Source organism: Chanodichthys erythropterus, chromosome 13 (assembly GCF_024489055.1).
Source record: "Chanodichthys erythropterus isolate Z2021 chromosome 13, ASM2448905v1, whole genome shotgun sequence".
NCBI classification, from domain to species: domain Eukaryota; kingdom Metazoa; phylum Chordata; class Actinopteri; order Cypriniformes; family Xenocyprididae; genus Chanodichthys; species Chanodichthys erythropterus.
The window spans coordinates 51631030-51703118 of NC_090233.1; the positions used below are offsets into that span (position 1 = coordinate 51631030).

Below are 72089 nucleotides of genomic sequence, written 5' to 3' on the forward strand. Positions count from 1 at the left end.
CTCCAGTCTTCGGTGTCACATGATCCTTCAGAAATCATTCTAATATGATGATTTGCTGCTCAAGAAACATTTCTTATTATTATCAGTTCTATTTTTGTGGAAACATTGATTCATTTTTTTCACAGGAAACAAAATTTTTTTGTAACATTATGAATGTCTTTACTGACACTTTATCAATTTCATCCATCCTTGCTGAAAAACATTATTAATTTAAAAAAAAAATAAAAAAATACTGACCCCAAACTTTTGAATGGTAGAGTGTATATTTCTATTTAAATAATTTATATTCTATTTATATATTTAAATACTATAAAGCATATACTGCACATACATAGACCTATATATGTATATGCTTTATAATATTTAACATTTGGTTTGGTTTGATTTTGTTTCTAGCTTTCTAAAGTGTTCAAAATGAACTTCAGTGCAGTAAAGCATCAAATGCAGCAATTTTCATTAAAAGGCCTTTTTGTATAATGCATTATAAAGGTATTCATAATGTACATTGTAATGCATTATATCTTTTATATAAATATCCATAAATAATTGTAATCAAAGTTAAAATGCATTATATTTGACTTTGTTTGTCATGTGTTTTAATGCATTATATTTTCTGTGTATTATAACGGAGGTTACGATTATTAATGCATTATAAGGTGCATTACATGGCATAATAAATGCATTAAAAATAAGTTTATCTTGCATTAAATATAAAGGCTTCAAGTATAGTGTCACCCAATTTTCACGTTTTTCGGTCAATCTAAGGTATTAACTTTAAAGAATAACCTGAGCTGAGAACATTTCACTGTAAAAAAAATCTGAAGTTATTTTCAGTAAAGTGTCTCTATCAAGTTGCATTTCGACTTTTGTAACCCGAATCTCCCGTTGGCTCTCTCCAGCTGGCTCTCCGCTCTGGAAAGCACCCGTTGGCTCCAGCATCTGTCCGTCATGCTGAAAGCCGCCACTCTGGTTTGCTCTGCGGTGGAGCGGGATGGACGTCCGGTGCTGGTCCACTGCTCAGACGGCTGGGATCGGACCCCTCAGATTGTGGCCCTTGCAAAGATCCTTCTGGATCCCTTCTACAGAACCATAGAGGTAAATGTGAAGAAGTCCTGCTCCCGTCCTTTAAAACGGGACCTTTTGTTCTCATCTGATAATGTCAGTGCAGTTAAATTAATATTACTGAATATGTTACATCCCGTCATCTCTCGATTGTGTCCGCAGGGTTTTCAGGTGCTGGTAGAGACCGAGTGGTTGGACTACGGTCACAAGTTTGCGGACCGCTGCGGTCACCAGGAGAACAGTGACGATGTAAGTGAGCAGTGTCCGGTGTTCCTGCAGTGGCTGGACTGCGTTCATCAGCTGTTGAAGCAGTTCCCCTGCCTGTTTGAGTTCAACGAGGCCTTTCTGGTACGTAGCCTTTTCTTGTATTTACAGTAGGGCGGGGCATAGAGTGCATTAGGGCCCGCCCCCTTTTTTCAGCAAATAGTCTTCGTTAAAGGGTTATAAGCCATAAACCAAACCAGTCAGCTACGAGAAGCATCACAACACTACAAACTTTGATTTGAAGCAAAAAAATTTTTGTGAAAATCAGACAAAAGTACAAGACTGTGTGGGTATATATTATGCTTGATTTTTAAATTACTATTGGATGATTATATTAATTTTGGAGCAGAAAATGTGGATTTTAAAACCATATCTTGACTTTTTGATGTATCCCTTTTTCCTGATTATGCATGAAGGATAAATGATCATTTTCTTTTATCTGTAGGTCACATCCAGACGTTGTTGTTTTCTAATTTTATGCTAATTTATTCTAGGTGAAACTGGTTCAGCACACATACTCCTGTCTGTACGGCACCTTCCTGTGCAACAACGCAAAAGAGCGAGAGGCTCGTAACGTCTATAAACGCACCTGCTCCGTCTGGTCGCTCCTCCGCACCGGCAACAAGAACTTCCAGAACTTCCTCTACATCCCCTGCCATGATATGGTCAGCACAGGATGCAAACACACACTTAAAGTCAAGTCAGCTTTATTTTTATAGTGCTTTACACAGTGCAGAATGTTTCAAATGTTTGTGATTCCCTCCGTTGCAGGTTTTGCAGCCGGTATGTCACACACGGGCTCTGCAGTTGTGGACGGCCGTTTATCTGCCGACGTCATCGCCGTGCACAGCGGCCGAAGACGCCATGGAGATCTACCTGAGCCCTTCGGGACAAGGAGAGGAGTTCACCTCACGCTCTCTCGACAGGTGACCGCGCTGATTCATTTCACTCAGTAGCAGGTTCCGGTGCTTGAAATGCTTCACAATTACATTTGGCCGCATATTGCTTCGCTGAATCTTTATTTGGCCAAGTTCCAACCAACTTTCCCGAAAGTAATATCGTGATGCGCTTCTTTCTCTACAATCAGATTTCAGCACACTTGCTGGCAGTAAATTACAGATTGCAGGACTCCCTGCTGATCTAGTCTGTAGTTCATTAGTTGTCAGTGTTTTTATTAAACAAAAAGCAAAGTATTTTTTAAAAGGCATTAAATAATTTTTATAAAGCATTAAATGTTTTATTTTTATAGTTTGCTTTACTTGGTCTGATGACATTTTCAGTGTTTTTAAGCTAAATATTTTTAAATGTCTCTCTTTACGTATTAAACAAAAAAAACTAAGCATTTTTATGAAGCATTAAATAATTTTTATAAAACATTTAGTGTATAAAGTGTACATTTTGAGTGCGTGTTTTAAACAAAATATTTAAAAGAGCCAATATTTTTATTAAACAAAAATCAAAGTATTTTTTAAAAAACATTAAATGTTTTATTTTTATAAAACATTTAATTTGCTTTACTTCCTAGTGACATTTTCGATGTTTTCAGCAAAATATTTTAATTAAACAAACGGCAAAGTATTTTTTAAAAGGCATTAAATAATTTTTATAAAGCATTAAATGTTTCATTTTTATAGTGTTATAGTGTTTTATAGTGTCATTTTTATAGTTCATTTTTTCACTTGTCCTGCTGACATTTTCAATTTTTTTTTTTTTTTTTTTTAGCAAAATATTTGGTCAGTATTTTTATTAAACAAGTATTGATATAAAGCTTTATTATTATATATTATTAATGCACATATTATAATATGTTATAAAGCATATTATATTTATAAAACTATTAATGTTTTATCTTTTATACATTTTATTTTTTATAAAGTAATAAGTTTTCTTTACTTGTCCTAGTGACATTTTCAGTATTTGTTTTTAAGCAAAATATTTTTAAGTGTCTGTATGTTTATGTAGTAAACAAAAAACAAAAAAAAACCTAAGAATTTTTATGAAGAAATTAAATATTTTTTATAAAATATTATGTTGCCTTTAATTGCATTGGCAACATTTTGAGTGTTTTAAACTAAATATTTTTTTTTTATATATTTTTATTAAACAAAAGGCAAAGTATTTTTTATAAAGCATTAAATATTTTTTATAAAACTTTGTTTTCTTTACTTGCCTTAGTGACATTTTCATTGTTAGCAGAATATTTTTCAGTATATTTATTAAACACAATTTATTTTTTTATTTTTTTTTCGTTTACTTTTCAAAACAAAAAATAATTCAATTTTGATAAATATAAAACTTAATGATGATGAGTCACTGTACTGAGATGCTTTGAGTTGTGTTCAGATTCTGCCCTCTTGTGGAGAACTGAAGCTGTGTTTTTCCATTCACTCAGGCTTCCCAAAACACGGTCGATGGACAACTTGGTGTCTGCTTGTGAGAACGGCGTGACGCTCACTCGCACCTCAAGTGACCCCAACCTCAACAAGCACTGCCAGGAGGGACGGCCAGCGCTGGAGTCCAATCAGCCGCTGTCGATCCAGGACACGCCGATTGCTGGGTTGATCAGCGATGAGCAGGAGTCGGAGACGTGTGAGGAAGTAGTTTCTCCAATATCTTGTGAGCAACATGAGGATGATTTAAGGGCGGAGCCTTGTTTGACAACCCAGCCTCTGCCGTCTTTGCCCCACCCCTTAGCATTAGATCAGACCCCGCCTCTTCCGGTTTTAAATCAAGCCCCGCCTCAAATCCCAATCAGTCCCCTCCCACCTTTACCACAGGAAGTGGAAGTCAGGACTGCAGAAATTACTTCCACAACCTCAAATCCGCCTTCTCTTTGTAATGGCTTTGCACACGTAGAAAACACTAGCAGCTCTCTGAACTCCAAACTCGAACGCTTTTCTCCAATGGAGGCGTCTGTGGAGACGCTAACGGAGCAAAGCGACATCGCTCCAGCTAGGATTGAATCGCACATCCCAGTTGAAGCAAAAAAGACTGAGGCCATACGGAATGGAGAACTCGTTTCCGTGAGAGAGCGGCCACCACCTGCCGACTACGCCAAAGCAGCACGACGTCTGATTTCCCAAAGCCAGTTGACTGATCTTTCCCTACTTGGATCCCAGTGGGACAGCGTCCAGGGCCTTGTTCAGTCGGCCTGCGGTGGCGCCATCCAGCACGGAAGCTATCACGGCCGTCGATTGGCAAACAAGCTTCTCCGCGCCCAAGGCGGAAACGCAAACGGTGGGCCGTGTTGTCGTCGTGACCCCTTGCGCACTCCTGGAAGTCCCATCCAGTCGGGTTGGTTCTCCGCCGTGAAGAACTCAAGCTACGCCGCCCTTTGTTCCTCAGCCGCCTCTTCGTTAGCAATGGGACCGTCCTTCCGGCAGCTTCTACCCTCCCATTCTTCACCCTCCTCAGGTGGATCTCTGGCTCCCGCGTACCTGGACGACGACGGTTTGCCGGTCGCGGTGGACGCGGTGCAGCAGCGCCTGCGGCAGATCGAAGCCAATTACAAACAGGAGGTGGAGGTGTTGAGGCGGCAGGTTCGGCAGCTTCAGCTCAAACTAGAGAGCAAACAGTTCTGCACGCCGCCCTCCGAGCCGGACGTCGACTATGAGGATGATATCGTAAGTTCCTACATATGCACACATTTCCCATTAGACATGAAAGTAAATGTGTCATGCTCCCTGAGTGTCCTTGAAACTCTTTAGTTTGATCAAATTTAAGGGTGTTAAATATCTTGAATGGTTTAACAGAAAGCTTAAAGGATTAGTTCACTTTAAAATAAATATTAACCCAAGATTTACTCAACCTCTAGCCATCCTAGGTGTATGTGACTTTCTTCTTTCTGATGAACACAATTGGAGTTATATTAATAAATATCCTGATGCATCCAAACTATATAATGGCAGTGAATATGTCATGACTCCATCCTTCATAAACGTACTCCATGCGGCTCCAGGGGTTAATAAAGGCCTTCTGAAGTGAAGCGATGCATTTATATAAGAAAAATATCCATTTTTAACAAGTTATGAAGTAAAATATCTAGCTTCCGCCAGACCTCCTTCCATATTCAACTTATGTCTTTCCTTCTTCAGTCAAAAAGAAATGAAGGTTTTTGAGGAAAACAATCCAGGATTGAAAAATGAGCAATGGTTTCTCTAGATAAGACTCTTATTCCTTGTCTGGGATCATGTAGAGCTCTTTGAAGCTGCACTGAAACTGACATTTGGACCTTCAACCCGTTGAACCCCAGTGAAGTCCACTATATGGAGAAAAATCCTGGAATGTTTTCCTTAAAAAACCTTTTCTTTTCGACTGAAGAAAGACAGACATGAACATCTTGGATGACATGGGGGTGAGTCAATTATCAGGAAACTTTAATATAGCTCGGATTTTGTTAATCAGAAAGAAGAAAGCCATATACACCTATGATGGCTTGAGGGTGAGTAAATCTTGGGGTAGTTTCATTTTAAAGTGAACTAATCCTTTAAAAGGTCTTAAATTTGGGGATGGAAAAACAAGGACTGTGATATACAGTAGCCAACTAATTTTGAACAGTCATTACATATTATAACACATTCCTGCAGAGGGCGCCATTGTTGATTTGTTTAGTGTTTAGTGTAATGAAGTGATCTCACTAGTGTTCACTGGGCAAGAAAATATTCTGTGTATTTGTTAGGTTTTGTGTGTCATCTGAGGCTAAAGTTTGATTATAGAGAGAAAACGAAAATATTTGATTTTGACGTGGAAGTTTGAGGTTTGTGCAAGTTTTGAGATTTATAGTTGTGATAAAAAGTTGAATTGTGTGATATATTGAAATAGAAAACATATACAGTACAGTCCAAAAGTTTGGAAGCACTAAGATTTTATAATGTTTTTAAAAGAAGTTTCGTCTGCTCACCAAGGCTACATTTATTTAATTAAAAATACAGTAAAAAAACAGTAATATTGTGAAATATTATTACAATTTAAAATAACTGTTTTCTATTTGAATATATTTCACAAAATATCAGTGTTTATCTGAAATCTAATCTTTTGTAACATTATAAATGTCTTTACTGCCACTTTTGATTGATTTAATGCATCCTTGCTGAATAAAAGTATTCATTTCTTTAAAAAAAAAAAAAAATAAAAATTCTTCCTGACCCCAAACTTTTGAACGGTAGTGTATAATGCTACAGAAGCTTTGTATTTCAGATAAATGCTGTTCTTTTGAACTTTCTATTCATCAAGGAATCCTGAAAAAAAAAGTACACAACTGTTTTCAACATTGAAAATAATCATAAATGTTTCTTGAGCAGCAGATCAGCATATTAGAATGATTTCTGAAGGATCATGTGACACTGAAGACTGGAGTAATGATGCTGAAAATTCAGCTTTGATCACAGGAATAAATTACTTTGTCAAATATATTTAAATAGTACACAAATATTTTAAATTGTAATAATATTTCACAATATTACTGTTTTTTACTGTATTTTTAATTAAATAAATGTAGCCTTGGTGAGCAGACGAAACTTCTTTTAAAAACATTAAAAATCTTAGTGCTTCCAAACTTTTGGACTGTACTGTATATATATATATATATATCTGTAGCTGTATATCTTGATTATTTTAAATTTGCAGCTCTCCTGTTTGGCCTAATGTGAATATCACATTTCAGAAGGCTAGGATTTAATTAAATAAAAGTGTATGATGTGTTAAGCATATTAAGTTTTGAAGTTTAAAACCAAAAGTTTAAAAGCCTCGTTTCAGTGCAGTGGTTATTTCTGCTTTAGGATGCGTTCAGATGCGATGTAATCCCAGAGTATCTTTTGTCTGTTGTCCCTCCAGACGTGCCTGCGGGAGTCTGACGGCAGTGACGAGGAAGACTCTCTGTCCAATCACAGCGAGGATCGCTTCAGTGAAGGCAGCTGGGACCGCGTGGAGAGGAAGGACACAGAGGTGAGCGATCCACACTCTTTCCTGCTAATGCTCGGTTCAACTAATAGCAATCAGAGAGTCTAACACCTTGTTTCTGGACTCGCAGGTCACCAGATGGGTCCCGGATCACATGGCTTCTCACTGTTTCAACTGCGACTCTGAGTTCTGGATTGCCAAGCGTCGCCATCACTGCAGGTGGGTCGCGTCTGCAGATCTGTCAGCCGCTGGACTGCTGGGACGTCCTGTGCCTCATGTCAGCAGTGTAGAGTGTAGGAATGGAGGGATCAGATGAATAAGAGAGTCTTGCTTCTTTTTGTCAGCTTGACCTAAATTTATTTACTTTAAGCACCTTTTTATGTCGTGTTAAATATTTAGTAAATGTACTGAATTTCACTACAATTGACTACAATCACAAATAATTAAAATAGCTCATTTAATTAGTGCTTTTAAGATCAAAGCGTCCTGTTTTTGATGCTTCTACGTTGTTGTATATTTGTGAATTTACAGGTTATTGGATAATTTTACTTTTAGTATTATTTATATAATACTGTTAAAATATTTTGAATTATTAGCTTTTATTTTTATATTTTCAGTGTTAATTTGAATGTTTAGGTTTTTAGTAATTTTCTTGATTATTATTATTAATTATTATTTTTTTAATTATTATTTTTTATTAATTATTAATTATTATTTTTTTTTATCATTATTATTTCTATTTGTCATTTTAGTACCTCAATTCATTTTAGTTATTTGCCAAGGCAGCATTTCTAATTTTCACTTTTAAGTGTTTTAAGTTCAAGTTTATCGTGTAATATTTATATTTAATTTTAACAGTTGATATTTAATAGTGCATGGAATTGATTAGTTTGTTGGTTTATTGTATTTGAATATTGTATTTATAGGTTTATATGTAATTGGTTGGTTAATTGATAGAATATTTGATTTATAGCCAGTGTTATTTTTAGTTTTATATAATATTATTTTATTATTCATATTTTGAACTAGCTTTTATTTTTATATTTTCAACTTTAGTTTAGGTTGTGCAATTTTGTTACTTGCTTATATCATTTTTATTTTATTTTTTTAATACTATTTTTATTGCATTTTCTTGAACACTTACACAACAATGTACATCACATATCTGTAACAAGCTTTTGTCATTTTTATTAGTTTTTTGTTAAATATTTCTATTTAGCCTTCATTAATTTTCAGTTTTAGTCATTTTAGTACTTCAAATTAAAAATAACAAATTAGAAATGTTGCCTGTTTATCATCTAATATTTATATTTTATCTCAATTACTGAAAACATTTTTAATAGTTTTAGTAATTTTTTTGCTTTTGTCATTTTATGTTTTTTTTTTTAATGTTTAGCTTTATTTTATAGCATTTCTAAAGTGTTTTAAGTTCAAGTTTATCATGTAATATTTATATTTTATTTTAGCCTTATTTAAATTTTTGAACAATATTTAAAGTGCATGTAATTGGCTCATCAATCAATTTACTAATCAATAAACTATTCAGTGTTATTTTTATTGTTACAGTATTATTAAAATTAGTTTTTATTTTCATATTTTTAGTTTTAACTTTAGTTAAGGTTTTGTAAAAAAAAAAAAATACTTTTGTCAACTTTTTTATTTTAGTTTTTTGTTAAATATTTCTATTTAGCCGTCATTTATTTTCAGTTTGTCATTTTAGTACTTCAAATTAAAAATTAAAAATTAGAAATGTTGCCTGTTTTTCATCTAATATTTATATTTTATCTCAATTACCGAAAACATTTTTAAGTTTTAGTAATTTTTTTGCTTTTGTCATTTTTATTAGTAGCTTTATTTTAATTTCAGTTTCTATTTGCCATTTTAGTTGCCAAGGCAACATTTCTAATTTTCATTTTCAGTTTAAGTTAAAGTTTATCATGTAATATTTATATTTTATTTTAGCTTTATTTAAATTTTTGAACAATATTTAAAGTGCATGTAATTGGCTCATCAATCAATTTACTAATCAATAAACTATTCAGTGTTATTTTTATTGTTATAGTATTATTAAAATTAGCTTTTATTTTCATATTTTTAGTTTTCATTTTAACTTTAGTTAAGGTTTTGTAAAAAATGCTTTTGTCATTTTTTTTAAATTTATTTTAGTTTTTGTTAAATATTTCTATTTAGCCTTCATTTATTTTTGTTTCAGTTTTAGTCATCAAGTACTTCAACTTAAAAAAAAAAAAACGGAGTAAAAATGAGAAATATTGCCTTGGCGAAGTTTTTTCTATTTATATTTCATCTCAATTACTGAAAGCATTTTTAATGGTTTCAGTTATAGCACATGTGCTTGATAGGTTGGTTTATTGTATGCTATAGTTGAATTGCTCTGCTGTTGGATAGAACATGTGACTGACTGAATATGTGATGTTCTGGCAGGAACTGTGGTAACGTGTTTTGTAAAGACTGCTGCCACCTGAAGCTGCCCATCCCAGACCAGCAGCTGTACGACCCGGTGCTGGTGTGCAACACGTGCTACGACCTGCTGCTGGAGTCCCGCACGCGAGAGCTGCGCTCGCAGCAGCTCAAGAAACCCATCGCCACCGCGTCCAGCTGAGACGGCCAATCACAGCTCGCCCAGCGGGCCGCTAAGGCCCCACGCCTGGGTGTCCAAACAGATGCCCGTCATTTAGAGGAAGAGCTGCTCTCTGCCTCCTCCCCCCCCCCAAACGCAAGAGGAGGGCGATTTTGAGTCCAGATCAGCTCTGAGACTGATCGACATGAGGAAGACGATGGATGAAGTCCAAAAAAATGAGCGCGGTTTGTGATGGAGGGGCGTTTGATTGAAAGCATCTCTGGTTGTGGACATAAACTGAAGCCAGCCGGGTTCAGATGTCCAGAGAGGCGTTTCTTCATCTGAAAAATCACACACACACACACACACACACACACACGGCCCCCTATGCATCACCAATGAAACACACACACGTAGGACAATCACCTCCTTCCCTCACAGCCCCATACGTGTCCATCGAGAGGCTCACTATTTAAAATGAAACAAGCTGCTACAGTATTTAAAAATGAAATAATTCTACTTTTGTATCCTTATTATTTTGTGCACTATGGAGGGGATTTGAGACCAAAATGGAGAAATCTGCAGTTGTTTACTTGCTGTTGTCTGCTGATCCGCGGCTGTATGAAGCTTGAATGTACACTTGTTTTGTTTAATTTGTATTTTTTTTGAAACTGGAGAGATTTCTGGGCTGCGGTTACTGAACAAGCTGCCAGTTTGCATTGACTTGATTGCAGTTTTGTGTTGTTTAATGGGGCAGTGCACAGAACTGATGGGTTTTTTGTTGTCCTTTTTTGATTTTCAGCCACTCCCTTCAAAATGGCGCTTCAGCTGAACTGTGAAATGTTCCTTTCACTCTGGTTTTATGTGAAATGCACCACTTTTAAATGCCAAAATCGAACTCAAATTCCAACATGTCAATAATATATAGACTTCCATGTTCATCTGGCTGGTTGAGCGTCTGTAGCAGGAAGAAAGAAAGAAAAAAAAAAAAAGAACAAGCTGAACATTTATGCACCGTTAATGTGTATGTTGTTGTTGTACGTTACGGTAAAACTATAGCCATGTTGCACTGCTCTATTTCAGAAACTTTAGCCAGAATACTAGTGTACTAGTTTCTTTTCTACAACTTCATCTGAACAAACCAATGACAGTAATTTTACAATATTTAAATTCAATCTCACACACATGGATCATTGGAAACTGGTGGCGATTTAAATGACTTTTCTATTCAGTGGTTTCGCGGTTGCGTCTTTTTTCGCTCCTGTTCTCAGAAATGTGTCTTGTGAACATCACACAATAGAAATACATATTCAAAATAAGTGCTATTTTTTTTTTTTTCTCCCCTTTCTTTCATGTCGTCCGCGTCTTCAGGCCTGGTTCCCTTGTGTATTGTTAATAATGGTGAACCTCTCAACAGTGCCATGTGTTTTTGTTTCGTTTTTTCTTATGGATTCACTATTTGTAACTTTAACATGTTCAATGGTACAATAGCTAGATGCTTAACACGGAGAAAACGATCTGTTGAGAATCGATGTTGGGTTAAAAACAGGATAAACGCTGAGAACAGGTTTTGGTTTTGTCTGATGGTTTAATTTTTCTTTTTTCATTGTGTTAATGAAGGACACATTTTGAGTTAAAACGTTAAAAAGGAACCCAGAAATGTGATGTATAGTTATTTGGTCTGTAATAGTGGCTAAAATTTGTCACTTAGTGAATAATTGTTGTAAAAGATATGCATTGTACAAGTTCAATCCCATGGGTTAAATAAAAAGATGTCTTTATCAGCCATCTGTGTCCGAGTTCTCCGAGACTTCCGTGGGCCGAGAGATTCACTTTATTTGTCTTCTGAGGCTTTTGTGAAAACTTCCGCATTTTTGTGTCCCCGCCGGACAGTCGGATCATCAGAGGGTTATTAACAGAAGAGTAATTGTTAAGGTAGGTTTATAGTTGCGGAAGAGCTAGATGTGTAAGAATGTGTGGTGTTACGGAAATATGTAAAAATAAACAAGCAACTGTGAATTTTCAGTTTGCATGTAACACATTTCTACAAATATGTGCTCTATAAATAAAAATGTGCAGTCCTACTTTATATTAGGTGTCTTTGTTCATTTAAATGTTAGTACATAAAGGTTAATTTGATGCAATGCACTTATTGTGTACATGTTTTTACATTGTACTTATTTATTTATTTATTTAAACTGCATGTAATTACAGCTAATTAAATCTAGAATTACACCTGACTATTCTGTTACTCCTTAACTTAAGGTTAGTGACAGGTTTGGTTAGTAAGGGTTTAAACCTACCTATACCACCAAACCTGTCCCTAAACTTACCCATAGCCCACTTCAATAGCAGCAAAAGTCTTCCACAGATCACTATAACATGCAGATACACTTTTGAAGATGATAAATACACGATTGTGACGACAGCTGCGTCCTGGACCAGCATAAACCAGCTTCAAAACCTACCTTAACCATGCTGTAAACCCTAACGCTCAAAATACTTAATTGTTTTGAATAGGACAAACTTAAATTTAACAAATTAGTTCAGTTAAATTAACTGTTAGGAGTATTTAGAACTTTCTTTTTCTTTTGAGTTTACAGAACTGATATATTTTAAGTAAACAACTGTTTTATGAACTCATTTCTTTTAATTTAGGCTAACTTAAGCTGGGCTGGGATTTCTATTTGCCAGCATGCTTTGCCCATGGCACTCGAAAGGGAGAATAAATGCTAAAATGATGTGTTATATAATGTTTTTTGTGCAAAAGTAATGGATAAGGGAGAATTAGTAGTGATTAATGTTTTGTTCATTTAGAAGAGTTACCATCATGGTGACAAGTGGCACATGTGGCTTGGTTTGAGAGCAGGTAAATTACATGTTTTAAGTTGCTGTACTCGTTCAGTAAGTGTTATACCGTTAACTTGTTAACTTGTTAGCAAATTTAATGAGTTGGCATTTTCTGAATTTTCTTATTAGGGTTTACATTGAAGTAAATAACTCATTTGATTTAGTAAACCTCAAAATAAAAAAGTTAACTAAATATTTTATGTTAATTGCTATCAAAGTGTATGAGTTAGCTAACTCAGTGCTTCAAGTTAGGAGCAATTAACATGCATGAGTACTACAAACTCAAAACTTGATAGTTCTGCTTACTTAAAATTGGGAACATCATAACTCCAAAAAAATTATTTAACTGATTACCTCAATTTTTTTGAGTTAGCCCAACTTATTCAGGTTTACAATGCAGCATGGTTTTAATCTCATAAATTGTCATGTTTTGTTGGTGTGCTCATAGAGATGCACCTGTTATGAATAAATGTAATACAATCCCGATTCCCAAAAAATTAGGACACTGTACAAATTGTGAATAAAAACAGAATACAATGATGTGGAAGTTTCAAATTTCAATATTTTATTCAGAATACAACATAGATGACATATCAAATGTTTAAACAGAAAATGTGTAATTTTAAGGATAAAATTAGTTGATTTTAAATTTCATGGCATCAACACATCTCAAAAAAAGTTGGGACAAGGCCATGTTTACCACTGTGTGGCATCCCTTCTTCTTTTTATAACAGTCTGCAAACGTCTGGGGACTGAGGAGACGAGTTGCTCAAGTTTAGGAATAGGAATGTTGTCCCATTCTTGTCTAATACAGGCTTCTAGTTGCTCAACTGTCTTAGGTCTTCTTTGTCGCATCTTCCTCTTTATGATGTGTCAAATGTTTTCTATGGGTGAAAGATCTGGACTGCAGGCTGCCCATTTCAGTACCCGGATCCTCCTTCTACGCAGCCATGATGTTGTAATTGATGCAGTATGTGGTCTGGCATTGTCATGTTGGAAAATTCAAGGTCTTTCCTGAAAGAGACGACGTCTGGATGGGAGCATATGTTGTTCTAGAACTTGGATATACCTTTCAGCATTGATGGTGCCTTTCCAGATGTGTAAGCTGCCCATGCCACACGCACTCATGCAACCCCATACCATCAGAGATGCAGGCTTCTGAACTGAGCGCTGATAACAACTTGGGTTGTCCTTGTCCTCTTTAGTCCGGATGACATGGCGTCACAGCTTTCCAAAAAGAACTTCAAATTTTGATTCGTCTGACCACAGAACAGTTTTCCACTTTGCCACAGTCCATTTTAAATGAGCCTTGGCCCAGAGAAAATGTCTGCGCTTCTGGATCATGTTTAGATATGGCTTCTTTTTTGACCTATAGAGTTTTAGCCGGCAACGGCGAATGGCACGGTGGATTGTGTTCACCGACAATGTTTTCTGGAAGTATTCCTGAGCCCATGTTGTGATTTCCATTACAGTAGCATTCCTGTATGTGATGCAGTGCCGTCTAAGGGCCCGAAGATCACGGGCATCCAGTATGGTTTTCCGGCCTTGACCCTTACGCACAGAGATTGTTCCAGATTCTCTGAATCTTTGGATGATATTATGCACCGTAGATGATGATAACTTCAAACTCTTTGCAGTTTTTCTCTGAGAAACTCCTTTCTGATATTGCTCCACTATTTTTCGCCACAGCATTGGGGGAATTGGTGATCCTCTGTCCATCTTGACTTCTGAGAGACACTGCCACTCTGAGAGGCTCTTTTTATACCCAATCATGTTGCCAATTGACATAAGTTGCAAATTGGTCCTCCAGCTGTTCCTTATATGTACATTTAACTTTTCCGGCCTCTTATTGCTACCTGTCCCAACTTTTTTGGTATTTGTAGCTCTCATGAAATCCAAAATGAACCAATATTTGGCATGACATTTCAAAATGTCTCACTTTCAACATTTGATATGTTATCTATATTCTATTGTGAATAAAATACAAGTTTATGAGATTGTAAATTATTGCATTTCTTTTTTATTCACAATGTGTACAGTGTCCCAACTTTTTTGAATCAGGTTTGTGCAAATAAATAATTTTGAATTGTAAAGCTCAGATTTTTTTTTTTTTTTTTTCATGAAGGGCATTTGATACAGTTTCAAAGAAGGTGAAGTGAGAAGTTTGATGAAAGAAATGAGGGATTACTTCTGTGTTAGTAATTATAATAGAGACAAAAGAAAAGAATAATTAGAGCCATAAGCAGGCTGGAGAGGTGTGAATGTGTGCAGCAGAGCAGACTGAAACTGAATTGCACCAAAACAATAGAGACAATATACTGAATGGATGCTTAGAAGGTGACAATAAACATCAGTTAGCGTTTTAGAGTCTTTTCAAAATAAAATCACATGACATGGTCTTGAAAAACATTTAATAAAACTCAGTTTTAGACTTAACTTCAGACTTATTTGAACTATAACATCATTCATCGGTCAGATGTGGCTTTAGCTGCAGTGCATTTCTAGATTGCAACAATGCCAACTTCAATTTTATTTTCATAAATATATTTCATAAAAATACATTTCTAATAACTTTACAAAACTTTGAAGCTAAATATCTATTTTTTTCATTATGACAATAATTAATTATGACTACAAAATACCGTCTGCTTTCGAATGAGACTATACTTATGCTTTTAGTGCAAAGAGTTCATGAACTGTATCTGTTTTAGTTTGGGTATGTCATTTCCTGGGATTTTTTCAGTAGCGGGGGTGCTGGCTAACAGGTTATAAATATTTCCATGATGAAAAAACATTTTGACCAGTATGGCTCACACAGTGACAAAAGACTTTATTTTGGTGGCGTTGGCCAATTTATGTGCACAAAAACTAGGGTTTGAAGCATGAATTAAATGTTTTGGGTGAGTAACTACATTTTGCAGACGTGATAGAGTTGTGATGTTTCAACGAACAGTTGTGACCATTGAACTTATAGTTCAGAGAATGTTAAGACTGTTTCAAGAAATGTGCCAAAGTGATTGAGAAAAACTGTAATGAACCAACAAAATATGAGAGATTAGACAGGAAACGGAAATGAGATTGCACTATGAATTCATTAATTTCTTTAATTCAAATTATATATTATATGAATAAAAAAACTGTATAGAGAAATAAGACCCCTATATTTTTTATTTATTGTTTACCTTCATTTATGCCATTGTTTGTTTCAGTGATTCACCATTGTCAGCAGGTGAATTTGCTGTATTAGACACTGGCCCCTTAAGAAACAGTGACTGCACAAGCAAAGTTTAGTTTCACTAATAATAAGATCATCTCTGGTTTCACATCTGTCTGACAGAAAGAATGACTAGTAAACATCACTGAATTGAATTTTTTATTGTTATTGTATGCGTACAACTTTCATTGTACCCACCAACAAATTTCACATGCAACCTCAAAACTAAATGCAGTTAATAACAAACAATCTACATACTTAGTAAACAACACAATAATCAATGTCCCACGAAACGTATTAAAATATTACAACAACTCTACAAAAGTTTATTAGCTTGATTCAGAGCATTAATGGCTCCTCAAACGTGAAGTACGGGCATAAAATGTCTTCCAGACGGTAGTAGTTCAAAACGTGTAGAATCCTTACAGATGCTGATAGACTTTGCATGACCTACAGATATCTTCTAGTGCTGGTAGTTCAACACCGATTATCCTCTGTGCTCGCAAGACAACCCTCTGGAGTTCTTTCTTATTGCATATCTGTATGGTTTTCTAGCTGTACAGTTAATGATATGTTAGCATGCTCTCTGTTACACCGATAAAAAGTGATCTGTTGAGGCAAACAAGCTTTCCTTAATGCCTTAAAGTCTTTATTGTGCTTTCTTTACCAAACTTTACAATACTATTAGTCATTATTATATCTTCTGAGTAAATTGTAATTCCACAAGAGTATCAATGTGTTCCAATGGCTGCATGGGAGTTGCTATTATTACTTCCTTCAGATTTCAATCTTTGTTTGAACATGAAGTTTGTTTAATGAGTCCCGTCCATTTTACTTCCTATTGTGAATTTGACTTTCAATTGTGAGTCAATTGTGCAAAGAACACCTCTACCCATATCTATTTCCTAATGATATCTCCCAGGGGTAGCATGTACATAGCAAAAAGCAGCATACTGAGCCTTGCGGTACTCCACACTGATCGATACGACATCTCTTCATTTACTACAAACTGATAACGGTCAGATAAGTATGATTTGAACCATGCCAATGCAATTCCACTAATGGCAACAGAATTTTCAAGTCTATTCAAAAGAATATCATGGTCGATAGTGTTAAATGCAGCACTAAGATCCAGTAACACTAATAGAGAGATACAACCACGATCGGATGATAAGAGCAAATCATTAGTAACTCTAATGAGAGCAGTCTCAGTACTATGGTACGGTCTAAATCCTGACTGGAAATCCTCACAGATACTATTTCTTTCTAAAAAGGAACATAGTTGTGATGATACAGCCTTTTCTAGTATTTTTGACAGAAAAGGAGGTTCGAGATCGGCCTGTAATTGACTAATTCTTTAGGATCTAGTTGTGGTTTTTAATAAGAGGTTTGATAATAAAGTTTTCGATATGTACCCTATTGATAAAGATGAATTAACGATATTAAGAAGATGAATCTATGACTTCTGGAAGCATCTCTTTCAATAGCTTAATCAGGATAGGGTCTAACATACATGTTGTTGATTTTGATGATTTAACAAGTTTAGAGAATTCCTCCTGAGAAGACTGCTGTTTGGAAACATCAGAAGTTCAAGCTTTATTTCTTGTTAATTTAGCTGCTGTACCAAATAAATTTTGATTTGATTTGATTGATGGGTTTGTTTTCTTCTAAAGGATTTGAAAAATAAGCAGATCTAGCAGTTTTTAAGGCCTTTCTGTTAGCAAAAATGCTTTCTTTCCATGATATGCTTTCTTCCAGCTGCACTCCATTTTTCTGGCTGCTCTCTTAAGGGCCCGGGTGTGCTTGTTGTACCACGGTGCTGGACTATTTTCCTTAATCTTCCTTGCAATGGAGCAACTGGGTCTAAAGTGAATATTGTGGCGACCAGGGCGGGCGAGAGCCGTGAGGGAACGGCGCGAGGCCGGTGGCGCGAGTGTTAATGAGCTTCACCTGGGAGGCGCACCGGCCTTTAGTCCCTCACGGAGGAGCTCCGGGAGCATAAAAGGAGGAGCGACTACCGTGGAGGACTCAAGGCCAGTGCGCCTCCCAGGTGAAGCTCATTAACACTCGCGCCACCAGCCTCGCGCCGTTCCCTCACGGCTCTCGCCCGCCCTGGTCGCCACAAATATGCTTAAACTTTACAACTTGTGTGTGAGTTTATGAATGTTTATTTGTGAATAAAAGCCTAAATTAAATCTGTTCATCATATAAAGTGATCGTATCTCTTCAGAAAATTTGGACTAATCCTCTTGATTCATATGAATTAGTTTTACAATCATTTTTGAACTTTTTAAAGCGTCAAAGTGTCGGTTGCATAGCTGTCAATGGAATGACAGAAAGCTCTCAGATGTTTTTAAAAACATCTTTATTTGTGTTCCTAAAAAGAACGAAAGACTTATGGGATTTGAAACGACATGAGGGTGAGTAAATGATGACAGAATTTTCATTTTTGGGTAAACTAAACCTTTAAAATGTATGCATATGCAGAAGTTAGTACAACACAACTCACAATCAAGAGCTTTATTACAGAGAGAAATTATGTCTTTAATGTAGAATTCTTCAAATCCTTGAGAAGAAAGTGAATGGGAAAAATACATCTCTAACCAAGAAAAAGTGGATGTTCATTGTTGTGCTCACAAAACTTAATGTATTCCTAATAGAAAATAGCCAGTAAATAAATAAACAAATGCATACGGGTTTTTAAAAATTCATTACTACTTGTACTATTATTAGTACTGCTGTAGGCTATTATTATAATATGGTATATTAGGTATTGAACAGTTTGTTGTCTTCTCTTCACCGGCCATTAGATGTCATCAAAGCCACATTAAGGATTATTTTGCTCTCGACTGCTCATCTACTCATAACTGTATATTTCTGTTGTAATTTGTGAATAAAGCAGGTGTTTACTCAAGTGAACTTTATACAAGATATCATAATAGATAATAATCTCCCATATACACGCTATAAAGTGTATGAGTAACACTGGCAAATGACACAAAACAACCAGCCTATAAAATGATAATGTTAACAGCACTTACACCGCAGTAAGATTACAGTACAGTAAACATTAGTTAAAGTAGGTAGTTAAAGTAAAACAATAATTCAACACTTCCTACTTCCTGACAGAACTTTCCTCATTTTTTAATGATAGAATTCCCTTTCCCTGAATAACACATTGGGACAGAAATACTGAAGGAATCATAATTAAGGATTTCACCTGAAATAATCTAACAAGTGCAATTTTTGAGGTTATTTATGCTTTGATTAGTGAAAACTGTAAGTAGCAGGTTTATAAAATACATTATAATACAAACAAATTTAGAATAAGATGACCCGAGACACCTGAGGACTTTTTTTTTTTTTTGTCATATACTGCAATGACAGTTTACCTTAAAGGTAGTCAAGACTGAGATAGATAGATAGATAGATAGATAGATAGATAGATAGATAGATAGATAGATAGATAGATAGATAGATAGATAGATAGATAGATAGATAGATGGATAGATGGATAGATGGATAGATAGATAGATAGATAGATAGATAGATAGATAGATAGATAGATAGATAGATTAGATAGATAGGTGTGATGTAAACTGTTACAGTGATGCTCTCAGTGTATCAGAGGAATGTGATGGGAGGGGCCAACAGACTCCATCCTGTCCATTGATAGATATATTACTATATAAGAGACGATCACACTCTCAAAGGGTCACATTTGGTCGAGTCTCACTGCTGGAGTCACACGACATTCACAATGCGGTGTCTGCTTTCAGCTTATCTTCTGCCACTGATTCTGCATTCATGCACCGGTGCAGGTGAGTCCAGGAGCTTCACTATACTGCATGATGCTGCATCATATATGCATTCATGTTCAAGTGTGATTACAGATCTACAAGTTTTCAGTGTTTTGCAGGTACAGTAGGGCATTTTATGTGACAAAGCACTGATCAAATCTATTGTGCATTTATTAGTGTGCATTAATAACTAAAGTGCATCATTTAAAGGTGAGCAAACTGACTCTTGTGTAAAATTAACGACCTGCATTATTACTGTTGATTGTCTACATGTTCAGGCTGTTCGTAAACAGTTTCATAGAAATCGTCTTTCTAATCAGTTGTTTTCTGCACAAAACACTCAAAATAATTAATATCCGACATTAACATTTAACAACAACAACTTGGATTTTGGAGCTTTTCAAAAGTACACACATGATGCTTTCTAACGTTTTTCATCTTTATTTATTTTTACAGTATATCAACCACTAAGAATAACCTAAATTAAAATAAATAGCCTACATAATTTCATTCCGAACCAAAAATAAAGATGACCCCATTCATTAAAACGCAAAGCACATTTTGGCTATTATAACTTTTGTTAGTGTCTGTAAGCTGATTCAAACTCTCTTACCCAGGCAGACTGTCAGATTTATCTTATACATTTAGAAGAACCTTCTCTGTCATCTGACGCACAAACCTCGAACCCCTAGAAAAATCCGTCATCGAAAAATAAATCATTCCTGCGCGCGCCTCATCTTGTTTAGGAAGGAGCATCTTTATTTCTGCTCAAGGACATTCGGTCTGTTCCCGTTCCTTGTGTAGGAGGAGCGCATAAAATCCACAAGGCGTCCGAAGTGTTTGCCAAAGAGTGAAGGAAGCTCTGGAACGGAAACATTAGAGCTGCACCTGCGATTTATATGATGACTTTCAGGCGCGTCGACTTTTTAAAGGAATGATCGGTACATATCAAATCACAAAAATCCAGGCGTTTTGGAAAGATTTTAGATCTTTGGATGTTTGGCTGGAGCGCAAAAAGGACCATTTGGGTTGCGCGTGATGAACCTCAACATCACGCGCAACCCAAATGGTCCTTTTTGCGCCCCAGCCAAACATCCAAAGACTTCAAATCTTCCCAAAACGCCAGGTTATTAGTGATATTATATGTAAATTAACAATTAAGTTATCATTACAGTTATGATTCGGGTTTTCAAAGCAAAATGCTGGTTATCTCCACGGACGAATGTTTACGAGCGTCTATTTACCGCAAGGTGAAAATAGGATGCTGGGTTAAAAACAACCCAAGTTGGGTTAAAAATAGACACTGAAAATGGACAATGTTTGACCAATCTGCTCGATAGTTTTATTTAACCCAACTATTGATTAAAAAATGACTATGTCTGGCTTAAAATGAACCCATAGGTTGGAAATAATATGCAACAATAATCAAAAGGAGAACATTTATTAATAAGCAATTTAATAAATGTTTAATTATTATTCATTAAAATTATTAATAAATGTTAATTTCCAGCATATTTTGGGTTCATTTTAAGCAAACATTACAGTGATTGTTAAACAGCTGAGCAGGTTGGACAAACATTTAACCCAACTGCTGGGTTAAAACAACCCAATCACTTTCAACTTTCACTTTTAGTTTTAAACCAGCATTTTTAGAATGTACACTACAAGCTCATCTTTTGGGGTTAGTGAAAGGTAAAAACAAGTTAAAATGTTATTTTATGCATAATAAAATGCATTTAGAAATGTGAAAATGTCTCAGTGTTAGAAAACACAATATTAAAGCAAGTGTCAATTATTGGGATTAGCTATCAACATGAATGCATCTGGCTTAAAGATATTAAATCATCTCTTGCTTAGATATGAGAACCAGCTAGGATCTAAAGACATTTAAACATTGACGCGTTGAAACAATGTGTATTGTGAAAGAGTAAGGCTGTACAAATAAAAATGACTCGACAAGCAAAGCTTTTAACAAAAGACGTTTGTTCGCTTTGAAACGCTAAAACCTGGAGTGATGAAATTAAAGATTGAGTCAGTCTTATGTTTGTTTGTGCTTAGTGAATGATGTTGATATTAATGTGATTACGACACATCATGTGACTGACATCATTTGCATCGCATCTAATGCAATAACATTCAGATGTTTTAAGTGTGACTTCATATACTTTCTAGGGCACATGTGTATAAAAAGTCAAAGGGCTCGATGTCTCCATACAAGAGCCAAAATTAGATACATTAAGCTATAAACTTCATATCTTATCTTCATATCTTATTATCAATAACTTAATGTAGTGAAAATGTTAACTGAAAGAACCAGGACTGAAAGGTCTTCCTCATTGTGCCCTTGATCAACACACTTATCAAGCTTCAGTCCCTGTGGAGTAACCCGAGGTGAAGTGAACTGTGAATGACTTTTCATTAGAGCATCTGCTAAATGGCGGCTAACTACATTAAAGGTCAATAAATCTCGATATAGTTCATAAACTACACCTAAGTGCTACTAATGAAGCCAATAGGAATCTTTACATGCTGCATTGAAGACCTGCATAATGAATAGCCTGTCTTGAACACTGTGGACCAAAACCAAAATAAAATAAAAGAAGAACTAGAATTTATATAAGGAATAATTGTCAACGCGCCGTTGAATCATTAGAAAATAATGCACACCTGAGGTGGTGATGCGGCCACAGAGTCAATTATTACGCTTATATTACAGTCACCACACCTGAACATTGTTTATTGTTGTATTTCAAGACATTCGTCATGTCATTGTCCTGAAAACACTCTTGTGCGTAGGACTAATTTATTACACATCCCATTCCAAAATGTCATTTCAGAGCTAGTAATGGAGGATTGAGCCATTGATATGTTATTAATGCAGTTATTAGCAAAAGAGGGGGGTGAGTGGGAGAGAGAGCAGGAGAAAGAGTGTTTTCCGTACATAACAAAACAAATTTGTGGCAAAAAAAACATGAAAATAATTTGATGTTTTTATCCAATTGTTTACTGTATGTATTTGCTTTGTCAGTGTCGTTGTGGGTTTTGGTTCTTTTGCAGTTACAGGCTGTAAGGATCTTCCAAATAACTGAAATCATTTGGCGAAGTGATATGGACATGTAATTTGGTCAAGACCTGCCTGGAGCTACTTTAGCTGTGCGTTTCACTGAAAATAACTGCAAACCTTAGAACGTTCGTCAACCAATCAGATTCAAGCATTTAACAGCCCCATAATAAAAGAATGTTAATTTCGATTTTATATCTCACAATTCTTTTTTTCCTCAGGAATTGCCTGGAACTACTTTGCAAACCTTTGAATGTTCATCAACCAATCAGATTCATGCATTCAACAGCCCTGTGTTATAATGTATTCACTTTGAACTATTTGCAAACATTTTATTTCAAAATACACACACTCAGTCTAATTGGTATGTAAGCCTAATATGCGAAAACGGCTCTGTTACAGTTTAATGTTAGCCTATATTTTAAATTTAAAACAGCAAAAATTTACCAGAAATGTTACACATTACCATCAGTTGTTTAACATTCCTATCTTAAAACAGTTGTCAAATATTTAATGTTTAGCCTGCTTAGATTTTACCTCGCACTCTTTCACTGATTAAACGGAGCGTCGCACTGGAATTCTTTATGCGATTATGTGAACAGTAAAGCCCCGCCTTCTTTGATTTGATTGGCCCTTTCAGTCATTCTGACATTGACTGGTGCTGTTAGACCGCTGTTAAAAAAGTACCAAAAACATAAATAAATTAATTGGAGATAGGCTACATTATGGAGAGAAACTGCACAGACACTGTATGGATGTGCATGTCTGATCAAATGGAGTAAGCGATAGCCTCAGACATCACGCCCATGGACTGTTGTCTTAACGTCTGATGCATATGCACTTATCTGGAAACACTTCAGGATTTTCAAAGTCATCATCTGACTGATGGTTGAATTCTGCAGGATGTCCGGGAGACGTGTGTGTCGCATTCTTTAACGGTCCACCTGGAAACAAATGCCATGAAGCCAAACCCCCTTATGGAAAAAGAATGCCGTTGTGTTTACAACTGAGATGATAAGTGCGTATCAGGATCAAATAAACGCTGGAGTTTCAAAAGTATGTGAAGTTTGCGGCTACAGTGCTGCAGTAAACTTGCACAATGTTGTTGAATGAATAATTTATTAGATGCACGGCGGTCTGTTGCTCTAATGACATCCATTTTACATTTTCACGCTAAACACGACGCAAAGCAAAATGAATTGCTGTGATTGGCTGCGTTATATGTCAGTCAAACGTCCTCTTGGGCGGTCCTTGGCCAATGATAGCAAACCTTCTGCCGTCAGTCTGAAGGTATGGCTACGCGAGACTAGCTATAGCCCATACTTTAAAAGGCAGTGCATTCGGTTGTACGCATGCGGCAAGCGTTCACATCAAGACTTTAAGTGCATCTCACTCCTGAGACGCTGTCTACATAGACAGCTTCCTTCCTAGGGCAGCTAACCAAAATGGATAAGTGACTGATTTGAAACATTCTTCAAGTAGTCTAACCTTCTGACTCGTGTTACAAGAAATGTTTTAAGCACATAATAATAATCGGAATCAGAATGAGCTTTAATGCCAAATATGTTTACAAACACAGGGAATTTGTACAGATGTAGAGATAAGGCAGTAAAACGGACTATACAACACAATAGTAAAGAAAAGACAGTAAGATTTAATATAACATTATACAATAGATAGGCTACAGTAATAAAATATAGGAAAAAAAAACTTTTTTTTTTTTTCTGTGGGTGGAGCCTACTGTACCTGGTGGCAGAAAATGACAGTTCTGCAGTAGCAGTCTGTGGAAGACATGGAATAATAAAAAAATTCTGACTTTTTTTTCTCGCAAATCTGAGTTTATATCTTGCAATTCGGACTTTTCCCCCTCAGAATTGTCAAATAAACACAATTGCGAGTTATAAAGTCCAAACTGGGAGATATAAACTCGCAAATGCAAGAAAAAAAGTCAGAATTGTGAGATAAAAATGTTAAAGGCTATATTTAAAAGATATGTTATAGGTTTAAATATTGTTTTTTTGTTGTAACTGTTATGTATGTATGTCCTCTATGAACTGCATATGTGAATATTATGTAGACTTACTGTTTACATCAAATTCATACTTTAATAGTAGAATAATCATTGCAGGTTTCATCAGTTCAGTCTGTGATTTGCAACATAAACATCAAAATGGCAACAACGGTATTCTATAAAAACTAAGACATTCCAATTCTGACATCCTCAGGTGGAAAAAAACATTTTTCTCATTTTTGCACATTTTGTTACCAGTATTTTTCTGCCAGCACTATGCGCGCAGCTACAAGTGACGTAACTGTGACGTCTGCTCCAAATTGTTCTATACATAGTATGCATTTTGCTTGTACAATAAGTGGCAAAATGCCAGAAGTTCAATCTTGCTGACTGAATGAGGAAACTCTCTTTCTGTAACTAAGCAGATTTCAAACCCTTTTCGTGTTCAGATGATACACACACTTATGGAGTGTCTGAGTCGCTCCAGATAATATCTTGCCAGGATTTTTGTTTTGGTTTACGTGCATGAAACCATATTTTCTTTGCTTTGTTTTTGTGCCTTTATTCCACGACAGCGTTGGGTCTTTGAGATATTACTGACCTTCTGTGACTCTGTTACTTTGTTTCTCGTGCCGCTCTAAAGATCAAAGGCTGTTTGTTAATAGCCTGTCGCTGTGAACAGCCAGGTATTGTTCTCCACCGACCGTACGCTGCGGACCCGACGCGGTTTATGATAGCCGAGAGCAGTGACACCTGCTCATTTCAATCCAAACTACATCAAGTCACCTTTATAGATGGTTTCAAAACAGTAATAAACAGGATAATAACAGAATCAATGATGCAAACTTCATTTAAATAAAACATTAAGGCTCAATGCAACATCTTTCTGAGTTAATAAAATGATTTAACCAATAAACTACAATGAGTTAGATTAACTTATTTTCAGCATAAACACACATTTTTAAGTTGATTACTTCTGCTAACTTGGTTGTGGCTGTGGAACCAATTTATCTTATTTAAATCAACAGTTAGTATAGCACATACTAAAATAACTTCTATAACATTTAAATTTAAAGGACACCTATAATGCCCCTTTTCACAAGATGTAATATAAGTCTCTGGTGTCTCCAAAATGTGTCTGTGAAGTTTCAGCTCAAAATACCCCACAGATCATTTATTATAGCTTGTCAAATTTGCCCCTATTTGAGTGTGACCCGATTACAGCACTTAAACATGGAAAAAGTCATATTTTCATGATATGTCCCCTTTAATGAACAAGTTAAAAGTAAAAGAAAACAGTCAACACAAACGGTCAAACATAACTGCATTAAATACTTACGGGTCTTTCCCTTTACTAATGAAATATATGAAATAAGACTTAATTACAACATTTTTTCTCCATGTCCAGTGCTATACAAAGCATGCTGGGAACTAGAAATCCACTGGCCAATTTTCATAGTTATCAAGACAATTTCATTCAGTTACTACAACGTGATTTAAAAAAAAAATCAATTGATGTAGAAATCCCAGTTTAATATTGTGTTTTTTAAGTCAACATTATGTCAACAAAACTCATCAAAATAATGTTTGCAACTTAAAAAGTTTAATTAAATCAACAAATTAGAATTTTTAACTTGAAACCATGCACTTTTTTTCAGTAAACACTCTTAAATCAAGATACATTTACGTAAGAAGCAGAATTACTCACAATATTAAATCGGCTTTATGCTTAAAACAAGAAAAAATATCTGCCAGTGGGGTCAGAAAAATAAACTTAACTTAAAGGGAAAACAAGATTGTTTTTCTGACCCCATTAGACTTATTATTTTAAGCATAAATTCACTTAATTTTCATGGATTTCTTTTCATAAAATAAGATTCTGATTCAATAATTCTGATTTAAGAATGTTTAGATAGTTACTGGAAAACAAGACAAAAACACTGAGGAAGAAGCTCGCTTTTTGCAGTACATGCAAAATTATTATTCAAGTTATAGGTAAAAGATCCTCTGAATTTGAAAGTTGAAAATCAGTAACATTCTCTGATTTGAAAAAGTATGCATTGGGAAATGTTTTTGGAAAATGCACTGGGAAAAGTTGTAAACATCATGCAATGTTTATATGTTCCTAAAACATGAAAGTTTGCACTATTGGGGTTTGTCCTAGAGGATGCTACCAAAAGGGAAATGACATCATCTGCATTCTGGGTAAAAGCAGCTCACAATGGGAGATGATAAACACGGCCCACTGTTTTGATCACGGCCTTGTGCCGATCACCTCGCGTTCCTGGCTTTGTGATCCAGACGGCTCATGTGGAGAAACTGGGATGCTGTTCACATGGGTTTGTTTGTGAGGCCGATTATCATGTGCCCGCAGAAGGAAACGGCATCACAGATGAGGTAGAAAGACCTGCCGGTGGAGCCACTTCGCTGGCACTTCCGTTCCAATCTGTGGGGCAGAACTTAGAAATAACAAAACGAGCCGAGCCGACCCATTAGTTTCAATGGGTGTTTTTCATAAATATTTGATTTCAGAGATAGGGTCAAAATATTTGTTCCACCATTAAGGTGGAGACGTGCGTCTCCATTGTAAAATATTAATAAAATAAGTGCGAAGAATGTGACCCTTGCGATGCCTGGGCCGTGGAGTCGTCTATGAGTAGATAGCAGAGACAGATAGAGCGATTTGTGTCTTTGCGGCTCTCGAACAATAGAAAAGCAATTCCTGTGTATTAGAAGCATTTGAATGGCAGAGAATAACAGCTAATGGATTGGAGACGTGGGAACAGTCTTTTGTTTGTGAGGAAGTGAAACGAAACACGCCAACATTTGAGGACGAGTTTAATAAACATGAAATGATAAATTTGATTGACACCGTGACTGAAAACAAGTTTTGTGCCAAACCTGTGAACTATTACACTTGATGAGGCCAGTGTGATAAAATATGTTCTGGGGGCCATTAAAACGATCAAAAATGCTGGCAACTTTTTAAAAAAGAAAGAGTGGTGGGGGAAAGAGTTAAAGTATAGTTAAAGGTATATTTTAATAATATCTAAATAGCTAAAAACACGCAAAAATAATATAGAAATAATAAACTATTAGTATGATAACTTAACTTAGTGTGTCATGTTGCTGTTTGATCATAAACAACATCTTCAAAGTTACAATGCTCAAAGTTCAATGCAAAGGGAGATATTTTCTTTTACAGAAAAGTTTTTAAGTTTTTTAAGGACTACAACAAAAGGCTGGTAGGGACTACAACGAGCTTCTTCCTGGGTTTGTGACATCACTAACCCTAAAATTTACATAAACCCCGCCCCCGAGAACACACAACAAAGGGGGCGTGGCCATGTTGGGCTGCTTTAGAGAAGAGGAAGAGTTGTTGTAGTCGAGTGTTGTTGTCATGCCGTCATTTTACACCGGACTGCTTCACAAACGAGGGTCAATTCAACACAAAAGATGAACATGACGGCACATGCTAGTGGATGAGTTGAATCAACTCCACAGCAACTACATCAATTTATCCACTAACCATTCAGAAACGTCTAAAAGTTGTAACTTCTTCCTGAGTCTCTCCATCAGTGTCGACTCCGGTTTGAACAATGTAAGGCTGAACACCGTTACTGACAATCCACATTTTGACTGCGTGAGATTCTCCAGCTTTGTTGTTGTTGAGCTGTTAAAGCTCCGCCCTCTTCTGGAAAGGGGGCGGGGAGCAGCAGCTCATTTGCATTTAAAGGGACACACACAAAAACTATATTCTAAAATAGCTGAATTTATTCAAATGGCCCCATTCAAAAGTTTGTGAACCCTTGATTCTCAATACTGTGTGTGGTTACCTGATGATCCACGACTGTTTGTGTGTTTTGTGATGGTTGTTCATGAGTCTCTTGTTTGTCCTGAGCAGTTAAACTGAGCTCTGTTCTTCAGAAAAATCCTCCGGCTCCTGCAGATTCTTCAGTTTTCAAGCATCTTTGCATATTTGAACTCATGAACACAACATAAAAACAGTCGTGGATCATCAGGTAACCACACACAGTATTGAGAATCAATGGTTCACATACTTTTGAACTAGGTCATTTTAATAAATTCAGCTATTGTTTTGTATCGTGAACTAAATGTAAACATCTTTTATGTAAAATATCTTACTCAGGACAGTACTAAATAAAAAATAACATGCATTTTGTATGATCCCTTTTATTTTATTAAAATTATTCACATTTTCAAAGATTCTGCAAGTTTCACATACTTTTTCTTGCAACTGTATATTTCAGGTTATATTTCAGAGTTATCTCAACAATGTGTCAAATGTACTCAGATTTGCCAAGTTATCAACATCTGCTATCAAAAGTCAGAGATCTCAATATGAACTCAAACATTTCTCATCAAACGATCTGAGCTGCTCCACATTCATACACTTACAATAACTGACTAATAGAGTCGTCTAAGACTCAAATGTTAAACAAATGAGAACCAAGTGCAATTTCCAAGCAATAACATTTGGGTCATCAGTGACATTTCTCTTTAATTCCTAAAATAACAGGATCTCATTCGGAGGAAAAAGGAGATGTAGGGTCATGAAATCAAGTCATTTCTTAGAAGTCGCCTGATAGACTTCAAAACATCCCGTTAGTTATGTCTGTTAAGAATATGAAGATAGTTTTGTCATCATTACAATTCTCATAATATAATCTGTTTATTGTGAGCGACAGGGAGAGGTTTTCCTGTTGGACAAGACAATAGAATGAAGTCATTAGAATTAAGAACTTGTGTAATTTTTAATGTTTTTGAAAGAAGTCTGAATACTCAGTAAGGCTGCAATAATAAATACAGTAATATTGTGAAATATTCTTACAATTTAAAAGATTAGAACTTTTTTCTATTTAAATATATTTTACATTTAATTTACTCTATTATTGGTGCTCAGTTATTAATAATGGCTCTTATTATCGATGTTAAAAAGTTTTTATGACTGAAGACTGGAGTAATGATGCTGAAAATTCAGATTTGATCACAGAAATAAATTACACTTTACTATATATTCACAAAACAGTTATTTTAAACTGTAATAATATTTCAGATTTTTACTATTTTTACTGTATTTTTAATCAAATAAATGCAGCCTTGGTGAGCAGAAGAGACTTCTTTCAAAAACATTAAATACATCTTATTTATTCCAAACTTTTGACCAATTATACCAGAAATGCCCCGAGGATCAAAAAATAAAAACAAGTACTAATGCAAAAATAATCTAAGTAAAGCATTTCAATGTACTAACTAATCCTTTATACTCATACAGACTGGTGCTACCAGACGCAGGTTAGCTGTGAATCCCACTGTAAAGGTAAGTTGAGTTTCTGGAGAAACATCTCGTGTCTCTTAATGTGCCGTTCTAGACACGTCACTCGTTTACAGTATCTAAACTAATTAGCGTCTCTGTGTTGTTCTATAAGGACCAGACAAATGGAGTGACGTGAACGGAGAATGTGGGAAAAACAGACAGTCACCAATCAACATAGTGACGAAGAAAACCAAGCTGAACGAGCGACTGACGCCTTTCAAATTCACCGGCTATCAGGACACATTCGAAAGCATCATAAAGAACAACGGCCACTCGGGTACAAAGACAGCAGATGAAGACAAAAAACACAACTAGTGACTGATCAAGAGCAAATTTGTAGCTGTGCCAAATTTTCCGATCTATATTTTGGTCGTGCATCTGATTCTCATTAGTTTTGGATATGCATGCTGTAAAATATTGTTTAAAAAAACTACACTATAACATACTACCAACAATGCTAAAAATGATTTGCTTGCTTAGTATTTTTGTCTTTTTTTCTCCATTACAAATATCTAAAAATACTTCAATCAAGATACATTTATCTTGTTTTGTTGTTTAATCTTGTTTTCCCTTTGAATTGTGTTTATATTTCTTACTACATTGATACATATTTTTTCTTATTTTCTTTCAAGTATAAACTCACTTAATCTAGTTTTTTTTTAATTAAAAACAAAACAAAACAAAACAAGGCTTACTATCTTAAATCATTTTGATTTTGAATAAATGTATTTTGATTTAAGAATGTTTAGATATTTGCACTGGAAAACAAGACAAAAACACTGAGTACACTGTAAAAAAAAAAAAGTTACCTGATTGCCTTAAAATTTTGAGTTCATTGAAATTAAACATTTGAGTTAATACAATGATTGGTTTAATCAACAGAAACTCAAAATATGTTATCTGAACCACATAAATTATTGTTGATAATTATTAATAAGTTTATTTGACAAAAGAAAGAGTGTTAATAACAAATTGTGTAAAAAGTAATACGAATAGTAATAAGAACACTTTATTTTTTTATTGCCAACATTGAAAACACTTGATGATAACAAGTAGAATCACTGAATCACATGAATCAACAGAGGTTTAGATGTCGATGTTGATTTTGGTCGCCGTTGTGGTGATCGGTGTTTTTTTTTTTTGTTGGGCAGTTTGACTGCTTTTTATGTCAGTTTGTGGTTTTTGTAATGGTGTTTGCTAATTTTCCACATTTTAAATGGTTGACTTTTAAGGAATTGATTTGATTAATTCTAAATCAATTGTTATATGTTGAATTTAATTAATAATATTGCTTGTAAACTGTTGCCACAATTTTATTGAGTAGATAGAGCATATTACTTTTTACAATAAGAACATTATTTAAAATAAACACAGTCATGGTTATTTCGTATTTAAAGCCAAAAAAACTCAGATATGTGATCAAAGTTATTTTTAAAAATAATGCATTTAATATTGTGCTACTCCCTAAAAAGTAAACTACTTTTTAAGTAAAGTTACCAAAAATTACACCAAATGTGAAATGAATAATGAAGAAAATGCAAATTCACTTAAAAAAAAAAATCAACATTACTTGAATAAAGTAATTTGATTACGTAACTCGCGTATTTTTGCTCTTTACATGCATGCAACAAGATTTATTCTGTGTTCATGGAATAAAAACAGAACTGTAAATGTGTAATCTAATAGTAATATGTGTTTATTTCAGCAGAAATGGGTATCACTGCCTGATCTTCACAGTTCAAACACTAAAATCACTCTTGAAGCATTAACTTATTGTATTTTCCACCTCAGTTCAGGTCGGTATTCCCATCACAGCCACAGTGTCTGGAGGAAACCTTGAAGGAACGTACAAGGCTGTGCAGTTTCACCTCCACTGGGGTAAAGACGGAGGGCCTGGATCTGAACACACCATCGATGGAGAGCAGTATCCCATGGAGGTGCGACCTATTGTTGCGATTAAAGCCCAAAGCATACTTTGATTTTTACGCGTACAATTTCGTCACTAGAATAGGAGGATTTTTGCGCATTGAATTTGTTTTGCACTCATTAGTTGATCCACAAGGTGCCAACATTGACCCAATCCAGAACAACAATTTAACAACAATTAAAATCGCTGTATTCTGCTGCTAGGCCAGTAGATGGCGATGTCACTTTGTAAAGAAACACTATGCATCTATAGACTGGACATGTAACACGCATGACGTCACCATTTTCACAAATTGCATTTTTGTATTTTACACGATAAAGAATGAGACGATAATGGTAAACCGTAACATTGAAATGCGTCTTCAAAAGTTTCTTAGACCTCCAAAATATTGTTGTCATGTAAATGAATGGAACATAAAAAGTTTTCATTTTTTAATGGCCCATTATTTATCTATTTTTTTATTAAAAACAGAACACTTTTTATGCAAACTTTTGAAAATGGGTTTTTAAGTGCAAGTTTTTGAAAAAGATACCGTTATTGTATCAGTATAAACTACAAAAACATGAACTTTTGAAAACACCGACGTCATGCGCATACGTATGGTGTTCAGTCTATAGGCACGTAGTGTTTCTTTACAAAGTGACGTTGAATTGTGCATTTAATTTGTTTTGCACTAATCAGTTGTTCCACAAGGTGGCAACACTGGTACAGGCCAGAACAACAACAAAATACCGGAGACTGCAACACCAACAGATGCCTGCATTGACAAGCGCTTGTGTGAGGGGATTTAGTTAAAAAGAATACAAGACATTTTTATTGGTCATAACTTCTGGAGAAAAATAGCACAGATGAAACTTTTTAGACCACATGTGTCAACAGCCCGTGTTTGTGCACAATATCAAATGGAGTATACTTTGAAAGGCTGCGTGTTTGTCAAATGGAAATGTTTTCCTTTGTGTTTTTCGCAGACAACAATGTTGTTGACACGATCCTCGTTCACACGAAAAAAACTAAAATCGCTGTATTTTGCTGCCAGGCCAGTAGATGGCGATGTCACTGCATAAAGAAACAGTGCCTATAGTCTTAACAAATAATACACATGCGCATGACGTCACCGTTTTCACAAATTTGTGTGTTTGCACGTAAAAAAAAAAAAAAAAAAAATGAAAACGAAGTATACTTTGGGCTTAATTGTATGAACAGCCTACAGTTAAATCCACAAAATATATTAGTCAGAACTAGCACTTTTAGAAAGAAAAGATTCAGCGGGGTTCTATATAAAAGTTTTTCCTTTGCTTTTTTCGCATGCAGACGACAACATTGTCAAAAAGATCCCCGTTCACACTGATACGCAAAAACGATTAAAATCGCTGTATTCTGCTGCCAGGCCAGTAGATGGCGATGTCACTTGTATAGAAACACTACACTATAGGCACTGTTTCTTTACGCAGTGACATCGCCATCTACTGGCCTGGCAGCAGAATACAGCGATTTTAGTTTTCGTAGATCCGTGCGAACGAGGATTGTTTCGACAACATTGTCGTCTGCAAAAAACACAAAGGAAAACCTTTCCATTTTTACTACAATATTGTCATGTAAACATACCCTAAACTGTTAAAGTTACAATAAATTTTTACAGTTATAATTTTTATTAAAAAAATAAATGTCATTATTTACTCTCTCACCAGCTGCATATTGTGCACATGAAACAAAGATACAACAGACTTGAAGATGCACTCAAAGATCCTTCTGGAGTCGCTGTGTTGGGATTCTTCTATGAGGTTTGATATGCATGTGTTTTAAAATTCAGAGTTTGAGTTTGTTCAGTTTGCTAAGAGAATTTGAAATGAATTTATGTGATGACAAACATCAATAACATCACTTCTGTTCATCAGGAGTCAAGCAGCTCAAACAGAAAGTACGACCTCCTCACACATGCCCTGCACAGCATACAGAACACAAGTAAGACCTTCTGAAATATTATAGGAATATTTCATTTGTGGAATGCTCAGACAATCATTTTAAATATGTGCACTTTGTATTTCTGATACTCGTTCATTCATTTCTATGTTCCCTCTTTCCTGCTGTAAATGCATTTTTCATTCGTTTTATATAAACTAAAGAACAATAGCAGATTGATGTGGCACACTGACATCAAAATAAATATATCCTGGAATATTCCCTTAAAGGTGAAGTCTGTAATCTGCTCAATGTTCAACTAGTTTGTGGTCTGTCAGTTTAATGTTCAGAATATCAATAAGTCAGTCATTAGTAGTTTGACTTCCACTGTGACGCTTTCAAAACATTGATCTGTTTGTTTGAGCGAATTATGACTCAACCAATGACGTGAGTTTTAGAGACAATAGGAGGATTTGTAAATGACTGATATCCTTATTTTTCATTATATAGTTCTGTTAATGGCACAGAAACTACACACTTCACAGTTATATAATATATATTTTTAAATGAATTCAAATGTAATACCTTGGTAACATAAAAAAAATTTGAAAATTGCTATCTACATGGAAACTTAACACATACAGTCATGGTCAGAATTATTGGCACCATTGGTAAATATGATCAAAGAAGGCGGTAAAAATAAATGTGCATTATTAATCCTTTTGATCTTTCACAAAAATCTAACATTTCATTGAAGTAAAACTAATAACTGTGGAGGAGGAAATCACTTAATGAAATAAAGGTTTTTTTCTAATGCACATTGTCCACAAATATTGGTACCTATAGAAATGATCTCTAAGGTATTTACCCATTAATATTTACAGGTTTTCGGAATATGAAATTTTCCAGCCATGACTTCTCGGTTCACGGGAGCATAAATATGAGGAAACACAAAGGCCAAATTCCATTAATCATTCATTCAGTTCTTTATTTAACCATGTTAAAAACTAATTGAGATTAAAAATCTTTTATAAGAGTGACCTGGTCAAGAGGGCCGCAAAAAATAATATAAATATACAAACGTACAACATCAAAACACAAGACAGCGCAACTCAGCTTTAAGTTGCTCTGTAAATTATTCCAAGCAACAGAAACATTATATTTCAAATATTTTTTATTCCAAGCTCAGTTCAGACCCGGGGAACTTTGAGGTAAAACAGGCCTTTTGAACGAAGATCAAAATAGCATGCATTCGCACTAGATAAGCTGAGAGAGAAATAAGATGATTAAATGAGTAAAACCAAACAATAGAGTTCTGATGTGCAGCAAAAGATTGTTGAGCTTCACAAAATAGAAAGTGGCTGTAAGAAATCTGCTAAATTTGCCAATTTCCACCATCAGGGCAATAATTAAGAAGTTTCAATCAACTAAATATGTTACAAATCTGCCTGGAAGAGGACGTGTGTCTATAGTGTCCTAATGCATGGTGAGGAGGAGAGTTTGAGTGGCCAAAGAATCTCCAAGGATCACATCTTGAGAATTGCAGAGATTAGTTGAGTCTTGAGTCAAACAGCATCTACCTACATTACCACAAGTTGTTCGGGAGGGTTTCAAGAAAAATCCTCCTTGCTCATCCATAAACAAACCCTTTAACCTCAGTGAGTTTCGTTCCACTCTGTTAACGTTGTCTGATAGCTGCTCAAACTTCATTGGCTGATGGCAGACATGATTGTCTACTGCATGCCAATTTTCAAGTCGATCGGACTAATGGTGAAGTAGTTATAGCCGTTTTCATGTTTTTTTTCCTGTTATAGTGCCACCTTGTGGCCAGTCGCCACGTCCTCTTTCACAGGACCACAGAATGAGCTCTTATATAGGTGTGCCAAGTTTGGTGAAGCTATCTAATTCTGTTCACGATTTGTAACCATTTTAGTCAAAGTGGCTCTGCCCACTTCAAACATTTTGGTGGCCCTTGAATTGAAATTTCAACTTCTTTGATAATTATTGACAATCATACTCCAGAGAAACCTCCTGCACTGGTTTGGCTCCGACTGGGCCAAAAACCCTAGGATTAGATTGCAAAAAAAAAAAAAAAAAATCCTAAATACCCCAAAACTTTGTGAATCCTAATGGTTTAGGAGTTATAAGCGATTTCGTACTTTTCACCACTGCCCCGTCAGCAAGCCTTGGTGATGTTGTAGGTACATGCTTGAACCCCTAATGACTACAGACTAAAGACATGCAGGTCTGTGTAATGAAAAAAGGCTGTAGGTCTAGAAATGCATTGAACTTTTTAAGCGGCAACATGGGCAGGAAACTTCAAGGATGTGAGCACACCAGTTAAAGATGTCCGTCTAGCATGTGTTTGCACCAAAAAAAAAAAATGTGAATGTTCAGCCTGAAACTGATTTAACTCATTTGAACACATACAGTAAACAACTGATTAACTCTTTTTTCATTTGCACAGATGGAAACACGACCCTTCGTAAGATCTCTCTGAATCAGCTCATTCTGTCTGAAGCGAACATGACTAACTATTACCGGTATGACGGGTCACTAACAACACCAGGCTGCACGGAGGCTGTGGTGTGGACAGTGTTTGAAAACCCCATTCCCCTCGACAAGGAACAGGTACGACCCATGCTGACTTCACATGCTATCAGAAATATAGTATTTATTTAACCAAAACTTCAGAATCATCAGCAAGCTGACAATCTAGATAGTGTGGTGAATTATCCAATTGCATGGTAATGTTTATATGCTTGTCGTTGAACAGAATGCAACAGTTCATTAAAAATCTACAAAGCCCTGCACATGACATGCAGAAAAAAAAGTATGTCATGCCCATGATTTACTAATTATTTCCCTTCTTTTGCTAAATCATGCGCACGATTTACTATTTCCTTCCCTCGATTTACTAAATTGTGTGAATGATATACTATTTTGTTTGCTAAATCATGTGCACGATTTACTATTTCGTTCCCTCAATTTGCTAAATCATGTGCATGATTTACTATTTCGTTTGCTAAATCATGCGCACGATTTACTATTTTGAGTGCATGATTTACTATTTTGTTCCCTTGATTAGCTAAATCGTACGCACAATTTACTATTTCGTTCTCTCGATTTGCTAAATCATGTGCACAATTAACTATTTCGTTCCCTCAATTTGCTAAATCATGTGCATGATTTACTATTTTGAGTGCATGATTTACTATTTTGTTCCCTTGATTAGCTAAATCGTACGCACAATTAACTATTTCGTTCCCTCAATTTGCTAAATCATGTGCATGATTTACTATTTCGTTTGCTAAATCATGCGCACGATTTACTATTTTGAGCGCATGATATACTATTTTGTTCCCTCAATTTGCTAAATCATGTGCATGATTTACTATTTCGTTTGCTAAATCATGCGCACGATTTACTATTTTGAGTGCATGATTTACTATTTTGTTCCCTTGATTAGCTAAATCGTACGCACAATTTACTATTTCGTTCTCTCGATTTGCTAAATCATGTGCGCAATTAACTATTTCGTTCCCTCAATTTGCTAAATCATGTGCATGATTTACTATTTTGAGTGCATGATTTACTATTTTGTTCCCTTGATTAGCTAAATCGTACGCACAATTAACTATTTCGTTCCCTCAATTTGCTAAATCATGTGCATGATTTACTATTTCGTTTGCTAAATCATGCGCACGATTTACTATTTTGAGCGCATGATATACTATTTTGTTCCCTCAATTTGCTAAATCGTGTGCATGATTTACTATTTCGTTCCCTCAATTTGCTAAATCATGCGCACGATTTACTATTTCGTTCCCTCAATTTGCTAAATCATGTGCATGATTTACTATTTTGTTTGCTAAATCATGCGCACGATTTACTATTTTGAGTGCATGATTTACTATTTTGTTCCCTTGATTAGCTAAATCGTGTGCATGATTTACTATTTCGTTCTCTCGATTTGCTAAATCATGTGCACAATTAACTATTTCGTTTGCTAAATCATGCGCACGATTTACTATTTTGAGTGCATGATTTACTATTTTGTTCCCTTGATTAGCTAAATCGTACGCACAATTTACTATTTTGAGTGCATGATTTACTATTTTGTTCCCTTGATTAGCTAAATCGTACGCACAATTTACTATTTTGTTCCCTCAATTTGCTAAATCGTGTGCATGATTTACTATTTCGTTCCCTCAATTTGCTAAATCATGCGCACGATTTACTATTTTGAGTGCATGATTTACTATTTTGTTCCCTTGATTAGCTAAATCATGCGCACGATTTACTATTTTGAGTGCATGATTTACTATTTTGTTCCCTTGATTAGCTAAATCGTACGCACAATTTACTATTTTGTTCCCTCAATTTGCTAAATCGTGTGCATGATTTACTATTTCGTTCCCTCAATTTGCTAAATCATGTGCACAATTAACTATTTCGTTTGCTAAATCATGCGCACGATTTACTATTTTGAGTGCATGATTTACTATTTTGTTCCCTTGATTAGCTAAATCGTACGCACAATTTACTATTTCGTTCCCTCAATTTGCTAAATCATGTGCATGATTTACTATTTTGTTTGCTAAATCATGCGTACGATTTACTATTTCGTTCCCTCAATTTGCTAAATCATGTGCATGATTTACTATTTCATTTGCTAAATCATGCGCACGATTTATTATTTTGAGCACATGATTTACTATTTTGTTCCCTCGATTAGCTAAATTGCGCTCAAGATTTACTATTTTGTTCCCAATTGTGTAAACAATTTACTATTTCATTCCCTTGATTTGCTAAATCATACGCACAATTTACTATTTTGTTCCCTCAATTTGCTAAATCATGCGTATAATTTCCTTTTTCTGTTTACTAAATTGTGTGCATGATTTACTATTTGTTCCCTCGATTAGTTAAATCGTGCGTATAATTTCCTTTTTCTGTTTACTAAATTGTGTGCATGATTTACTATTTGTTCCCTCGATTTGCTAAATCGCGCTCAAGATTTACTATTTTGTTCCCAATTGTGTAAATGATTTACTATTTCATTCCCTCGATTTGCTAAATCGTGTGCATGATTTACTCTTTTGTTACCTCGGTTTATAAATTGTGCACGTGATTTAGCAATTCGAGGGAGCAAATTAGTACTATTTTTTCCTGCATGTCATGTGCAAGGCTCCGTAAAAATTTGCTGCATATTGGCTAAAAATCTAAATAGGCACGAATGAACATTGTGTCCTCTTTTATTCCTATTCTTTCCAACAACAAAGCATCAATTACCATTAAATCAAATGCAATAATTGCTGTTTAGAAAACAAAATATTTAGTTTCTGTTGATTAACCTGATTAGTTTGTCTCAAATTTTTAGTTTCAAAAATGTGAGGCAGCCAGCTTACTTGCAGCAATCATTTTTTACAGTGCAATTACGACTTCAGAAATTTACGATAGCGCGAGAGCACTTAAAGGGCCAGTTCTCCCCAAAAATGAGCATTGTTTTAAACCTGTATGACTATCTTTGATTATTATTATTATCTTCATACAGCTTCGTGCATTTTCCACCCTAAAATTTAAAAGTGGGGATCCAATGGTGGGAACGTTCAGACCCGTGCAGCCTCGTAACGGACGTGTGGTGTATCGGTCCAGCAGCGCGGCGGTCGCGGCCAGCGCCGTCCTCCTTTTGGCCTCCATCAGCACAGTGTTTGGTCTGTCCCATCTGAACTAGAGCAAGACCGACCCATTACCTGCACAAGTAACACAATGAGTTCTCATCGAATCAACGGACCAAAAGGATCAAACCTATAAAGACAAATCACAGAATTACAGTGTCCAAAATGCTTCCAACTGAATAAAACCACAAACGAGACATTTCTACAGGAGTAGTTAGTGTAGAAACGATGGCGGTCGACTGCATGAGTACAATGACCATTAGACGTTTGCTCATAGCTATCTATAGGAGCTGGACTAAAGCCACTCGGACCCTCTGTGAAGGTCTGACGTGTAATAAATGCATGACCTTTATCTGTTATAGACATCTGCCAAGACACACACACACACACACACACACACACACGGCTATATTTACGAGGCTGGAAGGCTTTGATGTGACATGCTGGAGATGTGCATTACAAATACACACAACGATGATCAGCACTCTACAAGAGTATGATGCAGAGGTCAAGGGTGAAAGGTCACAGAGCCTCGAGAATAGAGCAGAGAGAAAGCCAGACAACACAGATACACAACTTTACATTTACATGAATTCAGTTGACACATTCTTAGGGTGTTTTTACACAAACTTTAATCCCTTTAAATGACCAAATATTACAGTACATTTACTATATATAAGGTCATATTATATATATATATATATATATATATATATATATATATATATATATATATATATATATATATATATATATATATATATATACACATATACATACAGTACCGGTAAAAAGTTTGTATGCATTACTGTTTTTGAAATAAAATGTTTTTGATCAAAAATACAGAAAAAAACTGTAAAATTGTGAAATATTATTACGATTTAAAATACCTGCTTTCCATGTGAATATATAGTAAAATGTAATTTATTCCTGTGATCAAAGCTGAATTTTCAGCATCATTACTCCAGTCTTCAGAGTCACATGATCCTTCAGAAATCATTCTAATATGATGATTTGATACTCATTTATTATCAATGTTGGAAACAGTTGTGTTGCTTAATTTTCTGGAACCTTGGATACTTTTTTTCACGATATTTATTTAAAAAAAATGATTTTTTTCTAACAATCTTAGTCTTTACTATCACTTTTTATCAATTTAACACATCCTTGCTGAATAAAAGTATTAATTTCTTTCAAAAAAAGAAAGGAAAAAAATTACTGACCTTAACTTTTGAACGGTGGTGTATATTGTTACAAAGGATTTCTATTTTGAGTAAATGCTATTCATTTGAACTTTTTATTCATCAAAGAATCACAGAAGAAAAAAGTATCACAGGTTATAAAATATATTTAGCAGCACAACTGTTTCCAACATTGATTAACATTGTTAAATAATCATACCAGAATAATTTCTGAAGCATCATTTGACAATAAAGACTGGAGTAATGATGCTGAAAATTCAGCTTTGCATCACAAAAATAAATTATATTTTAAAGTATATTAAAATAAAAAATCATTACTTTAAATTGTTATAATATTTCACAATATTGCTGAAGTTTTCTTCTTTTAAAGTTTTCAGACCCCTAAAAATGAAGTGTAAAAACCCCCCAAAGTCACTTTAAAAAGAAAAGGAACCAAGTACTTTGGCATTTCTATGTTTAACCCAGACTTGCATTGCTTCATTCAGACGTAGGTCAGCAAAGACAGTCGAAACAAAAGTAGTGTGTTATCTGTGAGAAGAGGTCATTTTAAACTTAACTAGAATTTACAATTTCACAACACTTACACACAGTCTTTGGCATGATATTTACACACATTCGGACTTGCTGTAGACGTCTAAAGTCATGCATCTTGTGCACAAACTTAGTATGCTGTACATCAAACAGTTTCTACTCCAGTCTGTTGTGAGGACACATGATTTGTGTTTTTAAAATTTGAAGGTCTCAGATGCACTAAACGTGATGTGTTGATGCTATGAAAATGAATATGAAGAACACATCATGTTAGTAGGATTTTGTCGTAAAGGCCGTGCAGACTTTACACACAGGGATACGTGCAACCTCTGTACTCATGGCATGTTATCTTTATCTTAATGTTTAGCTTTTTTCTACACATTATGTATGTATGTATGTTTATTTGTTTCGTATTTGCATCATTGCTGAAAGTGAATGAATCTGACCTCCTCTAGACACTGGAATCAATGATCTGACGATCACCATCTCCTGCCTGTGCACATCGACAGTTTATTCTTCATTAAATATCAGTTTTGTCAACATGTCTGAATGCACTGATGATATTATGATGTAACTGCTAATGATGTAGAGAATGCATTCCATTATAATAATAAATGACTGCATTTCATTTTTAAATCAGTCTCGTGCATCTCCCCCTAAAAAGCATAGCATAGATTAAAGGCTGTAATTTCTGCATCAGTGTTGTTATTGTTAAATAAAATTATTACAATCATTTTTGGTAACTGAAATAAAAAGCAATAAAAAAGCAATATTATATGACAAATGTAGAAATCTTGCCTTGGCAACTAACTGAAATAAATTATTTGAATTATGAAAACTAAAAATAAAATTGAAATGTTAAGTACAATAAAGTTGAAAAATGACAATCACACATAGCAAAATTACTAAAACTAAAATTAAATTGAAAACTGAAAAATAGCCAATTCAGAATATTAATAAATACTATAGGGTCATTCAGAGGTCCCTGGCTCAAATTTTTAATTTGGTTCATATTTTTTCTGTAGAAAGACAAACATAAATAGTGATGAAAGACAAAATATTAAATGTCACAGATGTATAATTACTGAGTAATCCACTATTTTGTTGAGGGGATCAAAATGACCATTTTCACCCTAAATTTGGAGCTAAATTAATGTGCATCATTATTTTATATTTACACAGATTGGTAGGTCTATTAGTAAAATCTGTTGAATTTAGCTATCTTTATTTAATTATTTGCTGACGTTGAGAGTTCAAAACTGGGCACTTTTTGTGGTTTTTTTTGCCCCAAGTTTGCATGCCTGTAACTCAAGAAGTATTAAATATATCTTAATATCCTTTTAGATTCTGGTTCTTAACAAACTTTTCTTTTGGTATCTTCATTATAAAAGGCCCTCAATTGTTCAATCCCAGAGATATGGAGATCTTAATGCGGCTCCATGAGTAAACTGGTAAATTGTACACATTTTCATTGGTCAAAAAACAAATTTGGGTCACTTTGCATACAGTGGATACTTTTGTCTTTTAAAGAGGAATATCTGAAGAACAAATAATATTGAAACTAGAAATGTATCTCATGTTTTTCTATCAGCTCAATTTCATGGAACATACCTGTCTGAGTGCCATAAGTATTCCTTTTCCAAAGTTTGCATGCCTGTAAGTCTAAAAGTATTCAAGATATCTTAATATCCTTCTTGATTCACATTCTTAATAAACTTTCCTTTTGAGATCTTTATTTGTCAAGGCCCTATTTCCAGTCTCATAGATATGAGGATCTCAAAGCAGCTCCATGTTCAAATTGTTGAATTATTTCCATTTTCAATGATTGAAAACCAAATGTGGTTCACTTTGCACACAGCTGCGCAGACAAACTAGAAATGTATCTTGTTTCCCTCTAAGAATAGTATGCTAAACATAACTCTCTGAGTACCAAAAATCCACTGAAAATTGTTGAGGCACATTAACTTGCTCTCAAAATTGATAAGAATCTATATTTGAATCAGTTTTTAAGGATATTTGGAAGATGGGATTTTGTTCATTTTAACAGCTCCTGAAGCTACCAAGAGTTCAAATACGCAGTATCATAACCACACGTTACCGCATTGACATCCCTATATTTATGAGACTAAACCATATAGAGCCAAAAGAAAAGTTTCATAAGAATAATAATCTAAAAAGACATTAGGATATCTTTAACACTTCTTGAATGAAAGAAAACCAGAAAAATGTTTGATTTAGGCAATCAGAGAGGTGTGTTGTGTTCAGTTGTTTTGATAGAGGGAAACAAGATACATTTCTAGTTTCCGTGTTATTTGTTCTTCAGACATTCTTCTTTGAACACAAAAAGTTACCAACATTTGGTTCTTTACCATTGAAAATGGGTAAAATTCAACAATTTGGACATGGAGTCACATTGGGGTCCCAATATCTATGGGACTGAACTATATAGGACCTAAAAATGTCTCAGATTAAGCATGTAACCATGGTTCCCTGAGAACAGGGAATGAAAAACTGCACCTATCACGCTACAGGGAACGCCTCTGTGGGAACCAGTGTCTGAAACGCTATCAAATCATGACAATCATATTGGCCGGCAACAGCCTATGACGTCACTAATAGTGTGACCCGAACGCACATAAGGGCGCATAGAGCACAATTCATCCTCTTTTCATTTGAAGAGACTGTTTAGCAGGCAGCCCCGAGGAATGGCAGGGAGATGCAGTGTCTTGTTCCAGTTCTCAGGGTAACCATGGTTACATGCGTAACCTGAGATGTTCCCTTTCGTAAGGGAACTCACACTGCATCTAACACGCTATGGGAAATGAAATACCCATGCCGCCATGCTGAGGGGAGTGCATGCCAAAAAATGCCAAAGAATCTCTTAAACCTCTAAGACCAACTCAGGGGGCGAGGTCCTCTACATGACGACCCACACAAGAGAGGGGAGTACCTACAGCCTAAAATACTGATCTACCAGGGAGGTCTCATGAGAGACCTTTGACCTTCCGACCAGACCTCGGGAGCGCTGTACTCTAAAGAACGACCCTCAACGCGAGGGGAGTACCAACTAGACTCAACCGAGATGAGTAATGACCAAGCTCAATGCAAGTACCAGGGAGGCTACTGAAGAGCCTACACTCTGATATAGCTCTAGGGCAGGGGTCGGCAATTAAGTTTGGCATCATGCCAAAAAAATTCGCCACTAGTTTTAAGAAATTCATTGAAAAATGCAACTGGTTATGTAACTGGTATTGAGCTGTTACTCTGTGTTAAATCCTGTAGTAGGACAGTCATTAACAAAAAGCCACATTTGTGTGGTGGTGTCCAGGTTTTACACTGGATAAATTAATAAAGTAGAGTAGTGACACGTAACCTGGCAAGTATCTTCATTCACCAACTTGCAACACAGACCGCCTTGCTAAAACACACATATGTGGGAGATGCAGAATGGATAAAAATAACTTGAATTAGCCCATTAATGGCATGTTTGAGTCATGCTCTTAACGAACCATGTTTTATTTCCTCTTTCCGTATTGTGAATAATAAATGTGTATCATTTTAACCCTCTGGAGTCTGAGGCTGATTTGGGGCCTGGAGAAGTTTTGACATGCCCTGACATTTGTGCTTTTTTCAGTTGTTCATACACATATTAATGGAAAAAAGTGTCATTACACTGTATTCAGCACAAACTAGGCTACAATAATATGTGAGGAACATGTATGTACATGTTTGTATTTTTGAAGGAATAATGTTTATGCGTGGTTATTGAAAAAACAAAAAACTTAAAGTCACTGAAATAAGGCCAAAAAAAGTATATTAAATCTGTGTTCACAAGACTTCTGGGTATTGGGGGTTGTAGACCCCCAACTTGTAGAGTTTTTGCTTAAGAATTATGTAAAAATTATGCTGACTATTTTTTCATATAAAACAATAGAGATATTTAAATTTTGTAAGACACTTTTTGTCAAGAAACACAGTATGCGTGGAGGCATGAATCATCATGAATAATGGGCCATTTACACCAGAGAAGACAAAAGAATCACATAATAATGACCTGAAATGACTTGCATATTAATGAGGCCTTCCAGCCGGGTAGGCTGTGAAAAAAACCCTCTGTAATAATGTCTCAGCTCATCATAAACAGCAATACTGTGAAATATTATTACAATTTAAAATAATGGTATTCTATTATATTCTTTAAAATATAATGTATTTCTGTGATGCAAAGTGTCTGAACAATTATGTTAACTCTGTGGCATTTCATATAGGCTTTTAGCTTAAAGGCATGCACATTTGGAGAAATATTGATGGATTCTTATATATTTATGTCAATTTTCTCTACTTAGAAGTAATATTTATTGTCATCACTATGAGTGTTGGATACTGTGTTTTTAATTCATACTTGCAGCCGGAGGGCGCTCTCTGTGCACATTTAGTCCACAAAATATTCTAATGAAGAAGAGGACATTTCAGGGATGGTGTTTTTAATTCATACTTGCAGCCGGAGGCTGTACACCTTTAGGCCACAAATTCATATAAAGAAGAAAAGGAACCAGGAACTAACGGCATGTCTTCTAGAGCTCGCTAACCATTGCTTTACCATCCAAATAAACACTTTTCAAGAAAATAAATACACGATTGAGATGGTGAATGCATGTATTGCCTCTGAATTTGCATCTGAATAGCGCTGGCTCCGTGGGCGTGGCCGCATTAGCGGATAATGAGCTGAATCACAGACTTATGACATGGTCTCTTTTCATACAGATTACATAAACACAGAATGTTTTTTTTTTTTTCGATTTGACTTGCACGATTTAAAACCTGACATTTCAACATTTCTTTAGACGTAAGTGTCATTTTTTATGTCATTAGTATTCACTAAGTTACAGTTCATTTTCTGAGAACTATCAGATTGGACTTCGTTCAGAGGGAGACAAGAGATCAGGCATCATGTTAGTTTTCTTTATTTTACAAAAAGCACAACAATGTGTTTTTACTCTGAGTGTACACAAATAAAAGAAGACATTCTATAGTTTCAATTGATATATTACTTATGTCTCTATGACAAGAAATGACGGAGTATTTTAAGTCTGTTTTGCTGCAATGTGAAAAAAATCCTACAAAACGCGCCAATGCGTTTTCAGACCTCAGGGAGTTAATTAGCTTGTTACACAATGGATCCTAACTTATTGTAATAATTATTTGACGTAGCCTACTTTTACACTCAGAATTATTTCTTGGCAACCTCACGCATTAAACTGCATTTTTTAAATTGTTTGCATGCTGGAGGTATGCTATTACATCAATGTGCAGAGTGATGTTATCATTTAAGCTGGCACTGTCAAAGAGTCTAAAGAAGAAAGTTGACTCAAAAATAACAAGACAACTATGCGTCCATCCTACCTAGTTTTGTGAATGCAAAGCCAGTGTGTCTTATCTGCAACTAAGTTGTCGCTGTTTTCAAAGAATATAACACAGACACCGACCGCAAACAGCATAAGGCAATGCTACAAAAGATAATAGAACCCATTATAATGATATTGTCTACACTGGATGTGGTGCGGTGCGACAACACATTCCCTACAGTAAACGGATTCCTGTTTTATTTCTGACGCGGTCCTAATGCTTTGCAACGGTCGGTTTGTTGCGTTCAGTGTAGACAGCTTTGAGCTGTTGATGCGCGGCGCCTCTGGTGTAGACACGTTGATAATATAAACGGCACCACGAGACAAAGATCTATTTCAGAACCAACCGCTATTAAAATAATCTGGCTGCAGGCACGGGCCAGATGGCGGGCCAGTTTTGGCATGCGGGCCACCTATTGCTGACCACTGCTCTAGGGAGTCACGATACTAACATAGCTGGAAGTGCTAAGGACCTACTCAACCCAGAGGATAGCCTTCAAGGTGGCCTGCTCGAGGGCCAACTACTTGCTAGCAGATATAGAATTCTAGGGCTAGTATCAGGGAGGCTCTACTGGAGCCTGAGCTACCTGTTAACCATCTGCTCAACTCTAGAGAACTAGGAGGCTCAGGAACCTAGCTCAAGCCAGAGGATCGCTCGTAAGGAGACCCAAGGAGGGCCAACTCCTAGGAGTAGCCTACTCTGAGCTACGGCATGCTAGGAGGCAGAAAAGCTACAGCAGAACCACCTCTGTCTAAAAGACATATTCCTAAAGTACTAGCCTAGGCCAGATATATAAGGTTTGTAAGGTAAGGCAAGGCAAGGCAATTTTATTTGTATAGCATAGTAAAACACTCTCACAAAAGCATGTAAAGGACTCTCAAGCACTGAACATGCATGCTCTAACAAAGGACGCACAAGTCATGTGTGTCATCAAGTATCAAATCTATGACATGGATGTACACACCGTTGAACAGCGTTTCAAGCAAAAAAAGTCTCTGAAGATGAAAAGAGGATGACTTGTTCTCTAGGCGCCCCTTATGTGCGTTTGGGTCACACTAGTAGTGACGTCATAGGCTGTCGCTGGCCAATATGATTGTCGTGATTTGATAGTGTTTCACACACCGGTTCCCGCAGAGGCGTTCCCTTTCGAAAGGCAATGAAGATTACAAAAGGAAAGTTTATTAAGAATGAGAATCTAGAAGGATATTAAGATATCTTGATCAGTTTTAGAGCTACAGGCATGCAAACTTTGGACAAGGAATACTTATGGCACTTAGACAGGTATGTTCCATGAAATTGTGTTGATAGAAAAACACAAGATACATTTCTAGTTTCAACATTATTTGTTCTTCAGATATTCCTCTTTAAAGGAATTAAAAGTATCATCTGTATGCAAAGTGATCCACATTTGGTTTTTGACAACTGAAATTTGTACAATTGACCAGTTTACTCATGGAGCCACATTAAGATCTCCATATCTCTGGGATTGAACCATCGAGTTGAAGATACCAAAAGAAAGTTTTGTTAAGAACCAGAATCTAAAATGATGTTAAGATATCTTTAATACTTCTTGAATTACAGGCATGCAAACTTAAGGCAAAAAAAAGTGACTTTTTGCCATTTTTGAACTGTCACTGTCAACAAATAATGACATAAAGACTGCTAGAGTCAACAGATTTTACTAATAGACCTACCAATATCTGTGTAAAAATAAAATAATGATTCTGCCATCTTTCTAAAGTCATTTTTACACCCCTCTAATTTGGCTCCAAATCAAAGGTGAAAATGGTCATTTTGAACCCGTCTACAAAATAATAGATTATTCAGTAAATACACATCTGTGACATTTAATATTTTGGCACGGAATGACCCTGTAGTGGTATATATATATGGTATGTTCTGCATTACTTTCCAAATGTGATTGCAAAAATAATGATTTAAAATAAAAAATATTAAATATTGAATCTGGAACATTCTTTATGTTAAGATACACTCTTAAAAATAAAGGTTCAATGCAGAACCTTTAACATCCATGGAATCTTTCCATTCCACGAAACGAAGGTTCTAAGTGGAAATTTTTTTAAAATGTTCTTCACTCTAAGAAAAAAAAGGTTCTTGTAAGAGCTTTTCACTGAAAGGTTCTTTGGGGAACCGAAAGCCCTTTCTTGTAACCTTCATTTTTAAGAATGAAGCAATTGCATTCTAATTCATCTTCAGCCTTTCGATAAATCAAATCCGATGTGCATGTTAAAATCCAGTATGAAACTATATATGCATTATATCAGTTTAAAGTAAATCTAAATATTTTACTTTTACTTTATTTATAAAGGGACCATGTGAAATTTTCAACAAAAATGTTTCCATTCCATGCATTGATTTTAACTTCAATTTAAAAAGACCAATAGATTTACACTCTTTTATATCCTCTTGCACCATTGATCACACAAAACCCCTCATCCATCCATGACCGCTCACACAGATATTAGATCATGTTTTCAGAAGGTGATCTCCATCTGTCTTCTGTTAGGAGCCCCTCAGAGGTGAGATTTAATTGCATGTGTCTCACATTCCTACATAAATGCACTCCGCTCCGACACATATCAACATCTAATCCTTTTCTAATTGACTCACGCATTCTGAATCTGTCAATTTCACTGCAAGGACACTCAAGAACAACATTATAAAGAGCCTGTTGCTACCAAAAACATATTCAACTGCATAAGAGATTAAAAATTGATTTCAAGGAATGGCCAGTGGTCTTTCAGACTGTAAATGTTTCTTTGCTAAAGATTTACTTTTTTACTGTTTGCTTAAAGGAATGTCCTGTGTGCAGCTCCACCAACAGCATAATGTCTTTTACCATTAAAAATGCAATAAATGCACAAACAGAGAGTTTTGAAAGTACATCTACAAGATTTAAACATTACACATGTTAACATGAGACTGGTCGTAAAACAACTTACCATCGTTGTATCTGCAAAGTTATGAATCCAGTATTTAAACTTCTGTCATGCCATGTAAACCTGCTAAACCAATGAGTTCTAGCTAGAGAGATTTATCTGTTAGCATTCCCATCCATTTCAGTGCCGAATGCTCATCTGGCACATTCCGCCATGTAATGGGTACTTATTTCTCTAAACATTTTTTTCCACCCGAGCCATAAATATCATATGAATAATCATATGTATTAGAAGGGATCAAGGCTGGTTAGCTCCTGATAGTAAATGACATAACTACATAATTCTAGGAAGGAAAAAGCATCTTTATCCATTAACAGATCATTTTCAAGCATTGAAATAGAATATATTTAAATATATGAGATATTTGATCAATGCACAGCTTTTGGGGCTCTTAAAGGTACACTTCACTCTAAAAAATACTGGGTTAAAAACAACTCAAGTTGAGTTAAATATGAACAAACCCACTGGTTGGGTTAAATGTTTGCCCAACATGCAGGGTAGTTTTATTTAACTCTACTATTGTTTAAAAATGACTATATGTCTGGCTTAAAATGAACCCAAAATATCATAATTACTAGAAGCAACAATAATAATCAAAAGGTGAATAATTTCCTACCTATTTCAGGTTCATTTTAAGTGAGCAATATAGTCATTTTTAAACAATAGTTAAATAAAACTACCCATCAGGTTGGGCAAACATTTAACCCAACTGCTGGGTCAAAACAACCCAATTGCTGGGTTTGTCTAATTTTAACCCAGCATTTTTTTTTTTTAGAGTGAAACATTTTTGTTCAAAATCAACAACATTTAAATAATGAGTCTGTACATCATAAATACTTCAAGCGAGAAAGGTTGACATGGAGCTCCAACCACCAGAGAATCAAAAAAAGAGTCTGCTGGGAAATAGATAATGCGACAGAGCTCGTAATAAAACAAGAATCAACATAAGCTCTGCTTTTCAGAGATGGAGAGAACTGAGGGATTTTAAATGTTGATGATGGTGTTTTTATTACTCAACAGGTGAGTAAGGTGTTTTATTGAACAGATAAATTTCCATATGTAGATCTCTAACAGAGTTCATTGTAAAGCATTATCTATTGTGAAGGCTAATTTAACAATTGTAGCAATGTGTTGGAAATTATTTTCAAGGAAGTACCGTGTCTATTAATGAGTAAAGGTGCAATAACGTCTTCAGCTAGTCAGCTTGTGATCCATTCCATCTAAACTGATTCTATCTCATAAGCCTTGAATGTTTTATAAGCAGTAGGATAAACATATTCATCCACACAGAGCCGAAGCACAACCAAAAATGTTCTTCCACAAAATACATGCAGTTTTGTTTTTTAACCACTAGAGTGCCAAAAGATACATAGTGTACCTTTAAAAGTGTAAATAGTCATTAATATAGTTTATAATGAAGGGTAAATAAAACATAATATGTTTGACAAGTAAATACTATTTCAGTCTTTCTACTTCAAAATTTCAAGTTTAATTCAATCTTACTTGTCGTTTCTTGGCAGTTATTTGTGAAATTTACTAGCGTTTACTGAGTTAAAATTGTTTACTATAGTTTGTTTTTTGTTTTTTTCCAAATAAATCCTACTCCAATTTTATTCACTATATGCATTCTTAAACTGGAATATGAGAGTATTTTAAAGGGGTGGTTGATTATGATTTGACTTTTTTAACTTTAGTTAATGTGAAATGTTGCTGTTTGAGCATAAACAACATCTGCAAAGTTATGATGCTCAAAGTTCAATGCAAAGGGAGATATTTTCTTTTACAGAAATCGCTGTTTAAAGACTACAACAAATGGCTGGTAGGGACTACAACAAGCTTCTTTACATAAAACCGCCCCTGAGAACACACAACAAAGGGGGCGGAGCCATGTTGGGCTGCTTTAGAGAAGAGGAAGAGTTGTTGTAGTAGAGTGTTGTTGACATGCCATCATTTTACGCCGGACTGCTTCACAAACGAGGGTCAATCCAACACAAAAGATGAAAATGACGGCACATGCTAGAGGATGAGTTGAATCAACTCCACAGCAACTACATCAATTTATCCACTAACCATTCAGAAACGTCTTAAAGTTGTAACTTCTTCCTGAGTCTCTCCATCAGTGTCGACTCCGGTTTGAACAATGTAAGGCTGAACACCGTTACTGACAATCCTCATTTTGTCTGCGTGAGATTCTCCAGCTTTGTTGTTGTTGAGCTGTTAAAGCTCCGCCCTCTTCTGGAGCAGCAGCTCATTTGCATTTAAAGGGACACACACAAAAATGGCGTGTTTTTGCTCACACCCAAATAGGGGCAAATTTGACAAGCTATAATAAATGATCTGTGGGGGATTTTGAGCTGAAACTTCACACACACATTCTGGAGACACTAGAGACTTATATTACATCTTGTGAAAAGGAGCATAATAGGTCCCCTTTAACATAACAAAAACAACACACTTCTCTTTTAAGATGAAAATGAAGAAATATTCAATTGCTCCAATGTTATTCAACTATGCCGAAGTAAATTCAATTGCTCCAGTGTTCAACTTTCTGTCAGTGCAATTCAGATGCGAATGAGTGAATTCAGTCTTTCTGAATGTGAAAAGACATACACAACACAAACAGAAGACTCTGGCCTTTAAGGAGCCCTATCAAATTAGAGGTCTGACGTGTTCTGGATCTTCCACTGGGTCTGGAAGTCTCTTAAAAAAAAAGCACTCATCTCTCTTGGGATCTTCGTCTTTTCTCTGTCCTCCGAACAGAAGTCAGAGGAGAATCAAAAGACTTTTTGTTAATGGTAGGACAGAAAGACAGAAGAACTTTAGGGCACAAAGGCATGTGTGGAAACAGAGATGCCCTTTTCCGCGCTCTCTCTTAGTCTGGGCTCTCAGTGGAGCTGATATGATGGACAACTAATATATGTTAAAGTGATTTCTTTGACCTTTGACATGGACATGCACACATGATCAAATACAAATTCCAGGTTCTCATATGTGACATGGTGACCTCAAACAAAGATGTCCATTTTCTCCAAAATACCCCCCTCATACAACAATCTGCCCATCAGATAATAGTGAAATACACCGACTGATTGGGAAAAGAGGAATTCTCAGGAAAGATCCAATCTGCATGGACTGATGTGGATGAAAACTCACTTATAGCACTCGTGGTATGCAATTTGCATTCAGTAATTTTTTGTGGGGGCAAAAATGGTTTTTAATGAGTATTTTTTTACTTTAAACAAGATAAATGTACATAACACTGCACATAAAAACGTCATGTCATATGAGTGTATGACTGTATTTTTTCTAACTGCACACAGATACTTGTTTATACTTAAAAATAGTGAAAAATCTACAAATGCAGCAAGTCTTAATATCTTGTGTAGTAAAAAGTCTTTTTTGACTCAAAACAAGCTTTATATGAAGACTTTATTATCTTGAATATAAGTGTATTTTGTCTCAATGCAATGGCCAATTTTTCACATTGGTTTTAATTAGGGCTGTCAAACGATTAATTGCGATTAATCGCATACAAAAAAAAAGTTTGAGTTTGCATAATATATGTGTGAGTATCGTGTGTAATTAATATGTATATACAAATACACACAAATTAATGTATAATTAATAAATAAAAGAAATGTTATTTATGCACAAAATATTTGTATATATAATATAAACTATATAAAATATAAATAAATGCATATAATTGTAAATATTTCTCAAATATATACATGAATGTGTTTGTATTTATATATACATAATAATTACACACAGTACACCCACATATATTAGGCAAACTTAAACTTTTATTTTGTATGCGATTAATCGTGATTAATCGTTTGACAGCCCTAGTTTTAATTTGTTTATACTTAAACTTAGCGAGAAAGAAATGCTAATGCAATGAGTCTTAATATCATATGCGGTATGAGTTTAGTCTTTTTTGACTTAAAGTAAATATATTTAAATAGCATTGCATATGAAATTAAGACTTTCATATCTTAAATATAAGTGTAGTTTGTGTCTGAATATCATATGCACTTATGTTTCTTCTTAAGTACGTTTATCTAGTTTCAAGGATTTTAGATATGTTTTATCAGTGTGTTTCTTGATTTGGGTGCAATTTTATTTTTGTAAATTCCCTCTTTAATGTTTGTTGAGCAAAGACTCTATATTGGGCATTACTGGTCACTCATGATAGGGCTGGCAAAAGACAACAAATTAAATTTGAATCTGAATTAAACACACAACAAGGTCATGTGACCATTTAGTGTATTTCTGTTCAAAATGTTGCATCTTACTGTTTCATATACTTAAAAAATATCAGCATGACCTGACAGAGATTGAGGGATCAGTATGAGTGTTAAATTGGATCAGAGGTCAGTGGAGACAAAACAGAGAGTGCTAACCCAAATAATCCTGGTGTGATCATCCTGTGACCTGCAGACATGATCACCGCGTGTTCTCATCTGTTTGGACCTTGATTAAGGCCACAATATTTGCTTTTATGCTGATGAAATGAACTATTTCTTCATATTGTTAATAGTTTCAAAAGTTCAGTGAATTGAATTCAAAAGTTCAAGCAAATAATGAGTTAGTAAATAAGGTAACCACTTCACTGCAAGAAGTGATTTATTTTTCTGACCCCATTTGCATTTTTATTCTAGTTAAAGAATAAACTTAAAAACACATTTTTAATAAAAAAAACATCACAGATATAGTATTGTTTACGTTGAGGACAGCTGCTTTGGGGGTTTAAATGAGGCATTTGGAAACAATGGTTTTCTGCTCTTTTGTCTAGTTCAGGTCAGGATGTGAGCGGGATGGCTGCTCTGGGATCATTGCATGTGTGAAACGTTTCACCCAGAGACGATTTGGGACAGACTGTGAAGAAAAGCTGCTAAACTGCAAGACAGGCGGCATTCCTGATGATGCTGCGCTAGCAGGAGCAGATTTCCTATCACCTCTGCTCCATATCGCTGAAATTTAATCAAGCTGTTACCGCAGTGCAAGGTGAGATGCAGGGGGACACGGTGTGTGTGTGTGTGTGTGTGTGTGTGTGTGTAAAAGAGGTCCTGAAGAGAGATAAAATGGGACACGCAACTATAAATATAAGAGGTAACATTAAATTATAAATGTAGGAAAAATTTATTAATTGACAGCAGAGTCAAGAAAACTAGAACTTAATTTTGTCTAAAGAAAACTTGCCAGTGTGTTATGAGTTATGATATGATAGAATAATAGATAGAACATCAGATAGACAGAACTATATATAGAACGATAAAACGATAGATATATAGAAAAATAGATAGATAGAACAATATAGAACCATAAAACAACAGATAGATAGAGCAATAGATAGAATGAGAGATAGAATGATAAAACAATAGATAGATAGATCAATCAATCAATCAATCGATAGATAGATAGATAGATAGATAGATAGAGAGAGAGGTAGATAGATAGATAGATAGATAGATAGATAGAGAGAGAGATAGATAGAGAGATAGATAGACAGATAGATAGAGAGATAGATAGAGAGATAGATAGAGAGATAGATAGAGAGATAGATAGATAGATAGAACAATAAACGATAGAATGACAGAATGATACAACAATACAATGATAGATAGACAGACAGACAGACAGACAGACAGACAGACAGACAGACAGACAGATAGATAGATAGATAGATAGATAGATAGACAGACAGATAGATAGATAGATAGATAGATAGATAGACAGACAGACAGACAGACAGACAGACAGACAGACAGACAGACAGACAGACAGATAGATAGATAGATAGATAGATAGATAGATAGATAGATAGATAGATAGATAGATAGATAGATAGATAGATAGATAGATAGATAGATAGATAGATAGATAGATAGATAGAACAAAAACGATAGATAAACGACATGATACAATGATAGAATGACAGACAGATAGACAGATAGATAGACAGACGATAGATAGATAGATAGATAGATAGATAGATAGATAGATAGATAGATAGATAGATAGATAGATAGATAGATAGATAGATAGATAGATAGATAGATAGATAGATAGATAGATAGAACAAAAACGATAGATAAACGACATGATACAATGATAGATAGATAGATAGATAGATAGATAGATAGATAGATAGATAGATAGATAGATAGATAGATAGATAGATAGATAGATAGATAGATAGATAGATAGATAGAACAAAAAACGATAGATAAACGACAGAACGATACAACAATAGACAGAACAATAGATAGACAGATAGATAGATAGAGTGCGAGATAGGACAATAAATCGATAGATAGAATGACAGAATGATACAATGATAGATAGATAGAGATAGATACATAGATATAACGATAGATATAACGATAGATAGATAGATAGATAGATAGATAGATAGATAGATAGATAGATAGATAGATAGATAGATAGATAGAACAAAAAATGATAGATAAACGACAGACAGACAGATAGATAGATAGATAGAACGATAGATAGATAGAGACATAGATATAACGATAGATAGAACGATATATACATAGATAGATACATAGATAGATAGAGATAGAGAGATAGAGAGATAGATAGAACAAAAAACAATAGATAAACAACAGAACGATATGATACAATGATAGATAGAATGACAGACAGACAGACAGATAGATAGATAGATAGATAGATAGATAGATAGATAGATAGATAGATAGATAGATAGATAGATAGATAGATAGATAGATAGATAGATAGATAGATAGATAGATAGATAGATAGATAGATGATAGATAGACAGATTGATAGATTATTTTTAATGATCTAAGTTTAGGTTACTGATTTGATCAAGACCAGAGTGACAATACGTGTTGGAATATGTAAAACTGGTAACTCTAAATTTGTTTTTCCAAAAAAATGCACTCAACACTCGATCAGCACTAATACAAACAGGACCGAGAGGAGAGAGGAGGCCGGGATCTTAATGCCAGCTGCCCACAGAGTGACTCCACAATAATTCACACTCATTTATACATTCCGTGTGTGTCAGCCAACAGAAGCACATAAGCTGTAACCTCGTCGACTCAGAGAAGGTGACCCGACACACATGCTGTTTTGGTCTTAGCAACCGAACATCTACAGTGCCAAGACTTATAAATAAACAACATCAACAGATCAGCAAACAAACACACACTCCTGTCCTGATCCGATGCCTGTAGTGTCCGCACACGCTGTGATGATGTACACGAGTACAGCTGCTCTCAGATCAGAACTCAAATCTGGAGCCAGTCTGAAGAGCAAAGGCTCCGAGGAGGATGCAACAATTAAAATCAACAGGAAGCTGCTCTGCCTGCGGTACGGCCCACTTCGTCCAAAATAAAACCTATATAAAGCATCAGAGCTGCTGAAAGTAGGACAGTCAAACTCAGGTACCGTCTCAGTCTGGACTCACTGTTGTTGTTTTGAAGGTTGTCTTTTCTCTCACTGCAAAATATCACATTCTTAATCAGTATATTTCAATACATGAATATCAATTCACTTCTAATTCAAAATCAAAACTGTTTTGGGTTTTGTGGCTTTCAGTCCATTTCTATATGTTAGTGTAGTAAAAGTTGCCCAAAGAAACTTATACAATTCTGGGAAAACAGGCCAAAAATATTGATGATCTTGTTCACTGGGATGCATACAAATGTTTGTCCAATCAAAAGCTCTCTTTACTAGGAGAATGTCTCTAATACCACCTGACACTGACTAGCATCGGCTAGTAAATTACGGCTTTTGACTGTGATGTAAACTAAAGGCTACTGGCTATTTAAAAAATAAGACAAACCCTTCGTTATAGAGATCGTTACAGGACAGGGAACTGCAATTGTTGAAACGTGTCATGTTTACAAAAACATGTTTGTGTGTTTTCAGAGAACGTATCTTGATCTTGATTTTTTGACTGGCATTTCAACTTTATCATGTGAACATCAAGATAAAAACAAACAAGTTTCAGGATCAAAACTCTTCATTAAGGAAATCTGTACAAATGGTTCAACTTTGATGGATCGATGGATGATAGACAGATGGATGGATAGATAGACAGATAGACATGGATGATAGATAGATAGATAGACAGATGGACTGACTAACTGACTGACAGATAGATGGATAGATTGATAGACGGATGGATGGATGACAGGTAGACAGATGATATATATATATTGACAGACAGGGAAGAATGGATGGATGGATGACAGATAGATGGATAGAGAAAGAGAGAGAGAGAGAGAGAGAGAGAGAGAGAGAGATGGACGGACAGATGGATGGACGGACGGACGGACGGACGGACGGACGGACGGACGGACGGACGGACGGACAGACAGATAGATAGATAGATAGATAGATAAACAGACAGACGATAGATAGACAGACAGACAGACAGACAGATAGATAGATAGATAACTGAGAGAGGGGTAGAGATGGACGATGGAAGGATGGATGAATGGATGACAGATGGACAGATAGACAGATGGATGGATGGATGGATGAATGGCAGATAGATGGATGGATAGATGTACAGATTGACAGGGATGGATGGATGGATGACGGATGGATGGATGGATGGATGGATAGATAGATGTACAGATTGACAGACAGGGATGGATGGATGGATGAATGGATAGACAGATAGACATAGATAGATAGATAGATAGATAGATAGATAGATAGATAGATAGATAGATAGATAGATAGATAGATAGATAGATAGATAGATAGATAGATAGATAGATAGACGGACTGACTAACTGACTGACAGATAGATGGATAGATTGATAGACGGATGGATGGATGACAGGTAGACAGATGATATATATATATTGACAGACAGGGAAGAATGGATGGATGGATGACAGATAGATGGATAGAGAAGGAGAGAGAGAGAGAGAGAGAGAGAGAGAGAGAGATGGACGGACAGATGGATGGATGGATGGACGGACGGACGGACAGACAGATAGATAGATAGATAGATAGATAGATAGATAGATAAACAGACAGACGATAGATAGATAGACAGACAGATAGATAGATAGATAACTGAGAGAGGGGTAGAGATGGACGATGGAAGGATGGATGAATGGATGACAGATGGACAGATAGACAGATGGATGGATGGATGGATGAATGGCAGATAGATGGATGGATAGATGTACAGATTGACAGGGATGGATGGATGGATGACGGATGGATGGATGGATGGATGGATGGATAGATAGATGTACAGATTGACAGACAGGGATGGATGGATGGATGAATGGATAGACAGATAGACATAGATAGATAGATAGATAGATAGATAGATAGATAGATAGATAGATAGATAGATAGATAGATAGATAGATAGATAGATAGATAGATAGATAGATAGACGGACTGACTAACTGACTGACAGATAGATGGATAGATTGATAGACGGATGGATGGATGACAGGTAGACAGATGATATATATATATTGACAGACAGGGAAGAATGGATGGATGGATGACAGATAGATGGATAGAGAAAGAGAGAGAGAGATGGACGGACAGATGGATGGATGGATAAACAGACAGACGATAGATAGATAGACAGACAGACAGACAGACAGACAGACAGACAGACAGACAGACAGACAGACAGATAGATAGATAACTGAGAGAGGGGTAGAGATGGACGATGGAAGGATGGATGAATGGATGACAGATGGACAGATAGATAGACAGATGGATGGATGAATCCTATTGTCTTTCATTGTATGGGCAAAAACACCTGGAATGACATGAGGAGGAGTGATTTGTGACAGAATGGCTAAACTGTTCCTTTAAATCTAGTCCTGTATTCTTAGTAAATGTAAATGCTCCTTTACTGCTCTTAAATTAGAAGGAAATAAACCTTGCATGTTGAACACAATCGCAGTGGAATGACTTGTGGAATTTCTCAGGAATTTCAAGCTGGAGTTTCTCAGGTCACCCGGTCCCTGTATTGATCACGGTCACCCTGCACTACAAAACTATTCTGAAGGAAACAATTGCCGGGAATACTCGCCAACATACAACTGAGGAATCCACTTGGATGAGTGACAAAACAAATGAACAACATGTTTGGTTGCTTTTGATTGAACTTCTATCGGACACTAGAAGCTCGATTTTGAAAACATCTCCTCCCAGACAGTGAAGCCCAGCAGCTCTAGACACAGAATCATTTATCTCAGATTACGAATTAGATTGATTAATAAACGTTACCATACCTGCTGACTCATTCATAACTGATCCACCCAATGTTGATGCTAATTATTGACTGATTAAATATTAAACAGAGACATCATGGCCAAATTTGGGCATGGTTTCCTCAAACATTTTTAAAGGAACAGTTCATCCAAAAACCATCATTCTGTCATCATTTCCTCACTGTCAGGGTTATGTTTGATCTGTTCAACACTGAGTTGGTTTTGCACAGTTTTCTGTTCCTGTTTCCTTTTTTCCCCACTTCTAGTTAGTCCCATAGGTTACTCATTGTGTAATTAGTAATTAATTGTGTAATTAGTCATGTCAACTAACTTCTTTGATTTGTTTCACTGTGTATTTAAGCCCTGTGTTTGTTTCAGTTCAGTTGTCCGTGTTCTGGGTATCCAGAGTTTTGTTAAATAAAAAAAAAACTGCTGCGAGATCCTGTTTCAACTTCATTAGCAAACTAAATGTGACAGAATAACGGACCAATTTATGGATCTAGCAGCAGTGAAAAAGGGACTTTGCAGATCTTTTTCACGTTCTAACATTACACACTAAAGACATGTAAAAAAATAGGTCCTCTTTCACACTGTATAATAGTCACTAAATGAAGGAGAATAAATAATGACAGAATTTTCATTTTTGGGTGAAATATTCCTTTAAAAATGAGTAGCACATAATGTCTTCTTCTCAGGATGTGACATCAGTGACCTCACGTGACACTCAAGCATTAGGCTCAAATCAAACTTCCTGTTCCACAAGAGTGTCTGGCAACCAATCAAAGTTTCACCGTGCAGGTTTGGCCAATGATGCTAATTTTACGCCTGTTCTTTTGTCTAATGCACCTGCCTCTTGACATTCCCAGACCAAAAGCTCTGCAGCGGCGGGATTGTGTTTTCTGAGCAGGATAAAAGCAGGAGGAAGACGATGTGAGTCACAGGGCGACACGAGACGCCACGGTGACAATAACTCAATGACACCAATCCATCATGAAGACAAGGACAAAATTGAGAGCTGGCCCTTCACAAATCACACAAAGCTCCATCGGGAGAGGGTTTCCATCACAAATGAATCCATGGTGGGAAAGTAAACACGTTGGGAGTGTTTTGGTTGGACTGCCAGAGAGATTTTCATAACGACAGAGCCGAATAATGAACGCGTCTTCCTTTTTAGCAGAAATATTTACATCTCAAAAGGAAGAGTCCGCTGTCAACTTCCCAAATAGGCTCTTGAGAAGATGAACCGTGAGACAATTCCTTTCAGAGTTGCACAGACAAGCGGCAAAGAAACTAGAAGTTTACGCTCCAAACTTCAGCCCTGCACTATTTATGCTACAAAAATAAGTGATTTCTCAAATCTGAGGTGGTTTTGGGGAGCGTGAGCAGTGGAATGAGTGAAATACAGCAACTATAAATGAGAGATCAGATCACATGATATACACTAAAGTTCAAAAGTTTGGGGTCAGTAATATTCATGATTTTGTTTTAAAGAAATTAAAGATTTTAATAAGCAAGGAAGCATTCATTTGATCATAAATGACAGTAAAGAAAATGTTCAAATATCAAATAAATGCTGAAAAAAATATTCATGGTTTCAACAACAATATTAAAGCAGCACAACTGTTTTCAACATTGATAATTATCAGAAATGTTTCTTGAGCAGCAAATCATCATATTAGAATGATTTCTGAAGGATCATGTGACACTGAAGACTGGAGTTATGATGCTGAAAATTCAACTTTGATCACAGAAATAAATTGTAGTTTAACATATTCACAGAGAAAACAGCTGTTTTACATTGTAATAATATTACACTATTTTTACTGTATTTTTCATCAAATAAATGCAGCCTTGGTGAGCAGAAGAGCACTACAGAAATAAAAATTATTTGTTCAAATAAAAGTGATATATATACACATTTTTTTTGCAAAAAGAGCAAAAGACGTTTATTTTGTAAGATCTCCAGTAATTTTTTACTGTATATGTGACTAAAATTAATATAATTCATATTTGATATATGTGCCTTACCTTATATGAAGCCTGAAATCTGATCTCACAACACACTATGTAAATATAACACACACACAATGAACCTCTGCATGACCTTTCATTACAATGACTTCTGAAACCACAACAATTTGGGATTTGCCAAACTCAGAAGGGAAAGTCAAACATCTCGTTTTAAAGTTTCACTGATTAGAAATCATTTCTTGAAAGTTTCTGTGTGATTTGACTCTTTTGATATTCACTCTAGGAGGAAAAAATAAACAATTATTAATAAATAATAATACTGTGAAAAACTGTGATGGAAAAATGTATTTTATAATGTTAAGAATTAGTTTACATCAGTTACTTAAAATAAAGAATCCATATACTGTAGCCTAAATTATCATTAGTGGTGTTTGGCAAGTCAAGCATCACTTCTGATCATACTGAGTGTTAATGATGATGTTAAACCTCAAAGATTAAATATTAAAGTTGAGTGTTTGTATCATCCTGCAGTGTTTCCTAGGTTACTTTACTAAGCATTTTCACCTGCTGGACAATAAAACAGCTGAAATAATCCCAGAGATGCATATTAGAGAGATGAGAGTTAAACAACAACCAAATTGTTATAATATTTTATAATATTAGCATTTTTACTGTATTTTTGGTAACATAAAGCCTTGGTGAGCAGAACAGACGATTTTCAAAAAACATTAAAAAGTCATAATTTTTCCAAACTTTTAAACAGTAGTGTATAAAAAGTATAAAACAGTAAAAAAAGGTATAGTTAACTGAACTTTTGGGATGAAACGCATCTGAAAAAGACTCTCGAACACTGTTGCGGTTATAAATGATGCTGATTATTCAGAAGAGGGCACGACCCTTTCAAAAAATGCAGTGAAAAGCCACATGCATTGTTTTACTCTATTCCCAGAGGACATCTCGCTCGATACGGCACAGATGGCAGAGCGACACATGCTGTGACGATAACACACCTCTCAGACACCTTCATGAGGACAGGAAGCAGAGGAGGAAGTGAGGAGGAAATATGAAAGTGTTTCCCTTTATTCTGAGGGCAGAAATTACCCTTTGTGCTCAAGACCAGCTGTCTTGATCTGACCAAAAAATATGTGTTCAAAGACCCTCTTAAGTGTTGAAAAGAAGGGAAAACCACTCATTAGTGATATTTTTCATTCCCAACACAATACGAGTTCACCGATCAGTTTTGAATAATGTTTGTGGGAGTGAATGTTTCAGATTATTAATGCTCTTGATCAGTGCAGAACGGATTTCTTATGCCTCTCAATTATTTAAATACACTGCCGTTCAAACGTTTGAGGTCATTATGATTGTTTTATTTGAAGATACTATTATTCAACAAAAGGTGCATTAAATTGATCAGTTTACATTGTTAAAAAGATTTATATTTTAAATCAAAGCTGTTCTTTTGAATTTTCTATTCATCAAAGAATCCTGAAAATAAAAATGCATTGTTCTCAGCATTGATAATACATTTCTTGAGCAGAAATCATCTTGATTAGATCATATTAGAATGATTTCTGAAGGATCATGTGACACTGAAGACTGGAGTAATGATGCTGAAAATTCAGCTTTGATCACAGAAATAAATTACAGTTACTATATATTCACACACACAGAAAACGTCTCGGTTACATAGGTAACCCTCGTTCCCTGAAGGAGGGAACGGAGACGTACGTCGGACAGACCGACGAATAGGAATCTCGCTAGAGAGGCCAATCTACTTCGAGTGTAACTAAACGAGCCAATGCACATTGGCATGCAATCATATGCATCAGCTGCTTGCCTCGCAGCGCGGGTATATAATGAGCAGCAGGTGCGTTGCATCTTCAGGTTTTCGCTGAGGAGCCGAACCGAGCAGGCGGCAGCATCAGCAGGACAACGCCTGTGGCGACGGGACGTACGTCTCCGTTCCCTCCTTCAGGGAACGAGGGTTACCTATGTAACCGAGACGTTCCCATTCAGTCGGTCACGTTCGACGTACGTCGGACAGACCGACGAATAGGAATCCCTACCAAAGCGCCACAGGAGCTGCCCTCTTCCAGCACTCTGATGTGAGCCACCTGAACCCCCTTGCCTAAGGACGGTGGGACCAGGCTCACGCAGAGAGGGTCGATCACTGTTGTTCCCATAACCCACTCAGTGCGACAATTGGATAACGCTGGGAAAGCGTAGCCTTACATGCGATAAGGAACGCTGCGGAAGCCATATCCTTCCCCGAAGGAGTTATATGGATAAGTACATATGGACTAACCTTGTAGGTTGTACAACATATGGAAGAACTGGGGTGACTCCACTCGATGAGAGATGGGTTCTCCCAGAGGGAAAGACACGGGCTTCGTTTAGGAGCAGCCGTGGAAAAAGCCATATGGGATCCCCGTAGGGTCACACATATGGAACCCAGCCTAAATCCGGTTCTCAAGGATACAACGGAGTATAGGCCTGGCGCCAGACGCTCCGCCACGTCGGCTGCCGAAGGGTAACCGGAGGACTCAACAGGGTCTGCCCGTAGGGACTCTCTGGAGAATAGAATGCGCATGTAGCGCAGCAAGCCGACACTAAGCCGGGGCCTCTCCGTGCCTCTGACCTGAGGCGAGAACACGGGAGGAGACCGGCTCGACACGAAGGCTATAGTATCTAGCGAACGTGTTAGGTGTCGCCCAGCCCGCAGCTCTACAAATGTCTGTTAGCGAGGCGCCACGAGCCAGCGCCCAGGAGGATGCCACACCTCTCGTGGAGTGGTCATGCAACCTGAGCGGGCAGGGCACGCCCTGAGCTTGGTAAGCCAGGGCGATGGCATCCACTATCCAGTGGGCCATCCTCTTCTTGGAGACAGCCTTTCCCTTCTGCTGGCCTCCGTAACAGACAAAGAGCTGGTCTGAGGTCCTGAAGCTTCGAGTTCTGTCTAAGTACAGTCGCAAGGCGCGAACTGGACAGAGCAAAGCCAGGGCTGGGTCTGCCTCCTCCGAGGGCAGCGCTTGCAGGCTCACTACCTGGTCCCTGAAGGGAGTGGTAGGAACCTTGGGCACGTAGCCAGGCCGGGGTCTCAGTACCACGTGGCTGTCACCCGGCCCGAACTCTAGGCACGATTCGTCGACCGAAAATGACTGCAGGTCCCCTACCCTCTTGATGGAGGCCAATGCCACCAGCAGCAAAGTCTTCATAGAGAGAATCTTTAAGTCTGCTGACAGCAAAGGCTCAAAGGGAGCAATCTGGAGTGCTCTGAGCACCAGAGTAAGGTCCCAAGAGGGTATGGAGGGGGGACGAGGAGGATTTAACCGTCTCGCCCCCTAAGGAACCTGATGACCAGGTCGTGCTGACCAACAGATTTGCCATCTATGTGGTCGTGGTAAGCGGATATGGCAGCAGTATGGACTTTGAGGGTGGAGGGGGACAGCCTACGCTCCAACCCTTGCTGCAAGAAGGAAAGCACGACTCCGATCGAGCATCTTCGGGGGTCTTCTCGACGAGAAGAACACCACTCGACGAACAGGTTCCACTTCGAGGCGTAAGCACGTCTCGTAGACAGTGCACGTGCCGAAGTGATGGTGTTAAGTACCTCAGGGGGTAAGTCACCTAGAACCTCCGCGTCCCGTCCAGGGACCAGACATGGAGTTTCCAGAGGTCTGGACGCGGGTGCCAAAGAGTGCCCCATCTCTGAGAGAGGAGGTCCTTCCTCAGAGGGATGGGCCAGGGAGGGGCTGTCGCGAGGAGTGAGAGTTCTGGGAACCAGGTCCGGTTGGGCCAGTAAGGCGCAACTAACAAGACCTGCTCCTCGTCCTCCCTGACTTTGCACAGGGTCTGTGCAAGTAGGCTCACTGGGGGAAACGCATATTTGCGCAGGCCCCGGGGCCAGCTGTGAGCCAGTGCATCTGTCCCGAGTGTTCCCTCGGTCAGAGAGTAAAACAACTGGCAGTGGGAGGTTTCTGGTGAGGCAAACAGGTCTACCTGAGCCTCTCCGAACTCTCTCCAGATCAGCTGAACCACCTGGGGGTGGAGTCGCCACTCTCCGGGCAGCGCAGCTCGTGATAGCTCGTCGGCCACACGGTTGAGCACACCGGGGACATGAATGGCGCGAAGCGACCTCAGATGCTTCCGACTCCACAGGAGGAGATGGCGGGCGAGTTGCGACATGCGACGGGAGCGTAGACCACCTTGACGGTTGATGTACGCAACGGTCGCAGTGTTGTCCGTACGGACCAGTACATGCTTGCCCTGAGCAGGCCTTTGAGGCAGCTCAGAGCAAGGCGTACTGCCAGCAACTCGAGGCAATTGATGTGCCAATGCAGATGGGGTCCCGTCCAAACCCCTGAGACTGCATGCCCGTTGTACGTGGCACCCCAGCCGGTGGCAGAAGCATCTGTGAAAACCACAGCATGCCGGGACACTTGTTCTAGGGGCACTCCTGCCCGAAGAAACAAAGGGTCCGACCACGGACTGAAGGTTCGGCGGCACTCCTGAGTGATTGGCACCCGGAACGTGCCGCGTTGCCACGCCCATCTCGGGACTCGGCCGTGAAGCCAGTGCTGAAGCGGTCTCATATGAAGCAGACCGAGCGGTGTTACAGCCGCTGCAGCCGCCATATGCCCCAGGAGCCTCTGAAAGAACTTCAGTGGGACCGCTGTCCTGCCATTGAACGTATTCAGGCAGTTCAACACCGACCGAGCACGTTCCTCTGTGAGGCGTGCTATCTGTTCGACCGAATCCAACTCCATACCGAGAAAAGAGATCCTCTGCACTGGGGCGAGTTTGCTCTTTTCCCAGTTGACCCGAAGCCCCAACTGGCTGAGGTGACTGAGCACCAAATCCCTGTGTTCGCACAACTGATCCCGAGACTGTGCTAGGATAAGCCAGATCAGCCAGTCGTCTAGATAGTTGAGAATGCGAACACCCTGTTCTCTCATGGGAACAAGGGCTCCCTCCACGACTTTCGTGAAGACGCGGGGAGACAGGGCCAGCCCGAAGGGTAGGACTCTGTACTGATATGCTCGACCTTCGAACGCGAATCTCAGGAATGGCCTGTGTCGCGGAAGAATCGAAACATGGAAGTACGCGTCCTTCAGGTCGATCGCTGCAAACCAATCTCGGGGACGGATGCACTCGAAAATGCGTTTCTGCGTGAGCATTTTGAACGGTAGCTTGTGAAGGCTCCGATTCAAAACTCGCAGGTCCAAGATCGGTCGTAACCCGCCGCTTTTCTTGGGTACAATGAAGTAGGGGCTGTAGAACCCCGACCTCAAATCGGCTGGAGGGACCGGCTCTATCGCGTCCTTCGCCAGTAGGACTGCGATCTCCGCACGCAGAACAGGGGCATCGGCATCTTTCACTGTAGTGAAGAGGATGCCCCTGAACTTGGGGGGGCGCCGGGCGAACTGAATCGCATAGCCGAGCCTGATGGTCCGAAGGAGCCAGCGAGACGGACTGGGGAGCGCTAGCCAGGCTCCCAGAGACCGCGCAAGCGGCACCAAGGGGACCACCAGCGTACCCGCCGCGGGGCAGCGAGGTGGAACGCAGGGACGCGGCCCGGGAGGCTCTCTGTGTGAGGCGGCCCGAAGCGGGGTCACAGTGTGCTGTGCAACACTTACCTGCTTCCACGGGTGGACAGAGGGAGCAGTCGAGGTTTTGCCTACCTGCTGCTCGCTGCTGTCCGCTGGTGACAGAAGAGGTGGATGAGAGTGGTGAGGTTCTAGCCCTCCCACTGCTCTCCGAGCCCTCTTCGGACCCGGAGATAGAGGAAACTGCTCTTTTATTGAAAATTTGGGTACCGCTGGCCGTTGAGCCAGCGGCGGAACAAAAAGGGGAAACAAAAGATTCTCCACCCGGCCCTCCTCCGGGGGAAGGAGCGGTGCGGTCACCACCTCCTGAAGAGCAGTCCCGTCCATCTCCGGGTCGCCCGTCCTAGGGCGGCTTGGACTTGGCCTTGCCACCCTTCTTCTTAGGGGGTGGCTGGACGGGCTGGGCACCCCGCCCGCGACCGGCTCCACGACGCCGCTTGGATGGAGGCTGCTGCTGCTGGGGCGTCGGAGCGGGGGCGGCTGCAGGGGGGCGCCCTCGGCGACGGGCAGTCTGAGGTGCCGCCGGCGGTGGAGGTGCAGCAGCTGACCGCCTCGGCAGGATGTGACTGATCGCCTCTGACTGCTTTTGTACAGCCGAGAACTGTTGGGCAAAGTTCTCGACCGCGTCGCCGAAGAGGCCGGTCTGGGACACGGGGGAATTAAGAAACCTGACTTTGTCGGTATCCCTCATGTCCGCAAGACACAGCCAGAGATGGCGTTCCTGGACCACCATGGTGGACATCGCACGACCCACTGACCGCGCCGTAACCTTCGTCGCTCGGAGCGCGAGGTCCGTCGCGGCACGAAGTTCTTGTAGAACTTGCGGATCGTGACCACCCTCGTGCAGGTCCTTCAGTGCCTTGGCCTGATGGACCTGCAACAACGCCATAGCGTGTAAGGCGGAAGCGGCTTCCCCACAGGCCTGATAAGCCTTGCCGGTAAGATCCGACGAGTACTTACAGGCCCGGGAAGGGAGAGACGGCTCCCCCGCCAGGTGGAGTTAGGGCACAGTTGCATAGCAACGGCCCGTTCCACAGGGGGTATGCGCGTATAACCCTTAGCCGCTCCACCATCAAGGGTGGTGAGGGAGGAGGACCCACCGACACGGCTTCGGGCAGTAAAAGGTGCCGTCCACGTGCCAGTGAGCTCTTCATGCACCTCCGGGAAGAAAGGCACTGGGGTGGGGGGCTGAGAACCAGCCCTTGCCACCCCGAGATACCAATCATCCAACCTCGAGGGCTCGGGACACGGTGGAGGGTTCCACACGAGCCCGACCCTGTTGGCGGCCCGGGAAAGCATAGCCATCATTTCCGGGTCTGAATCGGGCACAGTCGTCACTCCCGAGGGAGGCAGCTGCGCCGAATCGTCATCCCCAGAAGCGTCAGGCTCACCCTCCGATGCAGCGATCGACATCCGGTCGTCTTGGGGAGCTCCGAAGGATACGGATGGTACACACCTCTGGGGTGGTCCACCGCGTTCCCCCGGCAGCTCTACTGGCTGCGGAGCGCAAGAGGGGTGAAGGTTCCTAGGGGGTTGGTTCCCCGAAGGAAACGCGCTCACCGTGATCCTCAAGTCACCAGCCCCGCCGCCCGAAACAACCCTCTGAGGAGGATTGGAACGAGGCGTCGGGACCGGGACTCCACCCCTTTGCAGAAAGTGGAGTCTCGACCGCAGCTCCGCGACGGTCATCTTCCCACAATGGGTACATGACTCGTCCACAAACGCCGCCTCAGCGTGCCTCAAGCCCAAGCACGCGATACAGCGCTGGTGACCATCCCGAGGCGCCAGGTAACGACCGCATCCAGAAACACACAAGTAGAACGACATCTTTAAAAAGACGCGAACTACTCGTGTAAGCTCTTTCAAGGACTGACTCTTTTAGGTGCTGAAGCACGCAGGGGAAAAGCCGCTGCAGCACAGACAGGGAAATGTGCAGCCTGTCGTGTGCACTCTCCTTGAAGGCGCTCTCTTACCAGCTGTAACAGCTTTTTAGCGCTCTAGGCGCACCGTTTCACCAGCCGTGAGAACGGCCTTCACGCTGATTACAGCTTTTGCTCAAATAAAAAAGGCAAAGAAAAACAAAGGAGAAATCGGCCCCGCTGCTGCGCTGTCCGCCTGCACCGCAACCAAGAGACGTCTCGAAGAGCAGACTCGTTCAAACTCGTGGTTTCAGTAGCTATCTTCTTCAGTGTTGAGAAGGTTTGGCTCCGAAGCGAAAAGCTGAAGATGCAACGCACCTGCTGCTCATTATATACCCGCGCTGCGAGGCAAGCAGCTGATGCATATGATTGCATGCCAATGTGCATTGGCTCGTTTAGTTACACTCGAAGTAGATTGGCCTCTCTAGCGAGATTCCTATTCGTCGGTCTGTCCGACGTACGTCGAACGTGACCGACTGAATGGGAACTGTTCATTTAAATCGCAATACGATTTCACATATTTACTGTATTTTTGATCAAATGCACGCATCTAAATGAAAAGGACCATTGCTACGATCACAAAAAACATGGTTACAGCCTTGTGTGTCAAGACCACATACAGTATTTACTTTCAAATCTCTTGTATTTATGAACGTGTTTGTATGTTGTCTATTCTGTATTATACAGAAGAGGATTAGGGCCAAGCAATAATAAAAAAATAAAACCATCTCGAGATTAAAGTTGTTAAATTACGAGAAAAAAGTCGAGATAAAATGTTGGGAATAAACTCTTTAAATTACGAGAAAAAAGTTGTTAAATTACAAGAACAAATTCATTAAATTATGAGAAAAATGTCGAGATAAAATGTTGAGAATAAAGTTATTAAATTACGAGAAAAAAGTTGTTAAATTACGAGAACAAATTCGTTAAATTATGAGAAAAAAGTTGTTAAATTACGAGAAAAAAGTCGAGATAAAATGTTGGGAATAAACTCTTTAAATTACGAGAAAAAAGTTGTTAAATTACAAGAACAAATTCATTAAATTATGAGAAAAATGTCGAGATAAAATGTTGAGAATAAAGTTATTAAATTACAAGAAAAAAGTTGTTAAATTACGAGAACAAATTCGTTAAATTATGAGAAAAAAGTTGTTAAATTACGAGAAAAAAGTCGAGATAAAATGTTGGGAATAAACTCTTTAAATTACGAGAAAAAAACTCGTTAAATTATGAGAAAAAAGTCGTTAAATTACGAGAACAAATTTGTTTATGAATTTGTTCTCATAATTTAAAAACTTTTTTCTCGTAATTTAATGACTTTATTCTCAACATTTTTTCTCGACTTTTTTTCTCGTAATTTAACGACATTTTTCTCATAATTTAACGAATATGTTCTCGTAATTTAACAACTTTTTTCTCGTAATTTAATGACTTTATTCTCAACATTTTATCTCGACTTTTTTCTCGAAATTTAACGACTTTTTTCTCGTAATTTCACGAGTTTATTCTCAACATTTTATCTTGACTTTTTTCTCAAAATTTAACAACTTTTTTCTCATAATTTAACGAATTTGTTCTCGTAATTTAACAACTTTTTTCTCGTAATTTAATAACTTTATTCTCAACATTTTATCTCGACATTTTTCTCATAATTTAATGAATTTGTTCTTGTAATTTAACAACTTTTTTCTCGAAATTTAATGACATTTTTCTCATAATTTAACGAATTTGTTCTCGAAATTTAACGGCTTTTTTTCTCGTAATTTCACGAGTTTATTCTCAACATTTTATCTTGACTTTTTTCTCAAAATTTAACGACTTTTTTCTCATAATTTAACGAATTTGTTCTCGTAATTTAACAACTTTTTTCTCGTAATTTAATGACTTTATTCTCAACATTTTATCTCAACTTTTTTCTCGCAATTTAACAACTTTTTTCTCGTAATTTCACGAGTTTATTCTCAACATTTTATCTGGACTTTTTTCTCAAAATTTAACAAGTTTTTTCTCTAAATTTAACAACTTTAATCTTGAGATGGTTTTATTTTTTATTATTGCTTGGCCCTAATCCTCTTCCGTAGTATTAAGCAATGGACTCTCTACAGAAGTTCAACTCAATTTCACCTCCAGACAGAATCGAGAACAGAAGCTGGAAGCATGAAGGGATAGATGGGCAGAAGATCTCTGGCCGCTCTTCTCAGCTTGTTGTTGTGGATTTGCGTCTGACCTCCTGACTGACTGACTGAAGCATGTGTATCAGCTTCAGTCAGTGCTGATTTAGACCAGCTCTCCGGTTTCAAACTAGTGTGTCCACACAGCACAATTCAGAAGGTGAAAACCACAACACACACACACACATTGGGTTTCCATGTTTTAAGGGGGCATTCCATAGACATAATAACAGAGAGGAACCGTCAGGGCCCTCTAGGCCTTCAGAAAGAGCCTCAACTATTGCAAAAAATAATATTTACAAACTTTTTTTAATAAAATGTCATCAGTTCTAATGTTATTTTAGGGATTTATAATTTGAAAATAAACAATTCAATTTTCTGAAATCTGCCTATTTCGTTTGTGTTGTATAGATGTCCGTTTTCTCCATATTAAAATTTTTCCGCCTAACACATTCAGCTCTGTGATTGGTGGTCCAGC

The 72089-nt window shown here is 37.3% G+C and overlaps 2 protein-coding genes across 10 annotated transcripts in view; both read left to right on the forward strand.

Moving 5' to 3' along the window:
* Positions 1 to 11899, forward strand: part of mtmr4 (myotubularin related protein 4) — an 81693-nt gene extending 69794 nt beyond the window's left edge. For all 9 annotated transcript variants that reach the window (XM_067405855.1, XM_067405861.1, XM_067405862.1 and 6 more), the window contains 8 exons: positions 900 to 1095; positions 1225 to 1410; positions 1821 to 1991; positions 2098 to 2252; positions 3719 to 4949; positions 7159 to 7269; positions 7355 to 7443; positions 9667 to 11899. In XM_067405855.1, coding sequence (XP_067261956.1) covers positions 900 to 1095; positions 1225 to 1410; positions 1821 to 1991; positions 2098 to 2252; positions 3719 to 4949; positions 7159 to 7269; positions 7355 to 7443; positions 9667 to 9844 — 2317 coding nt within the window. In that variant the 3' untranslated portion in view covers positions 9845 to 11899. The remainder of the gene's footprint in view (positions 1 to 899; positions 1096 to 1224; positions 1411 to 1820; positions 1992 to 2097; positions 2253 to 3718; positions 4950 to 7158; positions 7270 to 7354; positions 7444 to 9666) is intronic.
* Positions 11900 to 19591: 7692 nt separating this feature from the next.
* Positions 19592 to 40155, forward strand: ca4a (carbonic anhydrase IV a). Its single transcript, XM_067407572.1, has 8 exons — positions 19592 to 19687; positions 30035 to 30079; positions 30189 to 30353; positions 31868 to 32013; positions 33692 to 33784; positions 33899 to 33965; positions 36370 to 36533; positions 39460 to 40155. The coding sequence occupies exons 1-8, from the start codon at positions 19627 to 19629 to the stop codon at positions 39637 to 39639; spliced, it is 921 nt and encodes a 306-aa protein (XP_067263673.1). The 5' UTR covers positions 19592 to 19626; the 3' UTR covers positions 39640 to 40155.
* Positions 40156 to 72089: the final 31934 nt, after the last annotated feature.

Bases quoted from the DNA above. Each gene is read 5' to 3' on its own strand.
- ca4a (XM_067407572.1), top strand. From the start codon at position 19,627: ATGCGGTGTCTGCTTTCAGCTTATCTTCTGCCACTGATTCTGCATTCA. The intron at 19,688-30,034 runs GTGAGTCCAGGA...ATACTCATACAG, and splicing joins GCATTCATGCACCGGTGCAG to ACTGGTGCTACCAGACGCAG. The intron at 30,354-31,867 runs GTACAAAGACAG...TTTCCACCTCAG, and splicing joins AAAGAACAACGGCCACTCGG to TTCAGGTCGGTATTCCCATC.